Source organism: Ochotona princeps, chromosome 4, assembly GCF_030435755.1.
Source record: "Ochotona princeps isolate mOchPri1 chromosome 4, mOchPri1.hap1, whole genome shotgun sequence".
In the NCBI taxonomy this organism is placed as follows: Eukaryota; Metazoa; Chordata; class Mammalia; order Lagomorpha; family Ochotonidae; genus Ochotona; species Ochotona princeps.
The window spans coordinates 42,527,768-42,599,856 of NC_080835.1; the positions used below are offsets into that span (position 1 = coordinate 42,527,768).

The 72,089-nt window shown below is 42.0% G+C and overlaps 1 protein-coding gene across 1 annotated transcript; it reads left to right on the forward strand.

The window, feature by feature from the left end:
- The first annotated feature begins 4,391 nt into the window (after nucleotides 1–4,391).
- Nucleotides 4,392–50,580, forward strand: COPB1 (COPI coat complex subunit beta 1). Its single transcript, XM_004593759.2, has 22 exons — nucleotides 4,392–4,505; nucleotides 5,149–5,297; nucleotides 9,269–9,498; nucleotides 10,204–10,373; nucleotides 12,539–12,653; nucleotides 14,680–14,772; nucleotides 15,715–15,852; nucleotides 20,514–20,633; nucleotides 24,329–24,436; nucleotides 24,516–24,662; nucleotides 28,419–28,564; nucleotides 30,830–30,926; nucleotides 33,426–33,586; nucleotides 34,615–34,735; nucleotides 37,470–37,697; nucleotides 37,842–38,021; nucleotides 42,242–42,386; nucleotides 44,263–44,382; nucleotides 46,870–47,015; nucleotides 47,805–47,894; nucleotides 49,625–49,780; nucleotides 50,205–50,580. The coding sequence occupies exons 2-22, from the start codon at nucleotides 5,207–5,209 to the stop codon at nucleotides 50,262–50,264; spliced, it is 2,862 nt and encodes a 953-aa protein (XP_004593816.1). The 5' UTR covers nucleotides 4,392–4,505; nucleotides 5,149–5,206; the 3' UTR covers nucleotides 50,265–50,580.
- Nucleotides 50,581–72,089: the final 21,509 nt, after the last annotated feature.

Sequence of the window (72,089 nt, forward strand, 5' to 3'; positions counted from 1 at the left end):
TTTTAATAAGCTGCTATTGGTCTTGTATAAATTACTTTCCTATTTGAAGGAAACTATGGAGAATTACTATGAAAACATAATGGTTTATGTGATAACACATGAACTGAACTCTATTATTTTGTTTCCTCAGGTTTTTTTTTTTTTTAAGATTTATTTATTTTCATTGCAAAGTCAGATACACAGAGAGGAACATCTGACCTCTGATTCACTCCCCAAGCAGCCACAATGACTGAAGCTGGGCCGATCTGAAGCTAGGAGCCTGGACCCTCTTCTAGATCTCCCATGTGGGTGCAGGGTCCCAAAGCATTGGGCCGTTCTCAACTGCTTTCCCAGGCCACAAGCAGGGAGCTGAATGAGAAGCATGGTTGCTGGGATTAGAACCAGCGCTCATGTGGGATCCTGGCGCATACAAGAGAAGGACTTTAGCCATTAGGCTGTCGTGCTGGGCCCTAAATATCTATAGGTTTTTTAAAGGGAAGAGTGTGAAAGAGATGGTGGCAGCCTTAGTATGGAAAAACTTCTGGTTAAATATTTGAATTAATCAAGTCAGTCACTACCCTGCAAGTAGCTACAAGAATTTTCTACTTGCACTTTGGAATAGGCACAATTACCATATGACCCAGGTGGAATTGCATCAAGCATGTGTTAACTTGCATCTACATAAAACAGTGAACCCTGGGCCCGGCGGCGTGGCCTAGTGGCTAAAGTCCTCGCCTTGAACGCCCCGGGAGCCCATATGGGCGCCGGTTCTAATCCCGGCAGCTCCACTTCCCATCCAGCTCCCTGCTTGTGGCCTGGGAAAGCAGTCGAGGATGGCCCAATGCTTTGGGACCCTGCACCCACATGGGAGACCCGGAAGAGGTTCCAGGTTCCCGGCATCGGATCGGCGCGCACCGGCCCGTTGCGGCTCACTTGGGGAGTGAATCATCGAACGGAAGATCTTCTCTGTCTCTCCTCTGTGTATATCTGACTTTGTAATAAAATAAATAAATCTTTAAAAAAAAAAAAAAAAACAGTGAACCCTGAATCCTACCTGTCTCATATTCAATCAGTGCAAGTCTGCAGAAGGAATGTAAGTGGGAAGTTAATCTGCTGTTTGTTCAGGAAGGTCTCTCTTCCTCTGCCTTTCATTGAGTGACCTATCTTAGAGAAAGTGTGTGTGTGTGAGAAAGAGAGTGAGTGTGTGACTTTTCGGTGACTTCCTAAATAGAAAGCACTGGCTGACTGGTACTCAGCTTAACTAAAAAAAAAAAAGTTGATCTGTATTGAATGCCCCGGTGCCCGTATGGGCTCCCGGGGCATTCAAGGCGAGGACTTTAGCCGCTAGGCCACGGCGCCCGGCCCTGGGCGCTGGTTCTAATCCCGGCAGCTCCACTTTCCATCCAGCTCCCTGCTTGTGGCCTGGGAAAGCAGTTGAGGACGGCCCAGAGCGGTGAGATCCTGCATCTGTGTGGGAGACCTGGAAAAGAAGTTCCTGGATCCTGGCTTCAGATCAGCACAGCACTGGTCAATGCGGCCACTTGGGGAGTGAATCATCGGACGGATGATCTTCCTCTCTGTACACCTGCCTTTCCAATAAAAATAAATAAATCTTTCTTAAAAAGAATACACATAAGCTTGTGCCATGGCACAGCAGGCTATTTCACCAATGGCTCCATCATCCCATATGGGCACAGGTTCGTGTCCCATCTGCTCAACTTCCCATCCACCTTCCAGCATATGGCTTGGGAAAGCAATAAAGGATGACCCAAAGCCCTAGGACCCTGTGTGCCCATGTGGGAGACCCAGAAGAAACTCATGGCTCCAAATCAGCTCAGCCCTGGTTGTTGTGACCATTTGGGGAGTGACCCAAGAGATGGAAGACACCTCTGCCTCTCTGGATCTCTGTAAAATCTGCCTTTCAAATAACAATAAATATTTTTTAAATGAGTGCACAGAAGAACAAAGTTTAACACATATCTTAAACTGTTCTTGCGATTGTGCTATTAAGTCAATTTCAAAAGAATCCATTGTATTTATAGACTAATGGGATGACAAAAGCATACAGAGAGCAAATTGCTGTTTGCCAAATGGTGGGGAGGAACAGCATGGGGGATTGCAAGGCTCCTGGCCCTGGCTTCAGGTTGACTCGGCTGCAGCCACTGCAGCCACTTGGAGAATAAATCAGTGGACCAAAGACCTCTCTTTCTCCTCTCTAAATAAGCCTTTCAAATAAGAAATTTTCTAAAAAATCATTCACTCATTTGAAAGAATCAGACAAAGAGAACGAGGGATCTTCCATCCACTGGGTCACTCCCCCACGAGGCTGCAATAGCCAGATCTGAGCTAGGCCAAGGCCAGGAACCAGGAACTCCATCCTGCTCTTCCATCTGGGTGGCATGAACCCGAGTACTTGTGCCATCTTCTGCCTGCCCAGGTGTGAGCAAGAATGCCGGATCAGAAGCAGAGCAAGTAGGGACCTCAACCAGGACTCCAGTATGGGATGCCAGCATAGCACGGAGCAGCATAACTCAGTGTGCCACAACTGTATCCTGATCCCATCAGTAATCAGATCAGTCTAAACATGATCAAAATTGTCCAGAATGAAACACACAGATGAGTGCCTGTAAAGCTGGTGAAAAAAGGATGGGTTCATTGTATCTGTCAGTTCCCTGGATATCAAACGGCACTGTAATTTTCGAGATGTTATCAATGGCAGACGTTGGATGGGCAGTATATGGGACCTCCAGATTCATGTCACTTAATTATAAAGTTCAGAAAGACAGTGTTTAGGCTAGCAGTTAACACACCTACATCCCACATCCAAGGGCCTAAATCGTACACTCTGCCTCCGAGTACCAGCTTCCCACAAATGCAGACCCTGGGGCAGCATGGGACGGATTCAGTAGTTGAGTTCCTGTCTACTGTATGAACCACTTGGAAAGCTCCTTGATCTTGCCCCACTCCTGGTTATTGTGGACAATGGGAGAGTGAACCAGTGATTGCCAACTCTTGCTTTCTGTCTCTCAATTTCACAGAAAATGTACCTTATGAAAAAATACACAAGGCTTTCAAAATTTAAATAAATTGCTGATCAGAAAGCATCTCTTTTTTTTTTAAGTTTGTGGGCCTGTTCAAAGTTGACCCAGAACTAAGCTGAATAGGTTGTTTGTTTATTTGTTTGTTTGTTTTCATTGCAAAGTCAGATATACAGAGAGGAGGAGAGACAGAAAGGAAGATCTTTCATCCACTGGTTCACTCCCCAAGTAGCCGCAACAGCCAGAGCTGGGCCGATCAGGAGCCAGGAGCCTCTTCTGGGTCTTCCAAATGGGTGCAGGATCCCAAGGCTTTGGGCGGTCCTCTACTGCTCTCCCAGGTCACAAACAGGGAGCTGGATGGGAAGCAGTGCTACTGGGATTTAGATTAGAACCAGCGCCCATATGGAATCCCGGAGCATGCAAACCAAGGACTTTAGCCACTAGGCTATTGTGCCAGGCCCAGAAAGCATCTCTTAAAATGCTTGTGAAAGCCTGGCCTCTGATATGTTTTGGGTGTTTGCAGAATTTACTTTTTGCTTGATGATTATAAAAGGGGGGAGGGAATCTCAATGATGTAGATATATGTGCCTCTGTTTGTGTTCAGCCCCTATGAAGATGAACATGTTAATAAGAGCAGATTGTGAAGACCCCTTTTATCCACAATATTTTGCTTAAACCTCCAAATGTTCTGTTATCAAGTCACAAGAACATCTTTCTTTGGTACGAGTGGAAGGGGGTGGGTTGGGGGAGATATGAAGCTTCAAATGAGCAAAACAAGATACTATGTACTGATTGTGACTGCATTTAGAGATAAGTAAAATCCTTTATGGCTGTGTTTCCCTTTATTCTTAATGTCTTTTTTCTTTTTTTAAATCTACACAAAGAGGTCATTACTAAGTAGCAGCAATAGCACTAACGTGACTGAATGTACTGCAAAGAGGCAGATTCAGCTACCGGAGACAGAATTCACGCGCATCCTGGTGTCACCTAGTGGCTCTTATTATAACTAAAATTACTTTCCCAATAGTGAATAGTTACTACCGGTCTGTCTCGTGAGCCATTGGACTTCCAGCTCCCAGCTCAGACCACACAGACCTATCGGAACACGTTTCCGGTCTCGCTGAGAGCTTCCCTCCATTGTTTTAGTTCCTAGAAGAAATAACGATTTCCAAAAAGCCTTTAAACGATCTTCGCACTCAACTCGGCGCCGGAATTGCAGTGATAAACACCTACGCCTACTCTGCTGAGTGGCCTAAACCACACCGGAGAAGGGAGGTCGGGGGCGCGAACCGGGCGCGCTCAGTGCGCGCACTTCCAGGACGGAGAAGGCATGTCCCGTCTGACTCGCCGTAGTTGCTAGGTGGCAGCGACTTGGCTCCTCACCCCGCCCCCTCCACGTCAGCCGAGGACCCGGAGCGGCCGCCGCGGTGGGTCGGAGTCGCAGTGGACGGTCCCGTGGTGACCTGAGCCGCTGCCCCTCGGAGCCAGGTAGCGGACCACGAGCCCCTCGGTCGCGGGGAACCGGCGGGCCGAGCAGAGTCGAGGAACGGGCTCTCTGGCACCGAGATGCGAGGTGGAGCCTCTAGGCCGCTCGCTCCGGGCCTGGCCCTGGGCAGCGGGGAGGGATGGGGGCTGGGGAGCTCTGGGCTGGACGCCCGGTCCGCGCTGGCCTTCCTGGCCTGGGGCTGGTGTCTGCCCGAACTCGGGGCTCCCGCTCGAGGAGGGGGCGCTGGGGAGCCGGCGGGTGGGGTGGGGCGGGGTGCGGAGCCGAGCTGCGCCCGAGCCCTGAGCGGCGCCCGAGCCCCGAGCGGAGTGAACTGCGGCGATGAGCCGCTGCTCTGGGGCTCCGTCGGGTGGGGTGGAGGGCTGTCTCTGGCTTTCGGCCCTTGGTTCTGCTCTCCGCCGTCCTCAAACCCTGGACTGGCAGAGGAGTAGGGGGAATGCGAGCTAATAGACCTCGGGCCCGGGCTGACCAGTTGCTTGTTCGTAGTTGCAGTCTACGCGAACACAGTACAGTTGATACTTGAAAACTCATAAAACTCATTGACCTTTAGCTATAAAGATCATGGTAGTTCACTGGCTTGTGGGTTTTTCTTTTTTAATTTCTAGTGTGCTGTGTTTGTTTTTCTAGATTTTCTGGTGTCAGATCATCCCGATATCCGTCTGGGGTTGCTTATTAACTGGAAACCATGACGGCTGCAGAGAACGTGTGCTACACGTTGATTAACGTGCCAATGGATTCAGAACCACCCTCTGAAATCAGCCTAAAAAATGATCTGGGTAATTGTATACTATTTTAAAGCTGAGATGAAAAGAAAAATGAAAATACAGCTCTTTTACATTGCATATGCTTCCTTCAGTTTTACCTGTTTTCTTGTTTGTTTCCTAGAATTTCTAAAGGAGATCTTTTGGAAATCAAGGCTTGTTGCCCTTAGACTGACAGTATTGTTTTTTGGAAATAAGACAACATCTCAGTTAAACTTGCTAAAGAAATAGTATCCTTAAGTGCTTAGATAATTCTCAGACTTACTTGGGTGTGTTATACTTAAGATGTGTAGTATGTTTAAATGTAGTTGATAATGCTTTGTAACTGGTTGAGAGTGTTTATTCAAGTGACTTAATTCCTTTTTGGGCTTCACTTCCTATTACTTTGTTTCTAAAACCAAAAAATTGCACACTGGCATGAATGCCTTTCCCTAAAAAGTTTAACTGTTTCATCTTAAAAACATTTTTTTGCGAAGAAAAAAAACAGGAATAATCTTTTTTCCCCTTAGTTATTTGAAAGGCAGCTAGATTTCTTATCTTCTGGTTCACTCCTTGAGTGTTCATAGTGGCCGGGGCTGGGCCAGCCCACAGCCAGGACCCTGGGATTCAGTTTGAGTCTTAACACGTTGGCAGGGCTTCACCCTCGTGTTTCCCAGTGTCCCAATTTAACAGGAAGCTAGAACTCAGAAGGGAGCTTAGGCTCCAGTCTAGACCCCCTAGGTTTGGGTGCAGGTATGCCAAGAGGCATCATAACCAAAAACCCAAATGCCAAATCCTGTGCTCTGTTTTGTTTTAAATTAATTAAATTATGAGTCTTTTTTTTTTTAATTCATTTTATTTGAAAAGCAGAGGGAGACAGAGATCTTCCGTTCTGTGGTTTCCAGCCAAATGCCCTCAACAGTTAGTGCTGGGCCAGGGACCTGTAACACTCAGGTCTCCAAGTACTTGAGCTGTCATCCTCTCTTCCTAGAATGAATCTTCACAGGAAGCTGGAAGCAGAAACGGACTAAAGCCAGGCACACTCATAGAGGATGGAGGTATCAGAAGCAGCATCCCAACCACTGCAGCTTATGACCACCTATAAAATAAATAAGTTTTTTCTTGACAAAATTATGAAAAAGAGATACAGAATGCTCTTTTAAAATTAAAATCGTGGGCCCAGTACAGTAGCCTAGCCACTAAAGTCCTCGTCTTGCACGCCCCAGGATCCCATATGGGTACTGGTTCAAATCCCGTAGCCCCACTTCCCATCCAGCTCCCTGCTTGTGGCCTGGGAAAGCAGTCAGGATGACCCAAAGCCTTGGGACCCAGTACCTGTGTGGGAGACCTGGATAAGGCTCCGGGCTCCTGATTTCAGATTGGTACATTTCCGGCCGTTGCAACTGCTTGGGGAGTGAATCGTTGGATGGCAGATCTTCCTCTCTGTCTCCCCTCTGTGTATCTGACTTTCCAATAAAAATAAATCTTTAAAATGAAAACCAATGGGTGGGTGTTTTGGGTACAGAGGTTAAGATGCTGTTGGGGTGTCTGTGTACCTCATCAGAGTGCCTGGGTCTGACCCTTGCTTTGGATTCCAAGTCCACCTTCCTGCTAAGGCACACCCTGGAGGGCTGTCAGGGTTGGTCCAAGACTTGGATCCTTGCCACCAACATGGCAACCTGGATTGAGTACCCATGATGAAACCCGGAATGGGAAATCTGTCCTCCCCCTTTCAAATAAAAAAATAACTTTTCTCAGTAATGATTCTTGTTTAATTGAACTTCTAAAAATAAATATTACTTTAACTGATAATGTACAGTGAAAATTACTCTTCAGATTCGAAAAGAACTTGAGCTGGGTTTTTAGTATGGCAGTTAATGCTCTTATGCCATGTCGGAATGACTGGGTTTATGTGCTGTTGGCTCCAGCTACCTGCTAATGAGCATCCTGGGAGGTACCAGCCACCTGGCTCAAGTAGCTGGGCCCCTGCCACTCACATCCAAGGACTGGGTTGTGTCCCAGGCAGCCACTTGATGTGTGGTCCAGCAGATAAGAGCACACGTACACTCTTGCCTGTGTTTGAGTCCTGGCTCTCTCTTCTGGTTCCATCTTCCTGCTGATGTGCACTCTACACAGCAGAAGGGGCCTTGGAACCCTGCTGCCCACGTGGGAAACCCTGGTTGGATTCTAGACACCCAGTTCCAGCCTGGCCCAGCCTCTATTGTTGCAGGTATTTGAGGAGTGACCTGCTGATTGGAAGATCTTTTGTCTCTTTACCGTACTGTAAATAATGAAAATATTTACTCTCGAGGGATAAATTTGGCAGTAACTTTGTTTTTGCATTTCAGATATCTTAGGGTGACTGTTCTGCTATACGCTAGCTATAATATATATAGTCTTTAATGACCAGAAGTAACTTTCTTTTTAAAAGATTTATTTTTTTGAAAGCAGAGCTACTGAAGAGAGAAAGCTTCATTATGCTGGTTTACTCCCCAGATGTCCACCGTGGCCAGAGTTGCCTTGATCCAAAGCCAGGAGCAAGGAGCTCCTTTCAGGTCCCCCACAGGGGTGCAGGAGCTTAAGCACTTGGACCATCCTCCACTGCCTCTCAGACCACAAGCAGGGTTCTCATTTATAATCTAAACAGTTGAGGTAGCAGTGCACCTGCCTCATATCTCTGCCTTTGAATTTTGGATGCAAAATTTTTCAGTATCATAAGTAATTCAGTTTGAAATTAATTATGTAAAATCAAATTGTTTTGCATAAAGTACTTTGTAGTGCATTATTTTTAGACAAAGGAAGCAGTAAATTCTCATTTTATGTTAAATGCTATCATCCTGGCCCTAGTGCAGTAGTCTAGTGGCTAAAGTCCTCGCCTTGCATGCTCCAGGATCCCTTATGGCTGCCAGTTCTAATCCGGGCAGCTCCACTTCCCATCCAGCTCCCTGCTTGTGGCCTAGGAAAGCAGTCGAGGACGGCCCAAAGCTTTGGGACACTGCACCCGCATGGGAGACCTGGAAGAGGTTCCAGGTTCCCGGCTTTGGATTGGCACAGCACCGGTCGTTGTGGTCACTTGGGGAGTGAATCATTGGATGGAAGATCTTCCTCTCTGTTTATCTGATTTTGTAATATAAATAAATAAATAAATAAAAAAGAAATAAGTAAGAGAAACCGCCTCCAAATACTAGAGGAAAAAAAATTGCATATCTTTCCTCCCCCACAATAGTAGCTGTACCTTCAAGAAAATGTATACAGAAGAGCTGAAAGAATTCAGAAGTACTATGTTTTTTGTTGTTGTTGTTGTTTAAGATTTATTTTATTTTTATTGGAAAGTCAGATAGAGAGGAGGAGAGACGGAGAGAAAGATCTTCTGTCCGATGATTTACTCCCCAAGTGACACAACGGCCGGTGCTATGCCTATCCAAATCTAGGATCCAGGAACCTCTTCCGGGTCTCCCACACGGGTTCAGAGTCCCAAGGCTTTGGGCTGTCCTCACTGCTTTCCCAGGCCACAAGCAGAGAGCTGGATGGGAAGTGGAGCTGCTGGGATTAGAACCAGCACCCATATGGGATCCCAGCGCATTCAAGGCGAGGACTTTAGCCACTAGGCCATACCGCCACCGGGCCCAGAATTCAGAATTACTATGTTAACAGTATCTATTTGTGTTTTGAAAAAAAATCTACATATGTGTTTGAAATGTGTGGTTGGCCATGTGGTATGCATGTAGGTTCATTAATTTAATTAGTTTTAGGAGCCAGAAGTTTAAATCTTACCTTCATGTTAAGTGTAAAGAATCTGAGATTCAAAGATAAATGACTTACACAGAGACATACGACTTGCTTAATGTGGAGCCTGGTGGAGAATGCTTGTCACTTGGGTTTGTGCCTTTATTACCATTGCCAATAATAAGTACAGCAAGTATGTCTTGTTTTATTAATTGTTTTCAAATTATCTGATGGCTTTTGAACTAATTGTGTTTATTTTTTCTTTTTGATTATGCAACCAGAAAAAGGAGATGTGAAATCAAAGACTGAAGCTTTGAAGAAAGTCATCATTATGATTCTGAATGGTGAAAAGCTTCCTGGACTTCTAATGACAATCATTCGTTTTGTGCTACCTCTTCAAGATCACACCATCAAAAAATTACTTCTGGTGTTTTGGGAAATTGTTCCTAAAACAACTCCAGATGGAAGACTTTTGCATGAAATGATTCTTGTGTGTGATGCATACAGAAAGGTAAGCCATCCATAAGTATTTCTGAATATTGCTTTGACTTTAGCTGATTATAAAACTGCTACAATGGGCTTTGATTTGAAATTTTTTTGTATTTATTTATTTACTTGAAAGAGTTAACACAGAGAGAGGGAGAGACGGAAGTGGAGTCATCTTGCTTTCACTGGTTCACTCCCCAAATGGTCACAGTGTTTGAGACAGGCCAGAGCCAGTGACCAGGAGCTGCTTGCTGTTCTCCCATAGGCCTGTGTCCCTCACAGCCTCCCCATGCACATTAGCAAGAGAGCTGGGTTGGAACTGGAGCAACTGGGTCTTGAACCAGTGCCTGTGCAGGATGCCAGCATAAGAGACAATGATTTTGTTGGCCATGCCACAGTGCCACCCCCTAAAATTAAATCTTTGATGAGATGTAAATTGTAGATAATTGAGTTTGTAAAGAGTTACTATAAAAGTTTTTTGTTTTTTCAGAGATTTTGATGCATTTTATGTATATGTGTTATTAGTCTAGACAGTGATATATATAGTATACAAAAATGCATTGATTAGAAATGCAAAACTGCTTTAGTCAAGAGTGTTTGATGAAAATTGTTTAATTATGTAGGTCTTCCCCAAATACCTCTGATTTTTTTTTCCATTAGGAAGTTTTTATATAAAAGTTTTTATGAAACTCTGAATCATGCATATCTCATCTTTAAATTCTTACTTCAGGACCTTCAGCATCCTAATGAATTTATCCGTGGATCTACTCTTCGTTTTCTCTGCAAATTGAAAGAAGCAGAGCTGCTTGAACCTTTGATGCCAGCTATCCGTGCTTGTTTGGAGCATCGGCACAGCTATGTCAGAAGGAATGCTGTCTTGGCCATCTATACCATCTACAGGTAAATAAAGAGAACCCTACGTCTTCTTTCTTTGAAGAATATTTTCTCTTTTAGGCTAGAGATTACAAAAGTGGCTTTTTGCAGACTGTACATAACTTGTAGATATGCTTTGCTGGCTAGCACAGAAATTTTTAGTTTTTCCTTGTCATTAACTTGTCAGCCTTAGCAAAAGTTCTGGTAGGGCTGGCACCATGGTGTACATGGTGTAGTAGATGGAACCTCTGCCTGTGGTACCAGCATCCCATACAGCTGCTGGTTCGTATCACAACTGCATTACTTCCAATTCAGCTCCCTGCCTATTTTTTTTTTTTTTCCTAAAGATTTGTTTTATTTATTTACTGGAAAGGCAGATATGCAGAGAGAAGGAAATATAGAAGAAAGATCTTCCATCTGCTGTTTCACTCCCCAAGTAGCTGCAACAGCTAAAGCTGAGCTGATCTGAAGCCAGGAGCCTGCAGCTTTTTCCAGACTTCCACATTGGATACACAGTCCCAGGGCCATGCTCTGCAGCTTTCCCAGGCCATTAGCAGGGAGCTGGAAGGAAGTCAAGCAGCTGGGATACGAACTGGCTCCCATATGGGATCCCTGCAGATGCAAGGCGAGGATTTAGCCACTAGGCTACAGCACTGGACCGCTTCAACTCCCCGCTTATGGCCTGGGAAAGCAGCAGAGGGTAGCCCAAGTACTTGGGCTATTGTACCCATGTGGGAGACCTGGAAGAAGCTCCTGGCTCCTGACTTTGAATTGGCCCCTGTGTAGCTATTGCTGCCATTTGCTGAACTGATACAGCAAATGGAAAAATCTCTTTCCTTCTGTCTATAACTGCTTTTCAAATAAAGATAAAATAAATCTTTAAAAAACAATTCTGATAGCCCTAGACACTAGTTTCAGCATGAGAGAAACCTAAAATTGCCTGACAGTAGCTTTAAGTAGTTTATATGCTTTCTGTTTACAGCAGTGCCCTAATTCTGACTTCTGTAACTCCAATCAATTAATTTATTTGTTGGATTAGTTTCCATAAGCTTTACATTTTGTTACCTTATTTTAAAAAAACTTGTATGGAAAATCTTGTCTTTTTACTCTTTGGAATTTTTGAAAAGTTCTTCATTGACAGGAGCTGGAATTCATATCTTATTTGCATTTTAGAAAGCTGAGATTTTAGACGTTAAATGAGAAACAACTCACAGGGACGAGCAGTGAGTATGTTGCTTCGGAGACCCACATGCCATATCACAGGGCCAGGTTTTGTTTTTGTTTTTAAGGATTTATTTATTTTTGTTGGAAAGTCAGTTATACAGAGAGGAGGAGATATGGAGAAGAAGGCTTCTGTTCATTGATTCACTCCCCAGTTGACTGTGACAGGCAGGGCTGAGCTGATCTGAAGCCAGGAGTCCAGAGCCTCCTCCAGGTCTCCCATGCAGGTGCTGGGTCCCAAGGCTTTGGGTCGTCCTTGACTGCTTTCCCATGCCACAGGCAGAGAGCTGAATGGGAAGCAGGGCTGCCGGGATTAGAACCGGCGCCCATATGGGATCCTGGAGTGTGCAAGGCAAGGACTTTAGCCACTAGGCTACTGTACTGGGTCTAGAGGGTCTGGTTTTGAATCGCAACTTTGCTGTCAATTTTAGCTTCTTGAAAGGAGAGTAAGTGGACAAGGGTATATGTGAAATAAAACTTGCTTTGTAGTAATAATGGTCAAAGTTAGATATTTTTTATTAAGTTGATAGTTATTATTTTATAATTAGAAAAATGTGTAAATTTCCAAGGAGATAAGGCACTTAGTAAGTATGTGTGAATAATGTACAAGTTACAAAAATATCGTTCCTTACCATGTTTCTTCTGATAATGCTTTTTCATTGATAATGTTGAATTAAGGTAAGATTAACATTGTATTACACACCTAAAGTATATGAAAAAGCTATTAGAGATAAATTAATAGATAGGCTGTTGAATAAAACAGTTCTTTCTGTGTTGAGCCTTAAAGTTACAGTTTGATTATTTTGTTGAAAAAGATGTAGATGACATTTTGCCATCTCCCGTTTGATTGATTTAAGCTTTCAAAAAGCTAAAGGGTGTTTAAAGTTTGATTGACTTTTATTTTGATAGTAGTAGATAGTTGCTAAAATAACAGTAGATTTTTATTAAAATGTATCCTTTTCTATTTAAAGAAATTTTGAACATCTTATACCTGATGCTCCTGAACTGATACATGATTTTTTGGTGAATGAGAAGGATGCAAGTTGCAAAAGGAATGCATTTATGATGCTGATTCATGCAGATCAGGTGAAGTATTTTTAAGTAAGAATTAGGATGTATACATAGGCGTTTTTAGTTAATAGTTGTACATGTGATTTGAGTATTTTGATTTTTTGGATTTAATTTGTGTGAGTATAAACATATTTTAATTAACTTCTCTAAAGTAATAGTTACATACCACATATATTCTTTTTTTTTCTTTATAAGTGTCAAGGAAGTGTTTTTAGAACAGTCTAAGATTTTCCTGATAGCTTGCTCTGTGGCACTCTACTTTGATGCTTTGCCAAGTTTTTCCTTATGTCGGTAGAGTTCTAAACATGGGTAATAGGGAAAACCAAGGCCTGCTCCCTACACATGCCTGAAAAAATAAAATAGCCTTCTTTGTGTATGTGTATATCTTTATTGGGTTCTTTAAATCTTGTATGTTGATTAACAGTAACTATAATGCCACCAGGTAACCTTTTGGTGGCGTTTGTTGACATGTTTGCTGTGTGTTATCAAAACTGTGAAATGTGCAGACTGAAAAAAATGGGGATTTATTCATTCCTCTGGATACTATCATTTTTTCCAATTTTTTATTTAGTGTATATGAGATTTACTATCTGAACCATTTTCAAGTATATGGTTCAGTAATATGAAGTACATTCATAATGTACAACAATCACCACATATTTCCTAAACTTTCTTCATCTTGATCCTGCATACCATTCAATAATAACTCCCATTTCCTCTTCCCCTAACCCTTGACAGCCACCATTCTGTGTTTCTGTGTCCAGGATTTTGACTACTCTAACTGCTTCACGCAAGTAGAATGATAAAATATTTGTTCTTTTACACTGGCAATAGTTCTTCACATAAGCCTTACAATAATGTCTTCAAGGTTCACCCTTGTTTTTGCATGTATCAGAATTTTTAAAATTAAATTCTGTTTTAAGTATGCAGTTTATCTGTAGATTGCTTCTGTCATTTACTCTACATAATGTTGCTATGAATATGAGTGTACAGAATATCTTTCTGAGACCTTGCTTTTCAGTTCCCTGCATTTGTACCTGGAAGTGGATTGCTGGTTCGTATGGGAGTTCTTCTGTTTGTATTTTTTTTCAGAAACTACTATACTTTTCCCATAACAGCTATAGCATTTTAATTTCCTTTGGATATGGGTTCCGGTTTTCGCCGGAAGATTTGTTATTTTATTTCTTTCTTTTCTTTTGTTTTTATTTGCTTGAGAGGCAAAGGGGTAGAATTTCCACCTACTGATTTAATCCTCAAATATTTGCAACAGCTGAGTGAGCAGAAGCTAAGCGTTAGACATTCAGTCCCAGGTCTCCTACATGAAGAATGAGAACCCATCCACTTGAGCCATCCACTCTGCCTCGATGGGTCTGCACTAGTAGAAATATAGGGTCAGGAACCAGAGTTACTGAACTCAGGCACTCCAGTGTCTTGTTCTTAACCACAAGGCCAAACACTAGCCCCATTTTGTTGCTTTAATACTAGCCATCCTAGTAAGTATGAGGTTATATTATATTCCATCATTTTATCTTCCTAAACAAGATTGTGAGAAAGTTACTTATATTGGCCTCAATGTTTTTTTGTCTTGTAGAATTGGTTTTACTGATCTCTGCTTTGATACTATGCTATTTACCTATAATAGGAATTATAATTAGAAGTAGTTTAAGAAAATTCATTGATATTTACTGGAAAAACCTCAGGTCACAGTTCTGTGCATTAGAATCTTTGAAATGTAAGGACCCACAAGAAATTTTTTCTTTTAAATATTAGTGATGACTGAATTGAAGAAAATGCTTTGTCTTAATTATGTAGATATTCTGAATCATGTAATACAAATACTTTTCTTTCTTCTGGTTTAACTGCTAGAAACTAGACCACAGATTTATGGTCCACTTATGAAATATGCATTTCTTTTTCAATTAATTTCCCTTTGCCTTGATTTTCTGGATTTTTGTTTAGTTGTAATAAGTATTACACTAAGTTGTGTTAAGGTTGTGTTAGGTCAGGTAGAATGTGAGATAATATAATTTTTTTTTTTTAGGATCGAGCGTTGGATTACCTAAGTACTTGCATTGATCAGGTTCAAACATTTGGAGACATTCTGCAGTTGGTTATTGTTGAACTGATTTATAAGGTAAGTGGTAGTATATGATGTGTAAACCAATGCAGCAGTTTAAGACAAGGTTAAATGGTATAAGGAAAAATTTTTGAAGAAAATTAGAAGTGTTACAGATAGTAGCAGATAGAATGCAGAATAGCCTTCTTGCTGATAGGGAGAAAATTTTAGTCTTCTGCATATAAGATGAAATCAGCCACATTTTTCTAAGCCAAAGTTGATTCCAGAACAAGGTCATAATTCTCATCTATTCTGTGAAAGCTGATAGAGAAGTGAAAAAGCCACAGAAGGAAAGGTTGGTCCTTGAAGCTCAGAAAAGAAGCTGTCAAAGTGCTAGCATGAAAGTACAAGATGCAGCAGCAAATACTGGTAGAATTTGAAGCAAATTAACTAAATAGCCAATTTTCATTGAAGACGAAATAGTCTTACATTGGACTGACTCTTACAAGCTGACTCGTACTAGGAGATGGTGCAGTTAATGACTTGAAGTTGAAACAGTATTCGTTACAATTGTGAAAATTCTGCAGCCTTGGGCTTGGCAGTGTGGCCTAATGGCTAAGGTCCTCGCCTTGATCCCATATGGCCGCTGGTTCTAATCCCGGCAGCTCCACTTCCTCTCTGTGTCTCCTCCTCTCAGTATATCTGACTTTGTAATAAAAATAAAATAAATAAATAAATAAAGAAAGAAAATTCTGCAGCCTTTAAGAATTGTGCTGTCTACCAACCTGTGCCCTATAAATGGAGCAACAAAGCCTCAGTGACAGCATGGTTGTTTCAAGCATCATTCAGGGCTTGTGCTCAGAAAAAAAAAAATTTCTTTGAAAACACACATGATCACCCAAGAGATTTGGTGGAGATACTCAATGAAGTCAGTGTTCAGTGGTTTAACTTGGTTTGCCGTAGCACGACTCTTCAGTTGCGTTTTGAAAGCAGAAATTGAAACCAACATTTTCTTTCCAGGTTTGTCATGCTAACCCATCAGAAAGGGCCCGTTTCATTCGCTGCATCTATAACTTATTGCAGTCATCCAGCCCTGCTGTAAAATATGAAGCTGCTGGAACATTGGTAACTCTGTCCAGTGCTCCTACTGCGATCAAGGTACTGCTTGTTTTTTTCTGTTGGGACCACATGAGATGATAGACAATGTTGTGTTTTCATTTACGTTTAATGACATTGCAGTTCTCTTGTTCTCACATGAGATAAAAAGAATAATTATAGATTTCATAAAATTACTTGCTTTACGTAGATAACTTTCCTTTTTCCTGCTTCACACAAATATGTAAGGAGATTTCAGTAAGTTAGCAGAGGAGTGGGTATTCACCCTAGGGTTGGGATGCTGGTTAAGATGTCTGCATCCTGTACCAGGAGTACCTGACATTCGGCACTTCTGCTCCTGTATCTGATCTTTCTGCTGATGTGCATTCTGAGACTCAGCAGTGATTGAATCACTGCCGTCCATCTGAGGCACCTTGATTTGAGTTCCTGTCTCGGCTTCACACTAGCCAGGGGCCACTGCAGGTGTTGGGAATAAACCGACATATGGAAAGTTTCTGTCTGCTTCAAAAAAAAAAAAAGAAGGAAAGTTCATACAAAAAAAAATTTAAAAATAATTCGCTTATACAAAAACATGCATAGTTTTAAAATTTTTTTTACTTACTATTTTTATTGTAAAGGCAGATTCACAAAGAGAAGAGAAAAAGCGAGAACATCTTCCATCCACTGATTCACTCCCCAAATAGTCAAAACAGGCAAATCTGAATCTGATCTGAGCTGATCTGAATCTGGGAGCCAGGAGCTTCTTCTGGGTCTCCCATGTGGCTACAGAGTCCCAGCCAAGGCCTTGGGCCATCCTCTGCTGTGTTCCCAGGTCACAAGCAGGGAGCTGGAAGGGAAGTGGAACAGCTGGGACACAAACTTGTGCTTATATAGGATCCTGGTGCTTGAAAGAGGGGAGGATTAGCCAGATGAGCCATCACACTCATTTTCTTAAAGATTTTTTTTTAAATGCATAGTTTTTTATAATATGCATTTCCGTGAACTTTTTGAGGGTCCCACTTCTTTATGAATTACAAAAAAAAAAGTTTTTTTGCACCAAAATAAATATCTTTTGATTCCATTTTCATGAAATTTTTGAAGTACTTTCATATATGGTGAGTAGAACTGACAGTGACAGATTTCCAATTTCTGAAGAATGAAAATTATATTTTAGGGTCACTTCCTTAGGACCAGTATTATGGCATAGTGAGTAAAACCACCGCTTTGATGCAAACATCCTGTACAGACACCAGTACATGTCCCATGTCCTGCGCTTACATCCAGCTTTTTGCCAATAGCCTGGGGAAACCAAAGGAGGATGGCCCAAGTTTTTGACGCCCTGCCACCTAGACTGAATAAAAGTTGTTAAGCTCCTGGCTCCTGAATTTAGCCTTGCCCAGCTCAGCCATTGTAACTATTTAGACAGTAGGCCAGTAGATGGAACACCTATTCTCTGTGTCAAATGAACAAAATATAAATTTAAAAATTTTTTTTAAGACATTAGCATGAGGGCCTGGCGCCGTGGCCTAGTGGCTAAAAGTCCTCACCTTGAACGCACCAGGATCCCATATAGGCGCCGGTTCTAATCCTGGCAGCTCCACACTTCCCATCCAGCTCCCTGCTTGTGGCCTGGGAAAGCAGTCGAGGACGGCCCAATGCTTTGGGACCCTGCACCCGTGTGGGAGACCTTGAAGAAGCTCCTGGCTTCGGATCAGTTCAGCTCAGCTCTGACCGTTGCAGCCACTTGGGGAGTGAATCATCAGATGGAATATCTTCCTCTCTGTCTCTCCTCCTCTCTGTATATCTGACTGTAATAAAATAAATAAATCTTTAAATTTTAAAAAAAAAGACATTAGCATGAAAGTGTTTTTGACAAAACTATGGTTTTTAAATTTCATCAGTTTTCTACATAATGGACATCCTTTTTCTATTATAGGATCCAGTTTGGGATTTTATGTTGTGTTTGTCATATCTTGGTGTAGACTGCGATAGTTCCTCATTCCTTCCTTGGTTTTTTTCTGTTTTTCTGGTTGCTTAGTATTTTGTTGTTGTTTTTTAGATTTATTTATTTTAATGAAAAGTCAGATTTACAGACAGGAGAAGAGACAGAGAGAAAGATCTTACATCCACTGTTTCACTCCCCAAGTGGCTACAATGGCCAGAGCTGAGCCAATCTGGAGCCAGGAGCCAGGAGCCTCTTCTGAGTAAGCCTCTTCTGAGTCTCCCAAAGCTTTGGGCCATCTTCGACTGCTTTCCCAGGGCACAAGCAGGGAGCTGGATGGGAAGTGGAGCAGCCTGGATACAAACTGGTGCCCATATGGGATCCTGGCACATGCAAGGCAAGGACTCTAGCCACTAGGCTACCGCAGCGGGCTTTTCTGTTTTGTTTTGTTTTGCTTTAAGATTTGTTTATTTTAATTGGAAAGTTATATATACAAAGAGGAGGAGAGACAGAGAGAAAGATCTTCCGTCTATTGATTCACTCTCCAAGTAGCTGCAATGGCCAGAGCTGTGCTAATCTGAAGCCAGGAGCCCAGAGCCTCTTACAGGTCTCCCACTTGAGTGCAGAGTCCCAAGGCTGTGGACCATCCTCGACTGCTTTCCCAGGTCACAAGCAGGGAGCTGGATGGGAAGCAGGGCTGGCAGGATTAGAAACAGTGCCCATATGCGATGCCGGCACATGCAAGGCAAGGACTTTAGCTGCTATGGCAGCTTTAGCTGTCCATATCGGGCCCTGTTTTTTTGTTGTTGTTGTTGGTTTTTTTTAAAGATTTATGTGTTTTTATTGGAAAGTCAGATATACAGAGAGAAGGAGAGAAAGATCTTCCATCTGATGCTTCACCCCCCAAGTGACCACAACGGCCAAAGCTATGCCAATCCAAAGCCAGGAGCCAGGAGCTCTTTTGGGCCTCCCACATGGATGCAGGGTCCCAAGGCTTTGAACCGTCCTCCACTGCTTTCCCAAGCCACAAGCAGGGAACTGGATGGGACATGGTGCTACTGGGATTAAAACCGGCGCCCATATGGGATCCCGGCATGTTCAAGGCGAGGACTTTAGCCGCTAGGCCACCACGCTGGGCCCTCCTGTTTTGTTTTTTAAGATATTTTTATTGGAAAGGCAGATTTACAGAAGGATCTTTCATCCAGTGATTCACTCCTCAAATGTCCTCAGTGGCTAGATCTGAACCAATCCAAAGCCAGGAGCTACCTCTTGGTCTTCATGGAAGTGCTGAGTACGAAGCCTTGGTCCTTCATCCGCTGCTTTCCTAGGCCGTGAGAAGAGAGCTGCATGAGAAATGAGTAGCCAGGACACCAACCAGCCTTCTTATGGGATCCCAGCATTTGCAAGGAAAGAATTAGTTAGCCAGCTATTGTACCTGACCCTCCTTATTTTTTCTGACCTTGACAAATTTGAAGAATACTGAAAAGACCCTTCTGTTTGTTTGATATTTTCTGAAACTAGAATTGTGGGTTAGAATGCCTCAAAAGCTATGTGGTAATAGCATCATCAGTGAGTTTTCTCTGCATCAACTATTGTTACTCTGGCTTTTTTTTTTTTTTTAAGATTTATTTATCTGACAAGCAGAATTAGAAAAAAGGAATGGAGGAAGATAATGTGGTATTCTATTTTTTTCTGTTTTTCTCGTTATGTACTTAGCAGTTGGAATTGTTGAGTAAGGAAGAGCTGTCCTTTCTTTTCCCTCCCTTACTTCCTTTCCTTCCTTGTTTTCATGTCAGTGTGTATATTTTATCTTGTAGATCATAATCTAGCATCATCATTCTCTACTGTGTTGATTGGGTTATTTCGCTGTTAAGTGCTCTTTCAGATTTTGTCTTTTATCCTTGATTTTTTTTAGAAGATTTATTTTCTTTTTATTGGAAAGGCAGATGTACAGAGAGGAGGAGAAACAGAGAGAAACATCTTCCGTCCGATGATTCACTCCCCATGTGAGCGCAACGGCTGGTACTATGCCGTTCCAAAAGCAGAATCCAGGAACCTCTTCCGGGTCTCCCATGCGGGTGCAGGGTCCCAAGGCTTTGGGCTGTCTTCGACTGTTTTCCCAGGCCACAAACAGGAAGCTGGATGGGAAGTGGTGCTGCCGGGATTAGAACCAGTGCTCAAATGGGATCCCGGTGCGTTCAAGGGGAAGACTTTAGCCACTAGGCCACGGCGCCAGGACCTCTCCTTGATTTTTAAGCTTCCTGATTCTAAAATACTTTGTACATTCTTTGGCATAATGTGCTAAATATTGGCCAAGATACATTTTCGTATTCTCATTTGTTTTGTGCACTGTAATGCGTAGGTGTCAGATTTTGTTCCTAAAATGTGTATAGTAGCTATTTTGAGATTTTGTATCTGCTTTCTTCTGCCTTGTTCCTTAGATTGAAACCTTAAGTTTTAACTATTAATAGGTGTTTCTGCCTATAGCAATCCCTTTCCATTCTAAGGCTTCTAATTTCTGAAGACTTGAATAATAGCAAGATCTTGGGGTTTTTTTGCATTTTTTATTATATTTTTGACAATCTTTACATAGTTAGTTAAGGTAACAAGGTTCCAGGGCTACAGGAAAATGGGCAAGACTATTAGTTCCAAGCAGGATCGTTTTAAATGTACAGAATGCAGAAATGCAGACATTCCTTGCAGCAAATGCATAAACTCATTTTGGCCTACATTTACAATAAATGAATAACTTCTTACAAAATAAATTTTTTATTGCCCGTAGGCTGCTGCTCAGTGTTACATTGACTTAATTATTAAAGAGAGTGACAACAATGTAAAGCTCATTGTTCTGGATCGACTGGTGGAATTGAAAGAACATCCTGCTCATGAAAGAGTGCTCCAGGTAAGTGCTGTCGAAGAGAAATCCTAAATACAATGTTTTTTAGCTTTAGGTCATTTCTAGATTTTTTTAAACAAAGGGTTGTTTTGTGGGTTTTTTTGGTAAGATTTATTTATTTGAAAGTCAGTGTTATAGAAATCTTCCATTTGCTGCTTCAGTTTCCACATGGCTGCCAGGCCAAAGCCAGAAGCTATAAGCCAGGAACTTCATCTGGGCATCTCTTATGGGTGACAGAGGGCCAAGCCTTTGCACCATCCATTGCTTTTCCCAGGCCATTAACAGAAAGGTGGATTGGAAGTGGAGCCACCCAGAGGCGATATGGGATGCCAGACGTGGATGGAGTTCCTGGCTCCTGGCTTGAGCCTAGGCCATTGTGGGCCATCTGAGGAGTGAACCAGAAAATGTTTCCTCACTAGCACTCTCCTAGCACATAAATGAATGCATCTTTTTAAAATGTATTCACACATACATATTTATTCTTAAAGTGAAATATCTGTTTCATATTTGCAATGTATTGAATATTCCTTACATTTGAGATGTATTCATTTTAATTTGAATATGATTTACATTTCTTGGAGAATAATTACACCCTTGATTGAGAATAGAATACAATCAGAGTCTAAGAAATTAACAAACATAATCAATGAAAATAATGGTAGTTCCCCTATTCCTCGACCCTTCCCACCATAATTTGTGGTCCCAGTGGGTATATATTCTTCTCAACTATGTAAACATCATCAAAAATAAAATTTTTGAAAAAGATAAAAGAAAGTAATGGTAGTTGTAAAAGTAAACTCAGCAACAGATTAAATATAATTCTGATCTTGGATCAGAAAAACCGCAAAAAATGATGAATTTAGAAAAAGAAGAAATGTGAATATAGACTGTACTAGTTAATGGTATTGATCAAATGTTAAATTCTCTGACTTTGGCAATTATGTTCTGTTCTTAGAAGAAATCATCCCTGTTGGTAATTATACACTTAAAAATTTAGTAGTAGGGTTTTGATAAAGCAAGTTTATCACAATATTAACTAATGGATATAAGTGAAGAATATATAGCGGTTCATTCTCAATTTTAAGTTTTTTAAGATTAGTGTTTTTAAAGATCTATTTATTTGTATTTGAAAGACACAATTTTACAGGGATAGAAGGTAAGTCAAATAGGAAAGGGTCCATCCACTGATTCATTCCCCAAATGGCTACAGCTGAGCTGATCCGAAGCTGGGAACTCTGAGCCTCTTCCCAGCCTCCCATGTAGGTTCAGCGGTCCAAGGCCTTGTGCCATCCTCCACTGTTTCCCAGGACAGAGGCAGAGAGCTGGATTGAAAAGATCGCACTGCAGCCAGATCATGAACCAGCACCCATGTTAAATGCCACTGCTTGGAGACAGCGGATTAGATTGTAGATTGCTATGTCACTGTGCTGGCCTCAGGGGTTGTTGGTTCTGTTGTTGTTGTTGTTTAAATTTGAAAGGTTGAGTGACAGTGGGAGAAAGAGATCTTCCATCTGCTGGTTGATTCCCTAGATGGCTACAACAGCCAGGTATGGGTCAGGCCAAAGCTGTGGGTCTGAAAGTCAATCCTGGTCTCCCATGTGAGTGGCAAGGGCCCAGGTAACTTGGGCCATGTTCTGCTTTCTGGGACCATTAGCATAAAACCAGTCCAGCAGCAGAGCAGCTGAAACTCAAACCAGCACTCTAGTATGGGATGCTCATGTTACAATCAGCAGCTTAATCACTACACAGCAATGAAGTCCCCTGAAATACATTTTTAAACTTTTTTTTAAAAGATTTATCTATTTTTGTTAGAAAGGCAGATATACAGAGAGGAGGAGAGACAGAGAAACATCTTCCATTTGATGGTTCTCTTCCCAAGCGACCACAACGGCCAGAGTTGGCAAATCCAAAACCAGGAGCCAGGAACTTCCTTCAGGTCTCCCACGTGGGTGCAGGGTCCCAATGCTCTGGGCCGTCCTCAGCTCTTTCCCAGGCCACAAGCAGGGAGCTGGATGGGAAGTGGAGCTGCCAGGATTAGAACCTGTGCCCATATGGGATCCTGGCATTCAAGGCGAGGACTTTAGCCACTAGGCCATGCCACCAAGCCCTAATGTAAGCTTCTAAAGAAGTGAAATCATTTATAACTTAGAGTGTTAGTGTATTTTTAAAATAAGTATCAAAGATTTTTTAAAGTATCTTAAATGTTACAATTTCTGCAGAGTCCAATAATACCACACTTACCAATATTGTTAATAGTTCATATTATTTGATAACTACCCTGGACTCACATTTTCCCAGTTTTCCCCCAAATGGTCTAACAATTATTCTGGCTATTATATCCTTTTATTTTGTTTTTGTTTTAATTTATTTGTTTCTAAAGATTTATGTATTTGAAAGACAGAGTTACATAGATAGAGGGAGATGACAGAGAGAGTTTCTATTACTGCACTGGCTCACTCCCCAGTGGCCGCAACAGCCAGGGCTGTGCCAATCTAAAACCAGGAGGCAGGAGCCTCATCCAGCTCTCTGTAATGGGGGGCATCTTCACTGCTTTCCCAGGTACATTAGCAAGGAACTTGATCAGAAGTGGAACAGCCAGGACACAAACCAACACCAGTATGGGATGCCAGTGTCACAGGAGGTGGCTTTATCTGTAATGCCATGGTGCGAAACCCTATTTCATTAATTAATTCAATTACAATTTTTTTAAAAGATTTTAAAATTTTTATTGGAAAGTCAGATATACAGAGAGAAAAATCCTCTGTCCGCTGGTTTACTCCCCAAGTGGCTGCAATGGTCGGAGCTGGGCTGATCTGAAGCCAGGAGCCAGGAGCTTCTTCCAAGTCTCCCATGCAGGTGCAGGGTCCCAAGGCTTTTGGCCGTCCTCGACTGCTTTCCCAGGGCACAAGCAGGGAGCTGGATGGGAAGTGGAGCAGCCAGAATTAGAACTGGCACCTATATGAGATCCCGACACATACAAGGTGAGAACTGTAGCCACTAGGCTCTTGTACTGGGCCCAGATTTTAACATTTTATTTGTTATTTTAAAGGCATAGTGATAGAGAAAAAAAAAGAGATCTTCTGTCTACCAAATCACTCTGCAGGTGACTGCAAAAACAAGGCAAACTCCAGGCTGAAGCCAGGAACTTATAACCCTATCCACATCTCATGTGGGTGAGAGGAACCCAGGTTCTGGAGCCATCATCTACTCCCTTCCCAGACACATTAGCAGGGAACTAGATAAAAAGCAGAGTAGTCAGGATTCAAACCAGCACTCTGATATGGTATGCTAATATTGTAGGCAGAAGTTTAACGCACTGTGCCACAACTCCAGCCTCTCAGTCTCCTAATTATGAAAGGTATTTTTCCCTGACACTGATTTGAAGAGACCAGGCCAATGTCCTGTAAAACGCCCCTCCTTCTGCATGGATCTGTTATTTTTTTGTTGGTGGTGGTGTCATCGTCCTTGGACTTTGCAGTAAGATGTAAATTGTCTATAGAACTGAACAAGTCAAAGGAACATTTTCAGTATGATATTCTTTCACTTTGTGTCACCTGAGGAAGCTCAAAATTTATGGTTCTTATTATTATTTGTCAAAGATTGAAGATAGATGGTTAGAACCTACTCTGCAGTTAAATGGATTGTCTCCTAATAATGAAAAAGATTGGTGCTAATTCTGCATTTTTTGTGTGCTTTTTTAGGATCTGGTAATGGACATTCTGAGAGTATTAAGCACACCAGACTTAGAAGTACGGAAGAAAACTCTACAATTAGCACTGGATCTTGTCTCTTCTAGGAATGTTGAAGAGGTAAAAGCAAAACTCCAGCACACTGTATAAGCTCTGGGGGAAAACATGATATAATTGTCCCTCTTGTTTTGTTCTGTAGCTGGTTATTGTCTTGAAGAAGGAAGTGATTAAAACTAATAATGTATCTGAGCATGAAGATACTGACAAATACAGACAGCTCCTCGTACGAACATTACACTCCTGTTCAGTTCGGTTTCCAGATATGGCTGCAAATGTTATTCCTGTGGTATGTAATTCTGATTGCACTAACTTTGAAATTCTCTAACAGAAGGGTTTTTTGTCTCAATTGTAATCATCACATATTTTAATTTCAGAAAACTCAGCTGTACAGTTAGGGTTTGTTTTTTTTTTTAAGTTTTTGTTTAATTAATTCATTGATTTTATTGTTGTTAGAAAGGCAGGTTTACAAAGAGAAGGAAAGACAGAAAGATCGTTCATCCGCTGGTTCACTCCCCAAATGGCCACAATGAGCCAATCCAAAGCAAGGAGTCAGGAACCAGGAGCTTCTTTTATGACTCCCATATGGGTGCAGTGTCGTAAGGCTTTAGAACCATCCTCTACCCATGTCATAGCAGGGATCTGGATGGAAAGTGGAGCAGCCAGGACACAAACCAGCACCCATTTGGGACCTGGTGCCTGTGGGTGGCAGATTAGCCAGTTGAGCCACAATGCTAGTCCCCTAACGATTACTTTTTTTAAAGATTTATGTGTTTATTTGAAAAGACGACTTAAGAGAAAGGCGGAGAGAGAAATCTTCCATCCAATAGTTCACTTCCAAATGGCCATAACAGCCAGGACTGGTCTAGGCTCGAAGCCAGAAGCTTATCCCAGGTCTCCCAGATGAGTGCAAGGAACTGCTTTCCCAGTCACATTGGCAGGAAAATGGATCAGTATTAGAATTCAAAACAGCACCCGTGTGGGATGCTGCTGCAAGCAACAGCTGAACTTTGTAAACCCCAGCAATCCTGAAGATTTTAGTTTTTTATCTGAAAAGCAGAATCAGGGGCTGGTGTGATGGCAGGCTAATCCTCTGCCTATGTTGTTAACATCTCATTACGGCCCCAGCTTGTGTGCCAGCTGCTCATCTTATTTTTTTTTTTTTTGAAATGTACTTTTTTTTTTTTTAAAGATTTATTTTTTATTTTCATTGCAAAGACAGATATACTGAGAGGAGGAGAGATAGAGAGGAAGTGGAGCTGCCAGGATTAGAACCAGCAGCCATATGGGATCAAGGCGAGGACCTTAGCCACTAGGCCACGCCGCCAAGCCCTCATCTTATTTTTTTTTAAGGATTTATTTATTTTTAATGGACTGTAAGTTATACAGAGAGGAAGATCTTCTGTTTGCTGATTTACTCCCCATGTGGCTGCAACAGCCGAGGCTGAGCTGATCCAAAGCCAGGAGCCAGGAGCTTTTTCCAGTCTCCCATGTGGGTGCAGAATCCCAAGGCTCTGGGCCATCTGCCATTGCTTTCCTAGGCCACAAGCAGGGAGCTGGATGGCAAATGGGGCTCAGGGATTAGAACTGGCATCCACATGGGATCACAGCGGATATAAGGGGACGATTCTAGATGCTCCATTTTTGATCCAGGTGCCTGCTAAAAGGCCTTGGAAAGCCATGATGAAGCTCCTGGCTGCCAGAGCCAGACCAGCCCAGTTCTGCCCTTAGCTGCTATTTAGGAAGTGAACCAGTGAAGGGAAGATATCCCTCCCTGTCTCTCACTGTTCCTCCCTTTATCTCTGTCATTATGACTTTCGAGTATCATATGTTTTCTCTGATATAAGGCAACCTTCATGCAAAGTATAAGTTCAGTGGTCCTTTCAGTACTGTTTTTGCTGCAACTCATGGGTTTTAAATTTATGTTTTTATTTTCATTTATTCAAAAATATTTTTTTCTTATCAATTACTTTGTACAGTAGCATTGTTTTCTTTAGGAAAGTTTTTGATTTTCATTTCTTTCTTTTTTTTTTAAGATTTATTTTTATTTTATTACAAAGTCAGATATACAGAGAGGAGAGACAGAGAGGAAGAGATTCCGTCTGATGATTCACTCCCGAAGTGAACACAACGGCCGGTGCTATGCCAATCCGAAGCCAGGAACCTGGAACTTCTTCCTGGTCTCCCACACGGGTGCAGGGTCCCAAAGCTTTGGGCCGTCCTCGACTGCTTTCCCAGGCCACAAGCAGGGAGCTGGATGGGAATTGGAGCTGCTGGGATTAGAACCGGCGCCCATATGGGATCCCAGTGCGTTCAAGGCGAGGACTTTAGCCGCTAGGCCACGGCACCGGGCCCGATTTTCATTTCTTAAGTGACAAGGGGTCATTCAGTAGCATGTTATTTAACTTCATGTTACAAATTTCCTGTTTTTTTTCTCCTCTTGTTGATTTTGTTTTATGGCTTTTCATTTAATGAGATCTAGAGTCACTGTGTAATACGAACTGTCATATCCAGATGTGAAGATACAATGCAGTATGCATCTCTACTTCCAAATCGAAGATGGACTCTCAATGAAACTGCTAAATATATCTTGATAGTAGGATGCTAGACTCTGCCCTTGTCCATGCCCACAATGTCAGGATACACTGAAATAACAGAATGACAGACTTAAGACTGTTGGTGAAGGACTGTACTACTGTAATAATATGTGGGGGAGTCCAGGTATGGGGGAAACAGATGGTGGGGGGAAGGGAAGTTCTAGAGCCTATGGAACTGAATCATAAAAAAAAAATTCAACTTCTGGGGCCCGGTGCCGTGGCCTAGCGGCTAAAGTCCTCACCTTGAAAGCCCCGGGATCCCATTGGGCGCCGGTTCTAATCCCAGCAGCTCCACTTCCCATCCAGCTCCCTGCTGTGGCCTGGGAAAGCAGTCGAGGACGGCCCAAATCCTTCGGACCCTGCACCCACGTGGGAGGCCCGGAAGAGGTTCCTGGTTCCCGGCTTCGGATCGGCGCGCACCAGCCCGTTGCGGCTCACTTGGGGAGTGAATCATCAGATGGAAGATCTTCCTCTCTGTCTCTCCTCCCCTCTGTATATCTGACTGTAATAAAAATAAATCTTTAAAAAAAATTTTAAAAAAATTTAAAAATTCAACTTCAAAAAGAATGAGAATAAAATAAAATGAAAGGCAGACTTATAGAAAGAGAGGGAAATAAAAAGAATGAGATCCAGTTGCCACAACGACTGGCGTTGGACCAGGTTGAAGCCACGAGCCTCTTCTCAGGCCTCGCGTATGGATGCAGGAAACCAAGTACTTGGGCTGCCTCTGCTGCTTTCCCAGATATGGTGGCAGAAAGCTGAATTGCACATGAAGCAACTGGAACTCAAGCCAGCACCTGTGTGAAATGCCAGCCGTACAGGCAGCAGCTTGAATTGCCATACTATAGCACCAGCCTCACAATGGAGGAATCTTTATGTGTGTCCTGAACTTAGAATAAGAATTTGATTCCATCTTATGTCTTCATCAAAATATAAAGAAAAAAAAGTACTAAAGAAAGTAGCTCTACATAGTATTTTAATCAAAGTTTGTTATAATTACAGAAAATAAAATCATGTATATGTGTTACATAGGAGGGCTAACATTTCTTGGGGCTGTCATTTTGTGGCCCGTAAAGCTGCCATCTGCAGTGCTGGCATCCCATTTGATGCCAGTTTATGTTCCAGCTACTCCACTTCCAATCAACTTCCTGCTATTGTCCTGGGTAAAGAAGCAGAGAATGGCCCCGATGTTCGGACCATGCCACCCACATGAGACCATCAAGTTGATGCCCTGGTCTCCTGGCTTCAGCCTCACCTAGCACTGGCCGTTGGCTGCACATAAAACAGAAAGCATTTGTGGTTTTGTCTACATAATAGTTACACCTGTGTTTTATATTTTATTAGATATTTGAAATTTATTAAGGATTACATTTATCTGTTGGCCTTAGATGATTTTCCTTCTAAAAATTCTGTCTTGGTTAATCCTGTTTCCCTTTGTTTTCTTTTAGTTAATGGAATTTCTGAGTGACAGTAATGAAGCTGCAGCAGCTGATGTCTTGGAGTTTGTTCGTGAAGCCATTCAGCGATTCGATAACCTGAGAATGCTTATTGTGGAGAAAATGCTGGAAGTTTTTCATGCTATTAAATCTGTCAAGTAGGTTTAAAATGCCTTAGATAGAAGGTCAATTAAGCATTGTATCAGTGTCTGTCTTCCAAGGGTCAGTTATTAGAAAATATGTTGGAGACGAGATGGGTCAGGATAAATTAAGCATGACAACATCACTTCACGCCTACTCTCACTCAGTTCCTCCACAGCCATACTTTAAACTGTGAAAAAGGTGAAAGTAAATAATAAGTTCATTTTAGTATAAGAAATTTTGAAATCTGTGAATAGTTTTTCATAATGCACATTTTCTTTAAGCTTTTTGAAGACACTTCCTTCATGCATGAATTGCAAACAGATTTAATACAAAAATAGCTTAACTTTAAGCTATTTCCCATAAACTGTTTTATAAGCATTTCTCTTTTTTAAGGATTAATTTTGTTTATTTGAGAAAGAGTGACATTGAGATAGAGAAGCAGAGAGAAAGGAAGACAGATCCACTGATTGATTCCCCACATGGCTCTGACAACCAGAACTGGGCCAGGTCAAGGCCAGTAGTGTGGAATTCCAGCTGGGTCTTCCACATGGGTGGTAGGGTCCCCATTTTCATCTTTATCATTTTTTAAGTGGGAGAATTGAGAATACAACACAAATCTGTGTTTTTCTTCAGAAACCTTGGCTAATGAGGTGGCTTTATCATGTGCTCATTTTGTCTCCTTTAAAGCATCTGATGGATGGTGTCAGCATTTGTGGTACAACAGATTAAGCCACTGTTTGTGATGTTAGCATCCCTTATCGGAATGCCAGTTTAGCTCTGGCTGCTCTGCTTCAGATCCTGCAGTCATTTGCCTTTCAAATAAAATACCAAAAAAATTAAAAATGATATGATCTGATGGATAGACTAAATGAGACTTGCATTTAACTTGTCTGCTTAGATAGAAAAGAAGGGACCAGTAAAAAAAATATATCCTTTTTTATGGTATAAAATTGTGTTGATGCTTACGGAAATGACCAGGAACATTTGGGTTAAGCTGCAACTTGAGATGCCTGTATCTCTTACCGCAGTATATAGGATCAGTTTACAATGCAGCGTGCTGCTGATGCGCTCTCTGGAAGGTAGCAGATGATGGCTCAAGTACTTGGGCTCCTTGGCCACCCTCATGAAACATCTTTTGGTGTTCCTGCCTTCTGGCTTTGCCTTGGCCCAGCTCCGATTGTTGACAGGCTTTTGGGAAATGGATACACAGATGGAAGATTCTGTCTCTCTGCTGTCTATGGTCATACCACCCTGAACATGCCTGATCTTGTCTGTCTCTTCTCTGCCTTTCAAATAAAAAACAAAAGCTTAAAAAAGAGAAGGATTTCTTGGGGCCAGTGCTGTGGCATAGTGGGTTATCTGCCTATTGTGCCAGCATCCCATAGGGGTGTTAGATCAAGTCCCAGTAGCTCCAGTTCACTACCAACATGTGTGGAAAAGCAGTGGAAGATGGCTTACATGTTCAGTCCCTGTCACTTATGTGGAAGACCTGGAGGAAACTCCTAGATTCTGGCTCCTGCCTCCTACCTAACTCTTGACTTTGGCCTGGCCCAGCCCCAGACAGTGCAAGCATTTGGGGAGTGAGGTAGTGAATGGAAAATCTTTCTCTCTGTCTCTCTCTCTCTAACTGCCTTTCAGGTAAATAGATAAAATACGTTTCCTAGAGCCATAAATGATAAAGTCACATCATAATTTTGAAATGAGCACTTTGCTAGCACATTTGCACCTCATTTTTACTTCTATGTTATCAATAATAAGTGGGAACAATTATTTTTCTTTTAATCCTAGCGATATGTAGAGAGAATGAAAACTTAGAACTACATTAATTCTGAAGTGTTCATCTGTAATCTTTTAGAACAGCAGACTTTTGGTTTCTTGCTTGAGCTCAAATTCATAAAAGAAAGATCTATTTCCAGATGTGTCTGCCAAAGAAGCAAGACCATCATCCTCAGAGACTGAGGGTGCAACAGGGAGGTTTTTGAACAGGATCACTTGGATATTTATTATATTATTCACAGGCCACACAAAACTATCAACTTAAAAATTAGCCCACCATAGATTATTGAATTCTCAAGTCCCACCTTAACAAAGCCAGGCCAAGTTATTTCACAGGCAAGATTTTCCTCACCTTTGTTTTATAATCAGAGTAAAATAATGGAATAGAATTCTAATAAATACTGAATGCTGCATTTCATGATGTAACTATGCTTTGCAGTGAGGATTTGCATAAACGACTTGTGTGCCAGGTCCATGTTTCAGAGCTTGTGCTTCTGACCTAGGATTTACCGAGGAGCGTTATGGATCCTGGGAGAATACTGCAGCACCAAGGAAGACATTCAGAGTGTGATGACGGAGGTCCGCCGGTCCCTTGGAGAGGTGGGTTGTACTCTAGTGACTCCTACTTTATATGCTGAGTTTACTTACCAGTTTACCAAAAAAATGGTCTTTATACGAAGATTTGCTCTTGTGATTCTATTTATCAGTGTCTGGATTAAAGGAAAAAAATGTACTTTATTTACCCCAGTAAGTAAGCCTTATCGCCTATGGAGAATTAGGAGCTCTCCTTCTTCCGCTTAGCCATAAAACCTTTTTCTTCTAATCTTAACCCTTCTGGGTAAAATTTTGTTTGAACAAAAATCTTTTGTCCTTGAAAAAAATAAGTCGTATGAAATGTTGCTTTAGCCTCTCTGTTCTAAAGTAAGAATTCCTTAGAACAAGGCATATTTAAAATATTTATGTGCCAAAGCTAGTAGTATTACTACTGTTAGTAGCATCCCAAAGGATACCCATGCTGGAGTAGAAAGGACAGCGTACTGCGTGCCAAGAGACACGGATTCTAATCTTGGTTCTCCCAGTCATTAGTTCTGGGACCTAGAATTTCAGTTCTTAAACCAAAAAGTAGGCATAGGTTTTTTTGTTTAATTTTTTTTAAGTTATTTATTTAAGAAGTAGATCAAAGACTTCCCATCTGCCGGAGTCCAGCTCCAGCAGAGTTCGGAACTCGAGAAGGGTGCGTGGATGAGGCATAAAGAGGAAAGAAATGGACCACTACGATATCATGATCATAATGGACACTGCTGGAAAGCTGTCAGCTTTATTTATACAGAAGCAGTCAAACTCTGGCTCAGACTTTTTACGTCATGGTCAAGTGGGTGTTTCTAAGGATAATTCTGCCCTTTGTTTCACCTTAAAGCAGGATGTTATCCATCCTGACCCTGTGGTCAGGAAGTTCTCAATAGATGGTGCATATCAATCAGTAACACATTCCTACTACAATCCTCATTCTACAACTTAATCTTGAATCAGTTAAGGAAGGAAGTGCATCACAGAAGGAAGGACCTAAAGATCAAAGAAGGAGGGAATTAATAGATTCCCACTACACTTAGAGGCTTAACACCCTTGATTAGCAGATGGTCAATGGGGGCAGCCAAGACAGCAATAATAAAAGGCCCTTTTGCTAAAACAGTATCAGCAACATCTACTTCCAAGCTCACGTTGGTAGTAAACATTAACTCCAGAGAGGCAGACAATGCCTAAATAGATTATAGAATTCTCAGCGGGTGTCCATGCAAAGGGAGGTGGAGCTGCATTCAGGTGGTTTTAGAGACATCCGCTGGGCCCTGCCATACAGCAGGAAATTCCTTGCGGTCCTGCCTGCGATAGAACAATACTCTTCACACCTTCCTGTCTTCCACCCCCATCACACAGACCCCAGCACCACCCATCCACTGGTTCACTCCCCCCCAGAGCCTGCAACAGGCAGGGCTGGGCCAGGCTAACCTTGGAAGCTGGAAATTTGATCCACATCTCCCATAAGAGCATCAGGAAGCCAATACTTGAACCATTACTACTGCCTCATAGGAGCCACCTCAGCAGAAAGCGTAGAGTCAGGAGCCTGTACCAGGGTCTTGAACCCATGCAACCCAGTGGTTGATGCAGGTACTTTAACTACTAGGACCCCCAGACATTATTTTTTTCATCTATACATAAAAGGATTCAAATAGATAGTGATAAAGAGACTTTATAGTTTTTAGATTAGATGATAGACTGATAATGAATATCTAGTATCCATTATTTTAAAAGGTAGTTGATGAAGTGGGCATTGTAGCACTGCCGGTTAAGCCACTGCTTGGGACTCCTGTGTCCCATCGGAGTGCCAGTTTGAGTTCCAATACCTGCTCTTCTAATACAGCTTCATGCTGTTGTATCCTGGGAGGCAGCTAATGGCTCAGTGATCTGGGTCCTGACCCATCCGTGTTGGAGACTGAGGTGGAGTTCCAGGTTCCTGGCTTCAGCCTGTCCCAACCATGGCTTTTGTGAGCATGTGGGGAATGAAAGATGAATGAAAAACTCTCTCATTCACTTGCTCTCTGTCTTTGTCATTCCCTCTGTCTGTCCAGCTTTGAAAGAAATAAAAATAAATGAGTATGGTAAAGTTTCAGAAACAGAAGCTGGTTGTTGAAGTACTACACAAATAAGATTTGTTTCATTTTAAAAGGATGAGTGCTACTGTTTAGTATTTGTAGGGAAAGAGTATAGAGGAATAAGGCTTAGAGAGCTATCTGCTGTGTATTTGACACTGTCCTAAGCATTTTTCTATTAAAATTGAGATTTCTGTTTACAGGGTTAAGAAACTTGACTCATTGTGGTTGAACTGACTTATCCTGAGCCGTAAATTGCAGAATATGAATTGAAATCTAAGAACATCCAGCTTGAGGGTCTCTGGTCCTCCCAGTACATTATCTTAGAAAGGAAAGAAAGCTGGAAGCAAACATCTCATCAGGAGAATTCCTTCTTTATAGAAATGATAGAATTCGTGTAATTTTGCTTGCTTTTAGTATTATCACTAAGTTTGTATTTCCAATTGACTTTCAGATCCCAATAGTAGAATCAGAAATAAAGAAAGAGGCTGGTGAGCTAAAACCTGAAGAAGAAGTAGCTGTGGGGCCAGTTCAGAAACTGGTTACTGAAATGGGTACTTACGCCACTCAAAGCGCTCTGAGCAGTTCTAGACCTGCCAAGAAGGAGGAAGACAGGTAATGCATGACAGCTGTGCCCTGCCAGCAGTGCTACTTTTATGTAAAGACAGTCACATGATGTACTCTCCCTCATTAGTCTGCTTTTATGATCAAAATGAAAGTCTTTGGGCCCGGTGCGATGGCCTGGTGGCTAAATCCTCACCTTGCGCACGCCGGGATCCCATATGGGTGCTCGTTCGTGTCCTGGTTGTTCTACTTCCTTTCCAGCTCTCTGCTTGTGGCCTGGGAAAGCAGCAGAGAATGGCTCAAAACCTTGGGACCCTGTGCCCATGTGGGAGACCTAGAAGAAGCTCTTGGCTTCTGATGAGCTCAGCTCCCACCATTGCAGCCACTTAGGGAGTGAAGCAGTGTGCGGAAGATCTTTCTCTCTGTGTCTCCTCTCTGTAAATCTGCCTTTCTAATAAAAATAAATAAAAATTTGTAAAAATAAAAATTTATCTATTTATGGTTTTATTTGTTTGAAAGATTCTCTCAGAGATAGAAGGAGAGACAGATCCTATATCCACTGATTCACTTGGGAATTGACTGCAATGACCTGGCCCAGCCAGGCTGAAGCCAAGAGCTTCATCTGAGTCTCATGTGGCTGCCCAAGCACTTGAGCCATCTTCTGCTACTTTCCCAGATACGTCAACAAAGAACTGGGCTCAAAGTGGGGCATCTGGGACACTAATTGGTGTCCACATGAGATGTAGTGTCACAGGTGGCAGCTTAACACACTACACCACAATACTGGCTAATTATTTAGTTAAGAGACAGCATCTCTCTTCACTCCCCAAGCTCTTATAATAACTGGAAATCCTGACTGTGTGCATCTCTTGCACATGCTTGTCAGGGACCCAGTTACTGGAGCCCTCTCCTGCTGCCTCCGGGGTCTACTAAAGTTATGTTTGCTTTTTTCTTGTTAGTACTAAAAGAGGAAACTGAGGTCCTCATAGCTGAAGGGTGACAGTGGCTTAGTGCAGTCATTCAAAAGCTGCATGCTGCTGAAAAGGTACTGGGTTTCATTTTTCTGTATTGCTTTACAGACCTCCTCTGAGAGGATTCCTTCTGGATGGAGATTTTTTTGTTGCTGCTTCCCTTGCCACAACTCTGACCAAGATTGCCTTGCGCTATGTGGCTTTGGTTCAGGAGAAGAAAAAGCAAAATGTAAGTTCATTTATTCTAAATTTATCCAGCAACTGAATATTAAACACCTATTGTATACATTATAAGTTAATGCTAGATATTCCAGTGTGAATAGTTTAATAGGGAATCTGAACACAGCAATATCCTGTTACTATAAATTTGATGAAAGAAGGCCAGCACTGTGGCTCAACAGGTTAATTCTCCACCCTGTGGTGCCAGCATTCCATATGGGCACCAGTTCATGTCCCAGCTGCTCCACTTCTGATCCAGTTCTCTGCTGTTGGCCTGGGAAAGCTGCAGAGGATGTTCCAGGTCCTGGGGGACCCTGTACGCCGATGCAAGACCCAGAATACGGGATCCTGGCACCTTTAAGTGGAGAGTTAGGAAGAAATGGAAAGGTAAAGATCTCCTATTCTCAGGCTTACTAAGGGTGCGGCTGCCAGAGCTGGACCAGGCCCAGGCCAGGAGCCTGCAGTTTCATCTGGGTCTCCACATGGTTGGCAGTGAACTGATGTTCATGTGGGATGCTGGCGTCATGGATGGTGGTTTACTTGCTGCACCACAACACCGGCTTCCCCAAAGGCTGTTTGAAATACCCTCGTACTTCCCCTCCTCCGTACTGTGTTCTGCCTTTAAACCTGCCTATTTTATGTAATGATATGATGCATTTTCTAAATTAAGTAGTCAGTCCTTTGTAATTTTTGTTTTCTGATATCTGGACTGGGTGGAGAGGGGCTGAATGTTGGAAACAAGGACAATTTCAAGTACTTTCCTACCTTCTTGTGTGCTTTTTTTAAAAAAATTTTTGTAAAATATAGATAACATGACATGTGCCATTTCAAGTGACATTAAGTACAAGTCACTCACATGCAAGATAGAAACTCAGTTACTTGAGTTATCACAGCTGCTTCCGGAGTCTGCATTTACAAGCAGCTGGAGTTAGGAGCCACGGCTGGCAATCAGGCACAGGCACTCCAGGCTTAAATACAGATGTCCTTACTGCTAAGTCTCCAACCTTTTTTTTTTTGTTGTTGTTGTTGTTGAATCCACCTTACTGATTTCCTCTGATCAACAATTGCTTCACCTCTAGAAGTCTAGAAGCTGAGATTGTTTACTGAAACCTCTTTAAAAGAGCCAGACATACTTCTCGTAATATATATAGTTAATAATTTGCTGTAAAGGAGGAGATACAGTTGTTGATTGTCTCACATTCCATTCATAGCATTCCTAGGGCTCCTCGTTGTTTCGCATATAACTGAATTTCTCTCTGGTATCTACAATTTTTGAAAGATATCTTTGATTATAAAATTCTTAGTTTACAAGCTTTTCCCTTTTTGTACTGAAAGATACAGTTCCATTGTATTTTGTGTTTCTGATGAGAAGTCTGCTGTCATTTTTGAACTTACATAGGATATGTTCTTTTTTCTCTGGTATTTGGGGTTTTTTTTTTCTAGTATTTGTTTTTGTTTCAAAGATACATTTTTTTTTTAAAGACTTACTTTTATTTTATTACAGAGAGGAGGAGAGACAGACAGGAAGATCTTCCGTCTGATGATTCACTCCCCAAGTGAGCCGCAATGGCCGGTGCTGCGCCGATCTAAAGCCGGGAACCTGGAACCTCTTCCGGGTCTCCCACGTGGGTGCAGGGTCCCAATGCTTTGGGCCGTCCTCGACTGCTTTCCCAGGCCACAAACAGGGAGCTGGATGGGAAGTAGAGCTACCGGGATTAGAACCGGCGCCCATATGGGATCCTGGGGCGTGTTCAAGGCGAGGACTTCAGCCACTAGGCCACGCCACCGGGCCTGTGTTTCAAAGATACATTTGTTTCGGGGCCCGGCGGCTGTACCACAACACACGGTCCTGATCCTCGGTTTTTTAAATAAAATAACTTTTTTGTTTTAAAGAATTATTTTTTATTGCAATGTCAGATATACACAGAGAGGAGGAGAGACAGACAGGAAGCTCTTTCCTCCGATGGTTCACTCCCCAAGTGGCCGCAACAGCCGGAGCTGAGCCAATCCAAAGCCAGGAGCCTCCTCCAGGTCTCCCATGCAGGTGCAGGGTCCCAAGGCCATCTTCAACTGCTTTCCCAGGTCACAAGCAGGGAGCTGGATAGGAAACAGGGCAGCATTAGAACCAGCACCCATATGGGATCTCGGCACATTCAAGGCGAAGACTTTAGCCATTAGGCTACTGTGCCAGGCCCCAGAATAACATTTTGAGATAATTTAGGATGATATATTTGGTTTTGTTACATTTCTCAAGAAAATGATACCAAAGTTTTATTGTATCTATCCTAATTGTTAGAAAGTGAATGCTGAAGTATTTATTAGATAAAAAAATCTTTTGTATGTTTAGCAGCATCAAAAAAGTATGCATATAAGAAAATAAATTAGCAGTTTAGCAAAAATGTTAACAACTGGTTAAATGTGTCATCTTTTTAGCTTTTCTGTGTCTGAGAGAAAAAAGATAACAGCGTTCTGTGAGGGAATTATGGGAAAGACTGGAGCAAGGGAAGAGCAGCAGAAAGCAAGCTCTTTCACTTGGGGGTTACCTGAAGCCTTAGGAAGTAGCAGAGTCAAAAGGAAGGAGAGTGGTACAAAAAGATACTGTGGAAATGACGTCTAAAGCATTTGATGTCTTATTCAAGTGAAGTGAACAGTTAATTTATTTCTTGGATTGTGAGTTACATTGCAATGACATTTATTGCAGTTGGGGAATCATGACACAAGAACCTGTTTTTCTTGTTTTCTAGTCTTTTGTTGCTGAGGCTATGTTGCTCATGGCTACCATCCTTCATCTGGGAAAGTCTTCTCTCCCTAAGAAACCAATCACTGATGATGACGTAGACCGAATCTCCCTGTGCCTCAAGGTTTTGTCTGAATGTTCACCTTTAATGAATGACATTTTCAATAAGGAATGCAGACAGTCCCTTTCTCATATGTTATCTGCTAAACTCGAAGAAGAGAAATTATCCCAAAAGGTAAGGTGTATATGGTAGAACCATTAGAAAAGCTTTATGTTTGGTTTAGTTTTTAAAATCTTGATTTTTTTTTCAGTCTTCATATCTGAGGGTTGTTGCAATTTAAGATTCAATAAAAGTTCATTTATTATTTTCTCAACACAGAAAGAATCTGAAAAGAGGAACGTGACAATACAACCTGATGACCCCATTTCCTTCATGCAACTAACCGCTAAGAATGAAATGAACTGCAAAGAAGATCAGTTTCAGCTGAGTTTGCTGGCAGCAATGGGAAACACGCAGAGGAAAGAGGCAGCAGATCCCCTAGCGTCTAAGCTTAACAAGGTAACAAAATACCACATACTCTGCAAATTAAACTGTAGACTTAGGAAACTAGTGATCAGAAAGTTGCTGGTCCTGCTGTTTTTTTGAAAGAAAAATAAGCTGGTTTATATATAGCGTTAGTTTTTGTCAAGCCATTATAATTGATAGGACCATTAAACTTTAATTGAAACTCATAAGCTAATGAAATATTTACTATAGTAATATAAATAGTACTGCAAATCCATTAGATAATTTTATAACTTGAGCTGGTTATGTTGATGAGAATCATAAATTAGTAAATATTATATCCTTGTAAGTTAGCTTACTTTTTTTTTTAAGTTGGCTTACTTTTTAAAGGGAAACTAAACAAGCCAGATAAATACTGCACTGAAAATAGACACGAGACAACTAAATCATAATCTATAGGCTTTTAAGGTGTATAGAACCTGGTTGTATATAAACTAAAATCGGATTGTCAATGAAGAAGTCACAGGATGTGGTTAAGAACTTGCATTTTTTTTTTAACATATTGGTTACTCAGTACTATGTCCACTAATTCCATAATGTTATAAATTGTTGCTGATGTTATGTGGGGGCTTTTAATTGATTGGAATGATACTCGGCCGGCTCTACCTCCGTACCAGAGATGGTCTCACCAAGAAACCATTGAACTTATCTGGACAATAAGATACTGGACTCTATGCTTATTACATGCTTGCAATAAAAGAATCTCAACTGAACTTGAACTGTGGCAATGCAGCAAGGTGGAGGAATCCACTATGGGGGGAGGGTTTGGGGAGGGGTGGGGAGAATCCCAGTACCTATAAAACTGTCACATAATGCAATGTAATAATAAATAAGTAAGTAAATAAATAAAACAAAAAAACAAAGGGAAAAGCCCCACCCAACCTCCCACCCATCACAGGTCTCCAATGTGAGGCATGCTCCGAGGGTCCTGCTCAAGCAGTTTTGCTAGTTCAACAGTTCTGAATTGCTGCCAGTCTTGCCATTCCAATCGTGATGAAACCTATTCAGAATCCACTGGCTGACATAATCTCTTCATAGTTGGGGTTCTGAGATCAGCAGTTCAGTTAGAGGGATCTCCAAAGAAACTTCATCTGAGATGATCCCAAACCTGGTTCTGTCCTCTCTTTAACTCTGTCTTTTCAATAGAAAATGTAAGTTTATTGGTTAAAAATAAATAAATAAATAAAGTTGGCTTACTTTTTAAAGGGAAACTGAACAAGCCAGATGCTGACATCTCCCATGACCTTTGCTTCTCTGTTGCTTTCTGCTTCATCTTACTGTTTTTTAGATTTGTTTGTTTTTATTGAATGGTCATATTTACAGAGAGAAGGAGAGACAATGAGAAATCTCTTTTTTAAAAAAAAAATATTTATTATTATTGGAAAGCTGGATATACAGAGAGGAGGAGAGACAGAGAGGAAGATCTTCCATCCGATGATTCACTCCCCAAGTGAGCCGCAACGGGCCGGTGCGCGCCGATCCGATGCCGGGAACCTGGAACCTCTTCCGGGTCTTCCACACGGGTGCAGGGTCCCAATGCTTTGGGCCATCCTCGACTGCTTTCCCAGGCTACAAGCAGGGAGCTGGATGGGAAGTGGAGCTGCCAGGATTAGAACCGGCGCCCATATGGGATCCCGGCGTGTTCAAGGCGAGGACTTTAGCCGCTAGGCCATGCCACCGGGCCCGAGAAATCTCTTCTATCCACTGGTTCACTCCCCAAGTGGCCACAACAGCCAGAGCTGAGCCAATCCAAAGCCAGGAGCCAGAGCTTCTTCCAGGTCTCCCATGCAGGTGCAGGGTCCCAAGACTTGACTGCTTCTCCAGGCCACAGGCAGGGAGCTGTATGAGAAGTGGGGCTGGTGGGATTAGACCTGGCACCCATATGGGATCCTGGTGTGTGCAAAGCGAGGACTTTAGCCACTGGGCTACTGCGCCAGACCCTCTTGCTTTCTACTTTAAATAGAGCAACTCTGCTTTTATAGTCTTTATATATTGAGTTTTGTGTAAGATGTCATTATAAAGGCAATTTGACTCTTTTAAATATTCATTCAAAACTCAGTTACTTAATTTTAGCCTTTATCTGTTAGATAAAGAAACTGATTTTGTTGTTCAGGGCAAAAAGCAGTACAAGTAAAATTGCTGAAGCATGTTTTCTTCCTGCAATGGTCTCGTCTACTTTCTTCCATTCCTTGATTCTTCACAGCCTAATCAGTGGTCCACATTGGCCTGCATCCTTCTCAGCTGTGTAAACATCATCAAAAATTTAAAAAATGTCTTCCTTAAAGTTAGGAATTGATGTTATCAGTGTTAGATACATACTTCTTAAAATTTTTTGAATTATAAAATTACATAGCATATTTAACACTTGAATAATTTTTAAATGTGTGATTTTATGGCATTCATTAAATTCACATTGTACAGCCATCTCAGTACTTTTTTCATGTTGTAAAACTGAATCTCTGTATCCATTAGACAGTAACTACTGATTCCTACTTCCCCATCATTAGACAGTTACCATTCTGTCTCCAGGATTTTGACTACTCTGAATATCTTGCATAAGTAAAATAACATTTGTCCTTTTGTGGTTGGCTTTATTTTGTTTAGAATAATGTCATTAGGGTTCATCCATATTATAGCTTAAATCAAAGCTTCCTGTTTAAGACTGAATAATATTTCATTATAAATGTATCCCACATTATGTTTATCCACTTACTTGTGTCTTGGCAGGTGGGATACTTCCATATCTTAGCTATCATGTTTAATATGCCATGTTTGAACGTGTATGTACAAGTAGCAACAGATAGATACCAAGCAGGGAATCGCTGCTTTTGGTTATTTTGAGTATAAATCCTGAGGTAGAATTGTTAGATCTTACAGTAATTCTACTTTTAAATTTTTTTGAGGAGCTATCTTAACTGTTTTCTGTGTTAAATGACCACTAGCAGTATTCAGGAATTCTGGTTTCTCCATATCTTTAATAGTTGTTGTTTTCTGGGATTTGCTTTTTTGTTTTTGTTTTTTTTCCATAGCCACTACCGTTACGGATGTGAAATGTTGTCTCTTTGCAATTTTGATTTGCATTTCTCTATTGGTGTTACTGAGAGTTCTTACATGTGGGTAATGGCCATTTCCATCTGTTCTTTGTTAAAATACATGATTTTGCAAATATTATCTCCCATTCTGTGTGTTGCCTTTCACTCTGTTAATGTACAGAAGCTTTTCATTTTAATGTTGTCCAGTTAATCTATAATTTCTTGTTGACTGTACTTTTGATGACATTGCATTTTTAATATACTCTGAGTGTTTTTTATTAGAGGGTGTATGAAGTATTTAATCTTTGTGGCCTTATACGAATTTCTTGCTGTATGATCTGTTTATTTCCTGAGTTCGGGTAGCAAAGCCTAACATACTAATTTAGTTTTTTTTTTTTTTTATAAGAATTATTTATTTTATTACAAAGTCAGATATACAGAGAGGAGGAAAGACAGAGAGGAAGATCTTCCGTCTGATGATTTACTCCCCAAGTGAGCCGCAACGGGCCGGTGTGCGCCTATCCGAAGCCGGGAACCTGGAACCTTCTCCATGTCTGCCACGCGGGTGCAGGGTCCCAATGCATTGGGCCGTCCTCAACTGCTTTCCCAGGCCACAAGCAGGGAGCTGGATGGGAAGTGGAGCTGCCGGGATTAGAACCGGCGCCCATATGGGATCCCGGCGTGCTCAAGGCTAGGACTCTAGCCGCTAGGCCACGCCGCCGGGCCCCCATACTAATTTAGTTTTGATTCATGAGTTCCAAAGAACAACAAGGAATTTAACTGGAAATATATACAAATGTATTCAGTTCCTAAATAAAACATTTAAATGTACTTACAGAACATATGTAATTTTTTTTTATTAGACATATTTAATGTCTGTTTACTACTGAACTAGCTAGGCTAAAAACTATATATAAACTTTATGCCAAAATTATGGAGCTGAAAAAACAATAGGTTTCTGAATATCTTTTATTTTCAACTAAGTTTTGTGTGAATACTTTTTTTTTAATCTAGACCTATTGTCTACTGTCCCACTTCCAATTTCCATTTCTACTTGACAAAACAGTTTTATTATACATGTTTCTAAATGACTTTGCTAATCTAAGCGTTTCTGTTAATTTACTTACCAGAATTAATAATTTGGTGAGACTGTTAATGATGCCTTTGCTTTTGTTTTTGCAGGTCACCCAGTTGACGGGTTTCTCAGATCCTGTGTATGCAGAAGCTTATGTTCATGTCAACCAGTATGATATTGTCCTGGATGTACTTGTTGTGAACCAAACCAGTGATACTTTGCAGAACTGCACATTAGAATTGGCTACTCTAGGTGAGGAACTTTATCGGACAGGAAAGGTGGAGAGACTGTTATGTAGTACATCTTCATGGCAGATTGTGCATAGGGTTCAGTATAAGCGTGCTCTTGAATAACATTTTGAACCAGGGCTTAGTTTTCACATTTTACACGTAACCGCCTTCAACCCCATGGTCTAGATTTCTGTTGTTGACTTTCTGTTACTCTTGACACATTTATATGGGATCATTCATTGAACTTAATCTAGTAAATGTAAGTTTTTTTTTAGATACAATAAGAGCTATTTAAGCTAGAGGTTTAGTGAGAAACTCAGAAGTTTAAATGTCTTAGAATTAAATATTTTCTGAGTCATAATGGTTGTGTGTCACATGTGGCTGGAATAATGTTTCATTATGACATTTGGCAGTATAAGAGTATATTTTTCTTTTAATTAAGGCACTTATGACAGACTTTACCACTCTTACATCTGGTTTTTACATTGGAAGAATTAATTATGTAGGAGCAATGCATTGCTTCTAGCAAATTTCATGTGTCTTCTGTAAAAATTAAGAGACTTCAGGATAAAAAAGGAGAACATAATTTTGTCCTGCCTTCTTCACTATAGCCTGATGCTTATATAAAAACTACGTCTCCGGAATTTTCAAATTGGAGCCAACATTGTGGTGCATGTGATTAAGCCACCTCCTGCAATGCCCAGCTTCTCACATACTCACTGCTTCCAATTCCTGCTGTTGCTCTTCTAATTCAGCTTCCTGCCAATGTGCCTGGGAAAGCAGCAGAGGATGCCCCATTACTTGGATACTCCACCCACATGGAAAACCCTAATGGAGCTCCATATTCCTGGGTTCCTCCTGGATCAAACCTGGCCAAAGTGGTCATGTGGGGAGTAAAGCAGCAGATGAAACAACTCTTTCTAATTCTACCTTCCCAATAAGTAAACTTTTTTTTTTTAAGTTTAAAAACCTTCATGCAAATTTTAAATTTTTAAAATGTAAGACCTAAGCTTTAAGTAATTGTCCCACCTGAATTGAATATAGAAATACTGAAATGTCCATAATTGTTTGAAAATATACATATTGTTATGAGGATATTAAATGATTTGTGTTCATAATATTGAGTCATATTGTTCATGTTTATTTTGCTAGAAACTATTCATCCATTTTATTTTTTTAGTTTTTATAACTTTTATTTACTTATCTGCAAATATTTTTTGCTTTTACTGATTTGTACATTTAAAAATTATTTACTTTTTTTGTAAAGCAAGCACATGGATCTCTCATCACTGGTTAACTCCCCAAATGCCTGAAATAGCCAAGGAATGCAGTCTGTGTTTCCCCTGTGTGTGGGGGGCACCCAGTCCTTTCCCCACTGCCTCTCAGATCATTAATTAGCAGGGAACTGAGCTAGAGCTTGAGCCAAGCACTGCAGTATGGTATATAGGCATTCCGCGTGCTATCTACTGCTGTGCCGAAACAACTGCTGCAAAAGCATACATTTTAAAGCTTTAGAGGTGACACATTCATTTTTTTTTAAGATTTATTCATTTTTATTGGAAGGGCGGATATACAGAGAGGAGGAAAGACAGAGGAAGATCTTCCATCCGATGATTCACTCCCCAAGTGAGCCGCAATGGCCCGTGCTGAGCCGATACGAAGCCGGGAACCAGGAACCTCTTCCGGGTCTCCCACACGGGTGCAGGGTCCCAAAGCTTTGGGCCGTCCTCCACTGCTTTCCCAGGCCACAAGCAGGGAGCTGGATGGGAAGTGGAGGTACCGGGATTAGAACTGGCACCCATATGGGATCCCGGGGCGTTCAAGACGAGGACTTTAGCCGCTAGGCCACGCTGCCAGGCCCAATACATGTATTTTTAACTATGTCTTAACTTTTTCAGGAGACCTGAAACTTGTGGAAAAGCCATCTCCTTTGACTCTTGCTCCTCATGACTTTGCAAATATTAAAGCTAATGTGAAAGTAGCATCAACAGAAAATGGAATAATTTTTGGTAATATAGGTAAGGTGCTATTTTGTAACATGTGCTAGTTCAGTATTTTTTAATTGGGAATTTCTGTAGTGAGTAGCTGTGGAGAGTACTTGAGGACAGAACCTTAGTCTTTCATTCACTTGTCATTTTGGGGTCACTCGCTTTGTTGCCAAGCATTGTTCTATGTTCTGGATATACAAAGATGAACAACACAGTGTAACTGTCTTGAAACTGTTAGACAAAAGGAAGAGGAAATACATGATCATAACACATAGGGTTAAGGACTAATGTATATACTATATGCTTGTGGATTGTGGTATATAAAATGGTGACAGAGTAGAAGGATCTGTGAAGGAAAAAGATATGGTATCAAAGGCTAACATTTAATTGAGTCTAAAACTTCCTATACACCTTTGTTGTCATGTATACAAGGATATTTCAAACATGGGATTAGTTTGGTCAGAGGCATTCTGTCCCTAAACATATTTTCCAACATGGTGAGAAACAAAACATGGTGAAAAACGAAAGATCTCTGTCCTTAGATAGCTTGTAATTGAGTAAAGAAAATGTATTTAAGTATTGCAACTGTGTTAACTAGATACATGCACTATATAATGGTGAGTGCTGGCAGAGTTCCTGTTCTAGGTAGGAATCAGGAAGGGATTTAACCAATTCTCAGAACCAGCAGCTTTACGGAGGCCTTAATGTTTTAGGAAGATTTTGAGAGATCTCTAAGTGTTCTACAGAGAGATGAGGGTGCAACTGAAACAAATGGAAGTAGTTTGATATATCTGGAATATAGAATGAATAGAGGGTGGTGGAAAGGAAAAATGAGATTAGGGAGCTTTGTAGAAATTATATTTTATTTGACATGCTAAGAATTTCACTTTTATTTTTTGAAAGGATAACATTAAGGAATTATAAGTTACTGAGTTAAATGATGATATGTTTCTGTGAATGTACTGTGGAAGGTTGATTAGAAGCGGCAGGAAGATTAGCTAGTGGACTGTATCAGAAGCCCAGGTCACACACGGCTTGAACAGGTGCAGTAGTAGTTGGAAGACAGAGAAGGAATGAATGAGTGTTGAAGAAGGAAGTAGTTTGAGTATCCCTCAGATTTCTGGATTGTATTAGGTGTTTGGTTTTGTCACTCACCAAACCAGGAGACACAGGAGAATAAATTTGAGAGAATACATAATTTTATCTTGAGTAAGTTAAATGTTGAGGTGTCTGAAGATAACCAACATCAGTTTAATGTAAATCTTGTCATACAAAATCTAAACTAGATCTTAACTATTTGAAAATCAATAGGAATAAAAAAAATCACACAGAAAAGACAAAACAAATGAAAAGAAGGGAGACTTAAAAACATGACCCAAGAGAACAACAAAAATAAGACATCAAAAGTTGAGAAGTCTACAAGGGGATCTGAAGTATAGTTGGAGAAGTCAGGAAAAATTTTCAAGCAGTATCTTACATTGTAGATGATCAAGTAGATGAAGTCTGAAGTCGGGGTCCTTGGAATTTGATGAGCAGTTGTCTAAAACTGGTTTCCGTGAGAGGAAAAGGCATGTCTGTTGATGTCTTGTGCAGTACTGACAAGGTGAAGGCTTAAGGAGGTGAAGACATACAGGCAGTGAGTATAGGCTATTCTGTGGGTAGCACCTCAACTTTACCAAATAATCAGAGTGCAGTAGCCAGATGAGAAGATTATGGATTAGGTGAGATTTATTTTCTTGCGAGCATCTTGAGTGTACCCATCGGACTATAGGTTTGAAAAAGAATGAAAAAGTAAAAACATGACAGTAAAAGAGAATTATTTATAGAGTGAGGTCTTGGACCAATGAAGAGATCACATTGTCAGGAAATATTCCTGGAGAGAATAGGCAGCTTATGAAAGGGAATGAGGGGGTGGAGAATGGAGTTCACAGAAACATTGATTTTTAATAATTTGGACTGAAAATTAAAGGACTTTTTTATTGGTAATCTCAGTTGTCTTGAAAGTAGAAGGAATGAGGGCATGCTAAGACATAAAAAAGAGGAAAGAATGGGACCAAATTATAACTTTCTACTCTGTAAGCAAATGATCTTGTATTATTTAAGTGCTGTAGTTCAGCCATTTTCACTCAGAAGTACTGATTGAGCACCTAGGTTGGAATGCTGCTACTAGTTTGTCAGCTTAAATGCCTACCACACTACAGTGGGACTGATTATTTGTTTAAAAACAGAATGTTGCCTGAGTTTGAATCCTGTCCCCACTACTTACTAGTTATTTGATGTTGTAAAATCAAACCTCTGTGATTTTGTTTCTTCATCTGTAAGATAGAGGATGACAAAACTGTCACATAGGATTGATGGGAGTATTAAGTAACCAAAACCTGTAAAATACTTAGAGCCCAGTATATAATAAACATTCTGTAGATGCTTATTTACATAATAATATAATTACTGTGTATTTAAAACAAAATTGAAATTTGCTTCAGTGACTGGAGACTTTTTTGTGTGTATGTATTACAGTTTATGATGTATCTGGAGCAGCAAGTGACAGAAATTGTGTGGTCCTGAGTGATATCCATATTGACATCATGGACTATATCCAGCCTGCAACTTGCACTGATGCTGAATTCCGCCAGATGTGGGCCGAATTTGAATGGGAAAATAAAGTTAGTTCTTTGGAGATTTCCTTGAACTCATTAATCTTTGGCTAATTTTCAGGGGCTCCCTGTTAAAAATTAATCCCACTGAGAAGTATCATGTGTGAGAAAGCAAGCAGTATTTTGATATCTGTTGCTGCAAATTAGCCTAAACGGAATACTGTACTAGTAGTTTAATAATTTGCTATTGGGCTCGGCAGCGTGGCCTAGTGGCTAAGGTCCTCGCCTTGATCCCATATGGCCGCTGGTTCTAATCCCGGCAGCTCCACTTCCTCTCTGTCTCTCCTCCGCTCAGTATATCTGACTTTGTAATAAAAATGGAATAAATCTTTTTTAAAAAAAAATTATAATTTGCTATTGTAAGTTGATTGCAGTAGCAGTTCTATAACTAATCTGATGAAGGCATTAAATGCAAAATTTTATTCTTTCTACATATTAATACTAACTTTCCATTAAACATAGCATCCAGAAGAGGTTTTGTAAAGCCTGTGACATGCTGGGATGGGATCTTTGTTCCTTTGAATTTTAATTTGTTTTAGAAATATCTGTTTAATGTTGACATTTTCTTACCGACGTCTAAAAGCAGTGATACCAACTTGCATGTTGTTGCAATTTTGTAGATGTTATTTACTTTGTTGTTACCTACTCTGCCCTCTGGATGTTTGAAAGGGGGTTCTTTTTTTTTTTTTAATATTCATTTATTCATTACGAAAAGGGGTTCTAATATGAAATATTACTGACTCGCAATTTTCTTGCTGTAAGATTTATGATGTAATTGACTTTCTTCTTCCTTTACAGGTGACAGTTAACACCAACATGATTGACTTAAATGAGTACTTGCAACACATACTAAAGTCAACCAACATGAAATGCCTAACTCCAGAGAAGGTAACATTTGCAAAATTTCTTAAATATGACAGAAAGGGAGACTCATGGATTTCCTGTATTTCCTCTGCTATACTTTTGGTTTCTTCAGCTTGGGAACAGTAGCTTAAAGAAGTCTTCAGGGGAGCAGGTTAAGCCACTGTCGTTTATTTATTTGAAAGTTACAGAAAGAAAAAGAGACAAACCTTCCATTCACTGGTTCACTCCCCAGATGGCCGCAAGTGTCCGGACTGGGCCAGGCCAAGGCCAGCACCCAGGAGCTTCATTGCAGTCTCCCATGCAGGTACTGAGCACTCAGAACATGCCCTGCTGCTCTTCCAGGCACATTAGCAGAGAGCTGATCAAAAGTGGAGCAGCTGGGATTGGAGCTGGTACCCTTGTAGGATGCTGCTGCTACGGGCAGCAACTTAACCTTCTATGCCTCAGTGCCAGGCCCCTGCTTTGCTTCTGATCCAGCTTCCTGGTATTGCTGCTTGCAAGACAGTGAGTGATGGCCTAAGTCCTTGGATCCCTGCACGAGCATAGGACAGTGGGAGACTTGAATGGAATTCCTAGCTCCTGGTTTGCTTCTGGCCCAAATCTGGCTGTTGGGGACTTTGAAGAACTCCATCTTTTATCTGTGTATATGTGTGTGTGTGTGTGTGTGTCTCTTTAAAACAAGCCTTCGGGGCCTGGCACCATGGCCTAGCGGCTAAAGTCCTCACCTTGAACGCGCTGGGATCCCATATGGGCGCCGGTTCTAATCCCGGCAGCTCCACTTCCCATCCAGCTCCCTGCTTGTGGCCTGGGAAAGCAGTCGAGGATGACCCAAAGCCTTGGGACCCTGCACCCACGTGGGAAACCTGGAAGAAGCTCCTGGCTCCTGGTTTTGGATCGACTAAGTTCCAGCTGTTGCGGTCACTTGAGGAGTGAATCATCGGATGGAAGATCTTCTTTGTGTTTCCTCCTCTCTGTATATCAGACTTTGCAATAAAAATCAAATAAGTCTTAAAAAAAAAAAAAACCTTCAACATTTAATTCATAGAATGAGTGTATCTGCTTACCGCTTTGTGTTAGAATACATCATCCTGCTTGTTCCTAGTGCAGCGACCCAGTTGACTAATCTAATTCAATTTCTTCTTTTTTAGTCTTTTTCCCCTTTGAGCTAGAGATGTATTCCAAAATATTTTATTTGTAATACTAGATTTAAAAATGTCCATGATCTCTTTGGTGGGCTTATTATATAGGTTAGAATGTACCTGATCAAATATAGAATTGTTGGTATGACTGTGTGTGTGTGTGTGTGTGTGTGTGTGTGTGTGTGTGTGTGTGTAAGAAAAAAACTAACAGAAAAAAAAAGCTGGGTTCTAAATAATTTTCCTTTACCAAAATTCTGTTAATGTTATAGTTTCCAATTTATGAGAATGCTGCCAAGCACGTAGGCTTTAACTGATTTGTAAAAATAATGTTTTCCTTCATGGAGCTTAAGATCTGGCCTGAGAGACAGCTGAAGAAGTAAAGAGAATACATAAATATAAATACAAATTGGTGTAGGTACTATTTCTTTAAAGTCACGTGTATCAAAGCATAATATACATAGAATTTTACATATAGACTTTTTTGAATTTTGACAGGCTCATCAACTGTGTAATTATTACCACATAAATACTGTTTTAAATAGTAATACGCTGTTTGTGTCTTGCTTATCTGTAGTTCTCTAGTTAAGTATTAAATTCATCAGAAATTTTTTTCAGGCCCTTTCTGGTTACTGTGGCTTTATGGCAGCCAACCTGTATGCTCGTTCCATATTTGGAGAAGATGCACTTGCAAATGTCAGCATTGAGAAGCCGATTCACCAGGGACCTGATGCGGCGGTCACTGGCCACATAAGAATTCGTGCAAAGAGTCAGGTAACAGTTGTTTTCTTGAGAGCATCTCCAAACTGAACAAAGGAAGAAAGAATGTGTGTTGTATGTATTTATGTAGTGTTGTCTGTTTGCTTTGTGTGTTACATGCATATGTATGACGGTAGTATTCTCTAAATAGAAATATTACTTTGCTTCATTAAAATGTTCTGCCTTTGGGTCCTGTCATTCTTTGGATATTTGCTTTTAAAAGAAATTGATTCCTCCAAGATACTTCTAGAATGTAGTGGAAACCAAGGTACAAATCTGTTGACTTTTTTTGTAAATCCAGCACTAAACTCAATTTAGTAGTTTGGATGAGTCTGTTTTATACATTTCCATTTTCTTGTTTGTGTGCTGTCACTCAGGGCTTAGTTACCAGTTTACATAAAGTCTTATTCATTATAAACATCTTCATTCTTCTTTACAGGGAATGGCCCTAAGTCTTGGAGATAAAATCAACTTGTCTCAGAAGAAAACTAGTATATAAGAATACACAAAAAGTCCTTGAAGCTTTACAGTTGAAATGGAGATATGGACGTACTGAACTCCAACACCTTTTGTACTCTTTCATGCTTTATGTTGTAGAACCTGAGTTCATGCTAAATGCATTTCAGCCAATAATTTATAGCCTTTCCCTTAAATCAAGATTGAGCTTAAAATTATGATTTGTCTTTTGTCTTAACCAGTTCTGAATGCTGTCCTACAAGTATATAATGTTTCTTACATGTACCATTTTCACAGTACAATAAAAGATATATTCATAATTTTTCGTTATTTTATAAATAAATGCATACATAATCTTAGCTATGTAGTAGTGAATTTCTTTTAGTTGGGTTATAGATTTCTATTACAAATTAAAAATACTCTGAGTTATGAATATACTTTAAGAGTTTGTAAACCCAATGACGTAAAATGAGGCCGTACTTGATTGGCTTTTACTGATTTACTTCTCCAGCTTTCGTATCTGTAACAATGCCTTGTCTCATACTGAATAGCTTTTCTCAGAACTTGAAGGAAGTGTCACAATAACTGGAGAACACTTGTTCATCTTCAGCTTCAAGAAGTATTATGGGGCCAGGCGCAATAGCCTAGTGGCTAAAGTCCTTACCTTGCAAGCACAGGATCCCATTATGAGTTCCAGTTATATTCCCAGCTGCCCCGCGTCCCATCAAGCTCCCTGCTTGTGGCCTGGGAAAGTAGTTGAGGACAGCCCAAAGCCTTGGGACCCTGCACCCAAGTGGGAGACCCAGAAGAAGCTCCTGACTCCTGGCTTTGGATTGGCTCAGCACGGGCCATTGTGGCCACTTTGGGAGTGAATCAGTGGACAGAAGATCTTCCTCTCTGTCTCTCCTCCTCTGTCTATCTGCCTTTCCAGTAAAGATCAATAAATCTTAAAAAATATTATGAACCCTATGTTAGTCATCTATCAGTCAAAAGTAGATAATCCAGGGCCTGGCGCAGTAGCCTAGCGACTAAATTCCTCGCCTTGAATGCGCCAGGATCCAAATGGGTGCTGGTTGTAATCCCAGTGGCCCCACTTCCCATTCAGCTGCCTGCTTGTGGCCTGGGAAAGCAGTCGAGGACGGCCCAAAGCCTTGGGACCCTGCACCCGCGTGGGAGACCCGGAAGAAGCTCCTGGCTTCAGATTGGCTCAGCTCCGGCCGTTGCGGCTGCTTGCGGAGTGAATCATCAGATGGAAGATCTTCCTCTCTGTATATCTTTTTTTGCAATAAAAAATGTTTTGTTTTTTTTTTTAAGTGTTGTGGACTAAGGAGTTGAGTAGTGCTCATTCAGCTGGGCAGGAACAGGAACTGGGTTTAAGGCTAAAAACACACAGACTAATTGGACTCATCTCTCTCCAATTTCCTGGCTAAATTAGGACTTGGGGAAAAGAGTATATAAGGAGAGGTAAAGCAGCAATAAGGAGAGACTTCGCAGAGACTTCTACCATCCCTGGTCTCCTGTCAGTGCTTCATCGCCAGACCCTCTCCCTGTCCACGTTACTGGCTCTGCTGGCTGGAGCAAAAAAGTAGATAATTCAGAATAGTTTATAATCATTCAGTTTGAGAATTATGTTTGTTAGGAATTAAGTTGGTTCTAGCCAGTTACTGAAGCCAAACTGGGAGGATTCAGTTATAAAGAGTTCAGAAAGCTGTCAAGTTTCCTTCCTGCCTGTTCCGCTTTTCCTCACGGTACACTTGGCAGGGTACCATCACTCCCAGCGGGATTCCAGGTACATTTCTGAGCTGTTTCCCAGAGGCTAATCATGCCCTCCTTTTGGCCTGCGCTGCCACTGGGATCGTCCAGTCTTTTAATTAAGTCTGAGCTTGAGGTTTATATTTGTCTTCCAGCTGGGCTATAGGCTACATTCCCCATGAGATAAGGTTAGGAAAGAGGAAAGCAACATCTGTTTCAGTGGGAATGGAATGATTTGAGTGGAAGAAGATTGGTGCCAGGGCCCGGTGCTGTAGCTTAGTGACTAAATTCCTCGGTTTCAATGTGCCAGGATCCCTTATGGGCGCCGCTTCGTATCCCAGCTGCCCTGCTTTCCATCCAGCTCCCTGCTTGTGGCCTGGGAAAGCAGTTGAGGACGGCCCAAGGCCTTGGGTTCCTGCACCCGTGTGGGAGACCTGGAGGAAATTCCTGGATCCTGGCTTTGGATCAGCACAGCACTGGCCATTGCGGTCACTTGGGGAGTGAATCATCGGATGGAGTATCTTCCTCTCTATCTCTCCTCTCTGTATATCTGACTTTACAATAAAAATAAGTAAATCTTACCAAAAAAAAGTTGGTGCCTTGGATGTTGTCAAAAGAACTTTGAAGTCACTCACATTTGTAATCAGTAAACCAGAAAATACAGGGCATTTGAGATGCCAGAGCACTGAGATCTCAAAACCAGTGATTCCCAAATGGGAAGGATAATGGAAATGCAAGAAATGTCCAATTTGATGTGTTGAGTCAAAGGGTGGGGATTTGTGATGAGTGCAAAGGAACTGATGTGACCTCGTTTGAATTAGGTCATTTCCCTATCTCTGTTCTACTGAACATTAGCTTCCTTAGATAAAATTAGATATTTGGAGAGAGAATTCTGAGATATAAGAAAACTTACATTCCATCTTGTACTAAGAACTCACAGAATGTATTTTTTAATTTAATTTTCTCTTTGATGCTGTTTACATAGTTGAGGGGGGTGCATGTGGGCCTGTGTTAGAATGAGGATTAGGGATGGAGGAAGGTGGGTGGGATGCATGTTTCAGTCTTTTCCTTTTATGGCTGTTCCTTGCTGTCAAACTACATCAGCACCTGAGGATGGTGGACGGTCCTTTGATGACGACTGGCCTGCATCCATTCCAGCTCTCACCGATGGATGCTACAGCCCATCCCACTGGCTTGTCCCAAACCCGGCTCTCACATAACTAGCCTGGCCTGTTCCGCACCCATTCTGGCTCTTTTCAATCACCAGCGAGTGCTAGAGCACAGCCCAGTTTGGCCTGTCCCCAGACTTACTCCACACACTTGCCAATGGTTGCTACAGCCTCTCCTAGCCTGTCTTGCACATAGCGTTGGCTCTCGCAATTACCAGTGGGAGCTGCAGCCCTACAGGGAAGTCCCCAGAGTTCCCCTGCTAGGCCCATCCCTAGCCCTGAATCTTGAAAATTCAGGCGGATGCTTTAACTCAGCCTGGTACAGCACACCTGTAGTCTTAGCTCTTGCTGGCAGGTATTGCAGCCTGGCCTAGCCAAGCACAGCCTACACCCTATCATGGCTCTTGTGTGTGCCAATTGGTGCTAAGGCCTGGCTTGCCCCGAGCCCTGGCTCCCATGACCCAAGAGGGAGCTGCGAACTAGTAAGTTAGTTGCCCAACCACACCTGTTCCAATCCCCAGATGCTACACATTCCAGCAGAAGCGCTGCCTGGCACAGTCTTCCCTTAGTCCTGACCCTCACATGCACCAGTAGATGCTACAGTCTGGACCTACCTGGCTTTCTCCCTTCGCCAGCTCGTGTCAGGTAGGTTCCTATCGGGTGAGTTCCCTGGTCCAGCCTGGCTAGGCCTGCCTGTCACCATCCCCAGCTCTCTGAGTAAACTGGTGGGTGCTCTCATCTCACAAAGGCATTCCCACAATTCCACTTACAGAATCTGCCCCTGGATCTGGTTCTTTCATATTCTAGTGGGTATTGTGGCCCACCTCCTGCTCTGACATGAGGGCACTCTGGCCTAGTCCAGCCAGGCATGCGTCCCAGCCCCAGTTTTTTTAAGTGCCCATGGGCAGCAGGTGATGCTATTCAGCCCAGCCCAGGTCTCTCCCATGTGGACAGGTGCTTTGGCCTGATCCAGACATGCCGTCTGGTTTCTCCTCTAAATCAATCTCAGCACCCTTGCCTACCTGTAATTGCAGTGACCCAGGTCCGTGGAAAACCTCAAAAGTCATCTTTCCCTATCAAAACATGCCCTCAGCTGCTCCCGCTCCCATATGTCTCCAGACACCCTTCCCCAGGAATCTGCAGCGGCCCTCTCACTACCACCACCTGGAGGCCAAGTAGGGTGTCCTGGCCAGAGTTCCCCAGCTTCCCCGCTTCCCTTTAAAATACACTGTCATACTGGTATCTTTAACATAAATTTGGCATTAACCAGACCCAGAATGCCCACCAGCTGTTGGCTGTTTTTCTCCCAGCAGTGTAACACTTGCCTAGGTACAAGGCAACCTGGGAGGTTGCCTATGGCTGGGGATGCATATTTTCATACCAAAAACACTGAGAGATCTTTTGGTAAAGCATATTTGGTTTGATTCATCATTTCCTAATCTATTTTTAAAGATTTATTTCTTTTTATTGGAAAGGCAGATGTACAGAGAGGAGGAGAGACAGAGAGGAAAATCTTCCCTCTGATGGTTCACTCCCCAAGAGGCAGCAACGGCCGGAACTGGGCCAATCCAAAGCCAGGAGCCAGGAACTTTCTCTAGGTCTCCCACGCGGGTGCAGGGTCCCAAGGCTTTGGGCCGTTCTTGATTGCTTTCGCAGGCCACAAGCAGGGAGCTGGATGGGATGCGGGGCAGCCGGGATTAGAACCCAAATGGGATCCTGGTGCGTTCAAGGTGAGGACTTCAATCACTACGTTATTGCGCCAGGTGCATTTCCTAATCTTAATTAGATATTTTTAAGCATTTATTCACTTAATTTTTATTTCCTTGTTTATTTGAAAGTTACAGAGTGACAGTGAGAGAGAGCTTCCATCCATTGCTTCACTCTCCAAATGGCTGCATCAGCCAGGTTTGGACCAGGGTGAAATGAAGACCAAGGAGCATCATTCAAGTCTCCTACATGAGTGCAGAGGCCCAATGACTTTAGGCCATCATTTGCTGCTTTCCCAGGCCCACCAGCATGGAGTTGAGTCAGAGGTGGAACAGCCAGGACTCAAACCAGCACCCTTTGGGATGCTGGCACTACAGGCTACAGCTTAGCCAACTATGCCACATTGGCACCCCAAGAATCTTTTCTTTTTTCTTCTTTTTTTTTTTTCAAATACCTGTTGACGTTATACAGGACAGGGAAAGTAGTATAGCATGTTAAAGATAGTAGTCTTGTGTCTTCAATATTAAACTTAAAATGTTGGGGCTTTCCCTCTGCATAGGTAAAAGCAACAGAAGATGGTCCAAGAAATTGCCCACATATACACCTGGAGGAGGCTCCAGGCTTAGGACCAGCTCAGCTCCAGCCATTGCTACCATTTGGAGAGTGAACCAGGTATCTCTGTTCTGGGCGGTATCTCTTCATACTCTTAAAAAATCATCTGCCTGACATATTCTAACTATGTTAGAATCAGAGTACCTTACATGAAATTCATAAAGAAGGGAAAGAAATAGAAAGAAGTTAATGCAGATGCTTATGGAATTGTATCATAAAGTAAAAAAAGACAAATGAAAAACAGAAAAGTTAATGCAGATATACTAAACTGTTTATTTTATTAACTTTATGCACATACTTGTAACCTGGATTGTATAGCAGCACTTGGTTTAAACAAGCTACTTCCAAATGTGCCTTCTTAATTTGGATGCAATATACATTGAAAGGGAGTGACAGCTCACATTTAATGTATAATTAGAACCAGATCTCTGGTGAGAGAATAAACATGCTGTTTAACATTGAGTGAGAGCTTCATATACTAATATATTGAATAAACCTATAAATTTTGAAAGTTAAATAATGCTTACGTTTTGTTAATGTCATGACGCTAGAGGGAGCCCTGTTAGAAGAAATTAGAAGTGATTAAAGGTGCTTTTACGCTAAGCGGAGGCAAGGCAAAGAGTTTGGCTCAGTACTTAAGGTACTGTTTGGGGCGTTCCCACCTGACAGGATAGGAACTCTCTATTCCTCTGCTTCTCAGTCAATAAAAGTCACATTTTAAAAATGGAGCTGTCACTGTGGTCGCACCTTGATGCCGGCAGTGTCAAGTCCCCATTGCGAGGCTTCCTGCTGGTGCATTCCGGGAAGCAGCAGTGGGGGGCGGGGGGGGGGGGCCCTGGCATCTGTGTAGGAGACCAGAATTGCAGACCCTGGAATCAGTTTGGTTCTTCTGCTGTTGTGGCCATTTTTTAAAGATTTTAAAGATTTACTTATTTTATTACAAAGTACAGAGAGGAGGAGAGACAGAGAGGAAGATCTTCCATCGGATGATTCACTCCCCAAGTGAGCCGCAACGGCAGGTGCGCGCCGATCCGATGCTGGGAACCTGGAACCTCTTCCGGGTCTCCCACGCGGGTGCAGTGTCCCAATGCATTGGGCCGTCCTCAACTGCTTTCCCAGGCCACAAGCAGGGAGCTGGATGGGAAGTGGAGCTGCCGGGACTAGAACCGGCGTCCATATGGGATCCCGGGGCGTTCAAGGTGAGGACTTTAGCCGCTAGGCCACGGCCTGGCCCAATGTGCTCTAATCTTGATCCACTATAATTACTATACATTTCTTTGACTTGTAACATTTTGGTAATATAATAATAATACTTTCCATAATAAAAACTTAAAAGGGTAAGACATCCCAAAATGAATACTGTTGGGAAGTAAGCAGGGTTAAATGTCTTATGCATTTACCAGAATACCCATTAGATAGTAGATGCTCTGTAAATATCTGTTGAGCAAGTGACCGAATGAATGAAGCATGTAGCTATAAAGATAACAAGGGTGTGGATTAAATCACACTGTGGGCATGTGCCTATGAGATACCGTGAGGTGAGATAAAAGACATAACTCTGGGAGATGGTATGTCTCCTCCCAGTTGGAGTTCTGGGTTCCTGGCTTCAGCTAGGACCAGCCTTGGCTGTTGTGACTCTGAAATGCACAAAGCTAAAAAACGGGGGAAAAAAAATCTCCTACATTGGATGAGTTAGGGTATGTTAAAGATGTACTACTGCCTGTCTCTCCAACTGAATGGAAAATTAAATATCACATCAATCATTTCAGTAGTTTATCTTAAAAATAAATGCTGTCCATCCCATTCCACCCCACTTACAGGGTGTGGCTAAGATATGTTATTGGCTGTCGTCCTTGATTCTATCTCTTACGATTTTTTTTTTTTTTGATCCATGGTTTTGATCTCTTAGGTTTCATAGCGGTTGAAACCTCAGCCTCCTTGGCCCACCCAAAGAGTTGGCATACCCTGTGAGTGAGTACTGAATTCTCAGAAGAGGCTGAGGGCTGACTTACCACACAAGACTTCACCAATCATGTTTTGTGGAAAATGCCAATCTGACTCAATCAGTGTGGGAAAATTACTAACTTTTACTCAGCTATGCAAATTATTTCTTAAAGCCCAATGACATAAAAAAGATGAATTTAGTGGACTCTACCCAAAAATATTATTTTGGGCACGGCGCGATAACATAGTAGTTGAAGTCCCCGCCTTGAATGCACCGGGATCCCATATGGGCGCCGGTTCATATCCTAGTGGCCCTTCGTCCCATCCTGCTCCCTGCCTGTAGCCCGGAAAAACAGTCAAGGACGGCCCAAAGCCTTGGGACCCTGCACCCTCGTGGGAAACCTAGAAAAAGCTCCTGGCTCCTGGCTTTGGATTGGCTCAGCTCCAGCTCTTGTGGCCGCTTGGGGAGTGAATCATCGGAGGGAAGATTTTCCTCTCTGTCTCTCTGTCTCTCCTCCTCTCTATATATCTGACTTTCCAATAAAAAGAAATAAATCTTTTAAAAAATCTTATTTTATGCAGTACTAAGATCAAACCCCCTTCCCACTTTTTAATGCCCTTTGCATTGAGTAAAGGTGTAACCATCTCTTTTAAACTAAAAGCAAATTTTTCTTTTTCTTTTAAAGATTGATTTTATTTTTCTATTGGAAAGTCAGACATACAGAGAGGAGGAGAGACAAAGAGGAATATTTTCTATTCGTTGATTCATTCCCCAAGTAGCCGCAATGGTCAGAGGTGAACCAATTAGAAGTCAAGAGCCCAGAGTCTCTTTCGGGTCTCCCACGCGGGTACAGGGTCCCAAGGCTTTGGGTTGTCCTCGGCTGCTTTTCCAGGCCACAAGCAGGGAGCTGGATGGGAAGCTGGGCCACCAGGATACAAACCAGTGCCCATAGGGATCCCAGCGGGTCTAAAGTGAGGACTTTAGCAACTAGGCTATTGTGCCAGGCCCTAAAAGCAAATTTTTCAAACCAGCTGTCTCTGCCTGAACACTAGTAATCCCAAGCTAGACCAATATGCTCCCACAGGTAAAATCAGATACTAAGGATCTTTTACCCAAGTCAAAGAAAATTGGTAGAACTTTTTACCCATTTTGTTTGCTCTCTGTAAATATGTTTTTAACAATTCTAATGCTCACTGGCAACTTTGACTAGTACTAAAGACATACTGTGTGAATGTGCAACTGGTCTTTGAGGCTGTATGTGCTCCTCTGGCTTTATATTCCAGACACGCAGTTTCTGCTAGTAAATCACTCCTTATTTGGCAAATTGAGTTAGAGGTGTCCATATTTCAGGGTGGGCAAAAAGACAACTTGATTTCTAATTGTTCCTCTGCTGACTTAGATATCAATCTGAAACACAATTTACAAGGTCCAAATGCTCTTAAGTAATTCACACAGATCCTGGGTGCTTACCTGCACTATTTCTTCTAAGAAATTAACCCTTGAAAACGGAAATATAAAACTAAGTTCAAATAGTTCCAAAAATACGCTCCTGGGGCTGACATTGTGGTGTGGGTTAAGCCTCTGATTGCAATTCTAGCATCCCATTTGGTTCCAGTTCATGTCCTAACTGCTTTGTTTTCAACTAAACTCCCTGTTAATGGCCTGGAAAACACAATGAATTGTAGCCCAATTGCTCCCGGCTCCTGGTTTCAGCCTGCCCCAGCCCTGGCTGTTGTGGCCATCTGGGGAGTGAAGCAGTAGACCAAAGACCTTCTTCTGTAACTCTGTCAAATAATTCTGACAAAGAGAGAGAGAGAGGGAGAGAGGAAGGAAGGAAGGGAGGGAGGGAGGGAGGAAGGAAGGAAGGAATGAATGAATTCAGGCACAGTTTAATAAAAAGCTGACATTTCAGTTATGTCTCAATCATAAATGTGGTGAACGCCAGGTATGATCTAGAGAAAAGAGCAGGAAAGCCATTCCAGCGGCACACCTGTTTGGATATAGTCACAGAAATATGTGGCACAGTGAGGTTGGTGTAGGTGGACAGGGTGATGGTAAGCCATGGCCCTTGTTGGGGCTGGAGAAGATAGCCAAGGGTCAGATGTTGAAGAACAGGCTGAGGCATTTGAACCTGGTAGAAGATAAAGAACCACTAAGAAACTGAAGCAAGTAAGAAGAGTAAGACATGCACTAAAATAAAAGAAAAACCTTTAGGGAATAGTTTGAAACAGTAAAAGGCAGGAGCCTTTTGTGGAAATCAAATTCAAGGACAGTTTCTTTTTTTTTTTTTTTTAATTTTTTTCTTTTTATTGTATTGTTGTTGACAATCTTTACATAGTTAATTACAGTTAAAGGAAAAAGAAGAAAAGAAAAGAAAAAAAGAAAAAAAAAAGAAAGAAAAAAAGGTTCAGGGGGATAGGAAAGTGGGTAATGCCATTATGTCCATATTGTTTCCATCATGCATCTGAGGTAAAGGGGGACATTGAGGGAGAAGCCCCATCCGGTTTCCCGCCCACCCCAAGTCCCGGATGTGGGGCATGCTCTGAGATATGTGCCCAAGTGGTGTTAATAGTTCTCCAGTTATGAATCGCTGCCAGTTTCGCTCGATGAGGTCGTCCACTGATTGACATGGTCCATCATAAAGTCTCCATTTGCCCCATAATTTGCTGCCAACATATAGCTGAGATGAATGACTGTCCCGTTCTGTCTTCTGTCTTTTCTTGGTTAGAGTTCTGAGTCCAGCAGTTCGATTGGGGAGATCTCCAAAGATACTTTGAGGTATTCCCAGATTAGTTTTTTGTATGTTCTAGCAAGCACAGGGCCCGGCACAGTCCATCACCCCGATCAGCTGGTGGTTGCAATTGCTGTGTTGGTTCTGTTTTCAGTCCCGAGTTGCACTGGAACCAATGGGTGTTGCAGTCCAGTCTGGTTCGGCCCTTACATCAACCAGTGGGAGCTGCAGCCTAGTCGGGGCGACCCACAATAACCCCCACCAAGCCCGCCCCCTACCCTGGTTTGCCAGTATGTGTAGCAGAAGACCAGTCTGTCCCCCATCCCATTTGGCTCTGGTACTTGTCAATGGGTATTAAAGCTTAGTTTTATCTAACCAACTCAACCATCCAGCCCTCACAGATGTTGTTGAGTGCCTCTCTATCTAGCCATCCCAGCCCCCGTCCTAGTTTTCATGCCCTCCCACGGGAATAGTGATCCAGGAAGGGGGAACCCACTTTTCCCTCCCAGGTCTCTCTGTCCCGGTTTATGCACTCTTTAGGTGGTCCTGTGATTTGACTCGACAGAATTAGTCCCCAGTGCCAGCTTCTGCCAGCTGATGCTGTGGCCCTGATCTAGTCCACATGCAGCGCACAGGTGTTATAGCCTTGCTTAGTTGGGTCTGTCTCTATCCCAGCCAACACTCTCCAGTGGGAGTAGCTGACCGGCGAGGGGACCAGCCCCTTAATCCCCCCGCCAGCTCTGCCAAGGACAGTTTCTAACAGGAAGCCTGTGTTGCACAGCAAGGTAAGCTACCTCCTACAATGGCAGCATCCCAAACTCAAGCACCGCTTCAAGTTCCAGCTGCTCTGTTTCCCGTCCAACTTCCTGCTAAAGTACCTGGGAAGACGGCAGAAGATGGTGATAGAGTTCTATAGGCTCGAGTTTCCTTACCCACCTCAAAACCCCTCCCTCTTACTAATTTCCCCTACATTATCACAATGTCCTTTAAAAACAGTCATAAGCCCCATCATTCTGCTATTTAAGTGTATCCTGACATTACAGGTATTTCTTTTGATAGGAGAGGCAGATCTGCAGATAAAGAGACAGGGAGCCTGCATCTGCTGATTCACTCTCCAAATGTCCACAACGGCCAAAGATGAGCCAATCCAAAGCCAAGAGCTTCTTCCAGATCGTTCATGTGGGTTTAGAGGCCTAAGCATTCGGGCCATCCTCCGCTGCCCTCCCAAGCCACAGGCAGGGAGCTGGATTGGAAGCAGAGGCAGCTGGAACCTGAACTAATATCCATATGGGATACAGCACTGCAGGTGGAGGACTAACTGGTTAAGTCACCATACCAACACTCAAATAAAGCTTTTTTAGGGACTGGCATTGGTGGTCACCACTTACAATACTGGCATCCCATCTGGGTACTAGTTCAGGTCTTGGCTGCTCCACTTCTCATCCAGCTGCACCTGGGAAACAGTGGAGGATGACCCAAGTGTTCATGTCCCTTCAACTCACATGGGAGACCCAGATATCTCACACACACATACACACACACACACACACACATACAACCACACACACACACACACCCCTTCGAAATGAATATTTTTAAAGCCTTCTTATAAAATTATTTTGACAGAACATGATGTAAAGAATGCGAGAGACTGTGATGGGATGAAGGAGGGACAAAAAGCAAGCACTGGTTTATTGAAAGGGTAAGGTTCCTGAATCTGTTTTTTCTCAAATGAAATGATGTCCCCTTTATCCTTTCTGTCTCACTTCCTGTATTAAAGGGTTACCCAGCTGACACTGATATTCAGTCTGTAGAGATCTACACAGTGAGTGACAGGGTGGTTATCAATAATATTGTCATAGTGATTGATCTTCATCCATAGAACTGATACCATGAGATTGCCTCTTCGATGTAGATTTTTGGTTATCCTGTTAGTAATTCCTGCTTCCTATTAGGCTGTGTCACTACTTTCTTTTTTTTTTTTAAGATTTATTTATTTTTATTGGAAAGGCAGATATACAGAGAGGAGGAGAGACAGAGAGGAAGAGCTTCCATCCAATGATTCACTCCCCAAGTGACCACAATGTCCGGTGCTGTGCCAATCTGAAGCCAGGAGCCTAGAACCTCCTCCAGGTCTCCCACATGGTTGAAGGGTCCCAAGGCTTTGGGCTGTCCTTGACTGCTCTCCCAGGCCACAAGCAGGGAGCTGGATGGGAAGGGAGCTGCCGGGATTAGAACTGGCGTCCATATGGGATCCTGGCGTGTTCAGGGCGAGGACTTTAGCCTATAGGCCACACTGCCAGGCCCTACTTTCTTTTTTCTTTTAATTGTAAGATGAGCAATGTATTTCACCAAGGGGATTTCCAGGAATGATGAAGAGGCAAGTGTGGCAGAAAGTTTGCATGCTCTGGAGTCAAATAACCCGGAATGAAAATGTCCCCCTCTAATTTATTAACTGGGATCTTGAACATGTCTATCTGTTTCAGTCTTTTTTCTTCATCTGGAGGATGGAAATAAATTGTATGTGCCTTGTGGGGTTATTAAATGGCAAAATTCATGACTTGCTAGTGTGTGGTATGTAGAAGCGTCAACTGTTTCAAACTCGCCCACACATCACCATTTTTCCTACTGGTTCATGGAAGTTTTGGCATAGAACTCAAAGATATCTGCCTCTTTGTGTCCCAGAAAAGCAGTTATGCCAGGGATTTTGGTGCATATTAAAAATATTCAGCTGTCGTAACTTCAGGCCAAAATCTTTGAGATTGAGTGGTCATTTGAGCTATCAAGCGGCATTCCATGCTCTCACTTTGGCACACAATCTGTGTCAAGTTTTTGCGGAATGCCACAAGCCTCATCCCTTTTCACATCACGCAGGGAGTTACTCACTTAGCCCGGGTCTAGCCCGGGTCTGCAGTAAGCTCATGCACACAGACTGTGTCGTAGGCGCTGGAAGTGTCAGCACCAGTTTTTTTCCCCTTTGGAAGCATGAAAACTGATTTTTCAAAGAGGGGGAGAACAAGCAGTTAAAATGGTACTGACTTCCCTATACTCCCAACTCAGAATCCAACCCCAAAAGATGAAAACATAATTGCTAGCCCTTGTCACCCTTGGGCTCCAATAGCACAGGGTCAGGAGGCAGGGGAGGAGCTTCTATCTCATTTTCCCTGCTTAACATTTTTGTTCCCTGACAAAGAGTGTTTGGTTTTTCATTAATTCAGGGTTCTTTTTTTAAAACTGAACTTTTGTTTTGTACGAGCATATATATGGTGAACAAGACAGATAAAATTCTTATACTCTGGAGTTCACATTCTTATTACGACAACTGAATAAGGTAATTTCAGGGTGAATAAGTCCTAGGCAGGAAATAAGCCAGCTCATGGCATAGAAGAGGCTATGTGATATGGGATGTTAAGTTAGAAAGGGTTTGTCAGGGCATCAAGGTAATATCAAGAACAAGAACGAAATGGAGGGCCCAGTGCAGTAGCTTAGCAGTTAAAGTCCTTGCACTCACCAGGATTCCATATGGCTGCTGGTTCATATCCCAACTGTCCTGCTTCCCATCCAGCTCCCTGCTTGTGGCCTGGGAAAGCAATAGAGGGTGGCCCAAAGCCTTGGGACCCTACACCAACGTAGAAGACCCAGAAGAGGCTCATGGCTTCTAGCTTCAGATTGCTGCAGCTTTGGCCATTGTAGCCACTTGGTGGATGGAAGACCTTCATCTCTGTCTCTCTTCCTCTCTGTATATCCTATTTTCCAATAGACAAATAAACTAAATCTTAAAAACAAACTTTAAAAAAGAATGAGATGGGAAGGGGTTTGACATAACTGAGAAATAAAATGATTGAAAAAAATTTTTTCAAGGTATTTTATTTTTATTGAAAAGGCAGATCAGATTCATGGAGGAAAGGAGAGACAGAGAGAAAGACCTTCTGTCTGCTGGTTCACTCCCTGTCTGTGGCCTGGAAAAGCAGTGAAGGACAGCCCAAAGCCTTGGGACCCTGCACCCACATGGGAGACCCGGAGGAGGCTCCTGGCTCCTGGCTTTGGATCAGCTCAGCTCCAGCCATTGCAGCCACTTGGGGATTGAACCAACAGACAGAAGATCTTCCTCTTTCTTTCCTCCTCTCTGTATATCTTTCCAATAAAAATAAATAAATCTTAAAAAAGAGAGAAAACATTCCTTCACATTTGGGATGTATGATTTCTGCTTAGCATTAAATATGGTTTTTAATCACAGCATGGTGCTAATACAGTTTAATTATTCAATATTATAAACAAGTTCTAACCTAAATAAACCAATTTCTGCTTCTTCATTACACAACTGCTGACATGCTAATGATGTTCTATAGCTGACTCAACTCCTTCACTGCTTTGGGTACGAAAGAATACTTATCACATTAGAGTACAATGTACTTAACACACGTTAGGACTGCTAATATTACACACATCATTGCCGAGACAGCCTGTTAAGTGACTTGCCTAGCACTACTAGACATAAGAGTAGCAGTGCTAAGCAGAAACGCTGTTTGCTAAGTAGTTGTGAGGACACTTCAGAACGTCCATAGAAAGGGGCCAGTGCTGCAGCATAGCAAATAAAACCACCACCGCAGCTCCAGCATCCACTATGGGCTCTGGTGTGCTCCACTTCCAGTGCAGCTCCCTGCCAGTGTGCATGGAAAAGCAGTAGAAGATGGTCCAGGTGCTCGGGCCCCTGCAATCACATAGGAGATCTGGAAGAGGCTTAAGACTCCTGGCTCCTGGCTTCAGACCCGCCCAGTTCCAGCTGTTACAGTCATTTGAGGAATGAACTAGCAGGAAAAAATTGTATATTTTTGTACACATTATATAGACATATTACATAAATATATATTTTACCTATAAATATATATCTGTAAATTTGCCTTTCAAATAAATAAATCCATCTTTTTCAAAAGTCCATAGAAAATGAAATTAAAATGTAAATTTGTTTTGGGTGAAAGACATTTTGAAATCCATGTAGATAATAGGTCTTTAGAATAATCCATGAGAATTGTGTATTGTAAAAAAGATAGATTTCAAATTTTTGCACCCAAGCAAACTTATCTTTTCATTCCACTTTACCATAAACTTTTTCTGAAATAACTATTTTATTCATTTGAAAGGAAAAATGGCAGAGAAAAGGGGAGAGATAGAAAAATCTTCCAGCTGCTGCTTCCAAATGGCCACAATGAGCACAGCTTTGCAAGCAGAAGCCAGGAGCCGGGAGTTCCAGCCTAGCCTCCGAAGTGAGAGGCAGAGGCCCAAGTACAAGGACCATCATTCTCTTCCTCCTCAAGTGCATTAGCAGGGAATTGAATCAGAAGCGGAGCAGCCAGAGCTCTAGCTGATGCTCTGGTATGAAATAGTGGCATCATAAGCCGTGGACTAACCCACTCTACCACAACACCAGTCCCTACCATGAGCTTTTGGAAGTACGCTCCAACAAGATGGGCTGGGCTAAGTCTCAGCAGAGAAAACACTTGTGCTATTTTTCTCAAACTTCACAGATTAGAACTTTGTAGCCATTCAACAACCAAATTGGGAGATAAACCTCTGGAAGGACATTTTCACCAAGACTGCACAGAATGTGTACCGACATTAGAGTACTGTGAAGCCAGGAGAAACAAATGCTGCCCAGCCACACATCTACAGATACCATTAATCATTTGCCTTGGGCCACCAGCCCTCTCCATATTCCCATGCACCCCAAGATGGCTCCCTTACCTAGAATCTCACCTCTCCAAGCTCAGGGTCTTTATATAAAGGAAATATCATGGTGGTTATTATGGTTGGCTAGTTATTAAGTGACAAGAGTCCAGCTCTGGTGATCAATTTTACAGGAATAAAGTAGCTTACCAGTTCTCTCCCGATGCCTTTTGAAAAAATGCAAAGGAAACCATGAGTTTGTGAATCTCAGATATTGAAGACGAATGGAAGCAATTAGGGTTTTCCTCCAAATTATTAAAGGAAATAATAAGAGGAGGAAAGGAGCAGTGGGAAAGGCTCCAGCAACCTCGTTGAGGTCAGAAAGCATCTTGGTGTATTGGCAAGTCCCAGTTCCCTTAAAAACCCTGCTGGTTCCGGCCATTACGGCCATTTGGGGAGTGAATCATTGGACGGAAGATCTTTCTCTCTGTCTCTTCTCCTTTCTGTATATCTGCCTTTCCAATAAAAATAAATAATTCTTAAAAAAAAATACCCTGCTGGTTTCCTGGAGAGCTTCTCACAAGGTGACTTAGCAGCCTCTCATTGGTTCGCCTAGAAAGCATGGCTGCCAGCCAGTGGCAGATGTCATTAGACAAGGTAAAGCGTTTTGGCAAAAGAGACCAAAGCATGATGCTTTGTGTCTGCAGGGTCTGAGCTGCACCTTTGCACACTGACAGTAAATTGCTGTTAGCAAATTTGCAGAGAAACTAAACAAGAATTGGTGCTCCCAGGGCAGCAAATCCCTTACCAAAAGCAGAGAGAGCATGCTTCAATGTGGAGCCAAAGAACCTTCTTTGACTCTTACCCAAAGAGTGCTCAGGAGGTGGCACCTAATTGCACACCTGTGTCCCTAGATTCGAGCTCTGCTTCTAGTCTCTACCACCACCGAAAAGGAGCAACTCTCCCCTTCCCTGCCTCCATCTCCAAGGCCTAGCTCACAGGGTGCTGCCTCCATAAAGCTCAGTGAGGCTCTGAAGTGTTCCTTTTCAGTGTTCCACGTCCTCCCTATCCCACCATCGCACCACATAGCACAGAGTCTCAAGTCACAGAGTCTGTCTCTCCAACAGACCCCCCCACCTCAATGACTGACAAGAAGCTTGCATTCAGTAACTGTTTCTTAACTAAACCTACTTTTTCCTTCTCATCTGTAAAACGCCTTCCTCTGAGGATTGCTTTGTGGAGTGGGCATTGGGGCCCAGTGGGTTAAACTACCTCTTGGCATATCACTCACATCCCATATGAGAATGCTGGTTCACATCCTGGGTGTTCTGCTTCACATCAAACATCCTGTTAGTGCATTCTGAAAGGCAGCGGATGGTGACTGAAGAGCTTGCCCCCCATACGAAAACCCACGTGGAGTTCCCAACCCCCTGCCTCCTATGTGGCTGACTCAAAGTGGACTAGTCTGGCCCTGGCTGCTCTAAACACGTGAGCAATGAACCACCAGATGAAAGACAGCACTCTCTTTACTGCTACTCTGCCTAGCAAACAGATGAAAACAAACTTAAAAAAAAAAAAGCATCAGTTAATGACGCGCTTTCAAATGCTACCATGGATTTACTCTACAATAATGATAACAACTTGTGTAGGTAGTACTTTGGAGTTTACACTATAGATTGTACCCATTATCTCTTTCAATCCAACCATAACCCAAATACTGCTTAATTCCACAAAGAGGAAAACTGAGCACAAAGAAGTGCAGTAATTGACAAAGGTTACTTAGCAAAAAAGTGGTAGACCCTGATCTTTGACCAGACCTACCCCCTCTCCATTAACTGATGCTGTCTACACTGCTAGAACAACCCTTGATCCATTGAAAAAGAAGCAAGTAAACCAGCTTATTATCTTTTCTAGTCCTTGCTAAATCATAAGTCCTCTATGCTATCTTTGTAGAAGCCATCTTTTTTTTTTTTTAAGATTTACTTCTTTTTATTGGAAAGTCAAATTTACAGATAGAAGCAAAGACAGAAAGATCTTCCGTCCACTGGTTCATTCCCCAAGCAGCCACAACAGCTAGAACAGAAGTCAGAAGCTTCTTCTGGGTCTTCCATGTGGATGCAGGGTCCCAAGGCTTTGGGCCATCCTTGACTGCTTTCCCAGGCCACTGGCAGGGAGCTGGATGAGAAGTGCAGCAGCTGAGACACGAACTGGCACCCATTTGGGATCCCAGTGCATGCAAGGTGAGGATTTACCCACTGTGACATCATGGCGGGTCATCTTATGACCACTTCAGTTCCTAAAGATTTTGGTACCTAGTGCAACTTTTACATCAAATCTTCTGTCACTGGGGCATCTACACTGTGTGGAACCATTTAACATGTTAGCCAGTTCATTCCTTATCACTGGCAGCAAGGACTGCCTCCTGGTAGCCACTCAGCCATTCTTTACCACGTGTGTGTTCCAAACTTTCCCGAGACCTGGCATTGTGCTCCGTATTAGAGACCTTAAACTTTGATGGTTCTCTGACCATCACTCCTGGCTCCCTACATTTCTCACTCTTCCCCTACACCTTCTCCAGGATATCCCTTTTACCACCAGCTCTTTGGTTTCATTATTTCCTCCCAACTCTTAATATTTTTAGTATTTCTCTTGCTCTCTTAATGCTTAGATCTTCAGTGAATACAACAAGGAGACCACCATTTGTCTTTTTGATAAGTCATTCTGTGGCCCAATGTGATATTTCAGTGGCTAAATCCTCAGCTTGCAAGCACACATCTGGATCCCATATGGACACTGGTTCATGTCCCTACAGCCCCACTTCTCCTCCAGCTCCCTGCTTGTGGCCTGAGAAAGTAGTTAAGGATGGCCCAAAGCCTTAGGACCCTGCACCTGCGTAGGAGATCCGGAAGAAACTTCTGGCTCCAGGCTTCGGATTGGCTCATCCCTGGCCATTGCGGATGCTTAGGGAATGAACCAGCAGACAGAAGATATTTGTCTCTCCTCCTCTCTGTATATCTGCCTTTCCAATAAAAATAAATCTTTTATTATTATTATTTTTTTTTAATTCATTAATTACATTGTATTATGTGACACAGTTTCATAGGTACTTGGGTTCTCCCCACCCCTCCCCAAACCCTCCTACCATGGTGGATTCCTCCACCTTGTTGCATAACCACAGCTCAAGTTCAGTTGAGATTCCCCCATTGCAAGCGTATACCAAACAAAGAGTCCAGCATCTTATTGTCCAGTCAAGTTCAACGGCTTCTTAGGTATACCCTTTCTGGTCTGAAGACAGAGCCAGCAGAGTATCATCCCAGTCAATTGAAAGCTCCATCATACCATCAGCAAAAATTTACATCATTATGGAATTAATTGACATAGTAATGAGTAACCAATATGTTAAAAGTAAATGCGAGTTCCTAGCCACCTTCTGTGACCACCTCACTTACATTTCAATTTTAGTTTATACACAACATATAACATTCATAACATAACATGTTATACATAACATCATATCATCTTAAATTAAGGCAAACATGTGGTATTTAACCTTTTGGGATTGGCTCATTTCCCTTAGCATTATGGTTTCCAGTTTGGCCCATTTGGCCACGAAGAACTGCATTTTGTTTTTTTTAATAGCTGAGTAGTATTCCATGGAGTAGATGAACCATAGCTTTCTTATCCAATCCTCTAATAAAAATAAATCTTAAAAGAAGTCATTCTGAAACCTTGATCAGCCCAATGCTGCCTGCTCCACCCTGCTGAGCAACTCCACAGATTGACTTTGTGGATAATTCTGTGGACGCCATAACAGTGAAGGAATGGATTATTTAATGAACCACTAATCCATTCTTCTGAGAAATGTTGATTTGTCATCTGTAGAAAATTAGGCAATGGCGGCCACTATTGTGGCATAGCGTATTAAGCTGATATCCCAGCATTCCACATGAAAGTACAAGTTCGAGTCAGGGCTGATCCAGGTACTTGGTAATGCACCTGGGAAAGCAGCACAAGGTAGCATAAGTGTCTAAGCCCTTGCCACCCATGTGGGAGATCTAGCTGAAGCTTTGGGCTCCTGGCTTCAGCCTGGATCAGCCCTGGCTCTTGTGGCCATTTGAGAAATAGTTGCAGATGAGCAGAACATTTCTCTATCTATCTATCTATCTATCTATCTATCTATCTATTTATCTATCTATCTATCTCTATAACTCTGTCTTCAAAAAATAAATGACAAAAATTTAAATATATAATATAAAAATAAAAGATATATATTTTAAATGCCAGGTAACTAAAACGTGAAGTAACATTTTATTTATTAAGCAGATAGGAAAAGTAACCAGAAAAGGCTGGTGCAGTGGAATAACATACTAATCCTCCGCCTGCCAGCAGTAGCATCTCATATGGACACTGGTTCATGTCCTGGCTGCCCCACTTCCCAATCCAGTTCCCTGCTTGTGGTCTGGAAAAGTGGCAAAGGATGGGCCAAGTCCTTGGGCATCCATGTGGGAGATCTGGAAGAAGTTCCTGGCGCCAAGTTTAGGACCAGTCCAGCCCTGGTCACTGCAGCCATTAGGGGAGTGAACTAGCAGATAGAAGATCTTTCTCCCCCCTCTCTGTAACTCTGACTTTCCAGTTAAAAAAAATAACTCTTGGTATACCTAAGAAGCCGTTGAACTTGACTGGACAATAAGATGCTGGACTCTGTGTTTGGTATATGCTTGCAATGGGGGAATCTCAACTGAACTTGAACTGTGGTTATGCAACAAGGTGGAGGAATCCACCATGGTGGGAGGGTTTGGGGAGGGGTGGGGAGAACCCAAGTACCTATGAAACTGTGTCACATAATACAATGTAATTAATGAATTAAAAATAAAAAAATATATATAAAAAAATAAATGACTCTTTAAAATGAAAGGAAGGAAAGAAGGGAAAGAAGGAAAGGAAGAAAGAAAGAAAGAGAGAAAGAAAGAAAGAAAATAGCTAAACACAGTACCTACCTTCACAGGATTAAAGTCCAGTGGAATACACAGCCCGTGTCCACTATACACAAATGTATAATTGTAGTGGTGAAGAGTATTACCAAGAACAAGGTCCAAGTAGCTTAAGAGCACACACACCACGAACACCTAAGCTAGTCTGAAGGGTTTGAGAAGGTCTCTCTGACAAACTGAAATTTAATTTGAGGCCTAGAGGTAGAGTTTGAATTCATTAAGTAAAGGAAATATGGAATGGAAGGGTTTGAGTGGAGTAGATTGGAGGATTTTGCGTGGAGTGGATTGGAAGGCTTTCCAGATGGAAATCAAAGGTACCTGTGCGGATCTGCAGGCAGGAAGGGGGAGGAAAAAGGGGCCATGTAAGAGCATGGAGCGTGTTGAGGGAAGGCTGGGAAGATGATGTGAGCCAGATCTTTGGATTATGTTAAAGGTTTTGACCAAGCATAGGATTATACACAGAGTGTGCCCTGTCTTTTAAAAACAGTCCACCTGCTCACAGTATGATGAAAGGGTTTCACGGAGGTAAATAAACCCGAGAGGAAGTGTGTAGCTATCCATTAAAAGGCTGATGGCAGAACAGAGAAAGATTTGACTCAAAGTCTCCCAACTCTAAAAGATGCACAATCTTTTTCTGACCTCTCCCACCACCATGCCACCATCCCCACTACCATTTTGGCCATTGACTTCCTATTTCTTAGGAAATTTAAAATATCAGGTGTGAACTTCCCCAATTTCCTGCCTTCACACCCATAGAGCTGACTGACTACACTTCCTTCACTTCCTTCCTGCCAGTCTCAGAGGAAGGGAAGCAGGTTCTCTGATCTGCTGCTCCTCATTCTCCTTCACTTCTAAAGACCAGCACCATCATCCATTGCTTAACCACTTCTTCTAATTAGAAAAATGAAGCAAAACAAAGAAGCCTAATTTATCTTCTGCAGCTTTAGCTACCAACTTATTTCTTCCTTCTGTGTTTAACGAATTTTATTAGGCTTCTCTCCCTCTATCAGAGATAATGGAGCTCACCAACTATTGTACCTGTTCCCCATATTTCGCAGCTGCTTAGTGGTTAGGCAGGCATACTTGAAGCTACTGTCACACTGTGGACCGTAATACAAACCAGGTGGCATATGACCCTCCAACGATCTCCTCACTTGCTGAGCCAGTCCTGGAGGAGGTTTTGGTTTTCCAGAAATGACAACTTCCACATGATGGCAGCTCCATCACTGAGCTCCCATCACAAGCAATAAGAAATAAACAAACTTATCTTGTATGCTAAGTCACTGACATTTGGGGA

Excerpts from the sequence above, each read along its gene's own strand:
- COPB1 (XM_004593759.2), top strand. The coding sequence starts at position 5,207 with ATGACGGCTGCAGAGAACGTGTGCTACACGTTGATTAACGTGCCAATG. Across the intron at positions 24,663-28,418 it reads CTGCAAATGTTATTCCTGTG|TTAATGGAATTTCTGAGTGA; the intron begins GTATGTAATTCT and ends GTTTTCTTTTAG. Across the intron at positions 47,016-47,804 it reads AATTTGAATGGGAAAATAAA|GTGACAGTTAACACCAACAT; the intron begins GTTAGTTCTTTG and ends CTTCCTTTACAG.